The following is a 72,089-nucleotide window of genomic DNA, read 5'->3' on the forward strand; positions in this document are numbered from 1 at the left end:
ACTTTTAAACATAAAAATGAATGCCATTTCGTATCAGTAAGCTTGATTGTTTTATGGGAGTTGCATGAAAGTAATTCCAACTGGTTTTTATATTTATTTTATCGGGAACCATATTTATGCAAACCACTTAAAACAATCAAAACGAGAAAAATGATTGTCAGCGCGCATTTGGTATTCTTCTTGAACTGGCTGAATAGATCAAGTCTTTAATGTACTCGGTATAATGCATTATCCATTATAGTCTTCCGAGACCGTTTCAGTTATTGTCCCCATAGGCCAAAACACCACCACCCCCATCTCACCACTACAATGTATGTATGCATAGGGTTTTAAGTCGTACTTAACAATTTTTCAGTCTTGTGACGACGAGGAATTAGTAGGTGTATGTACATAAACGGTGTCTTCCATGCAGCCAAAGTGCCACGTGCCGCAATTGAAGTATCACCACTATACTCTGTACGTGGGGAAGTTCGCCATCCAGTAGCTCGACAAGGGTCGATGGTTTACGAGGGGCACATTTGTTCTCCCCCCACCAACGTAACACTGGCCACAATCAACTGTACAAGAGAAAATTTTTTCAGTGAATATAATCTGCGTGGACACAATTTCGATATATATACATTCGTGACAACGAAAGCTCTCTTGTGTGATCTTACATGAAGTTCACTGAACACCGCTGGAATGCCGTCTACAAATGACGTACATGTATATAGGACTCTCTTACAAGTGGTTAAATTTGTCAATAACTCGCCAAAAGTCGTTGGTTTACTCAAGGCACATCGATTTGATAAATAAGCAGGGCTCCCATCATGCATGTACATGGACATGAAAATATCTTGAGTACATGCATATGATGTACGGCGTTATGTAAAAATATAACTTTATACAAGATGAAATTATACATATATAAAAAAGATGCAATCCACATGTACATGGTCACAGCTCTACAGATTGCTGAAAGTAACTTCCCTTCCGTCATCTGATATATATAATTAGCCTGTCTTTTCACACTGTTGTATTAACGCTTACGCGAATGCTTACAGGTGATAAAGATGGTTTAGCTTGGTTGATAAGATAGCTTATCAGTTCATGTGATCACTAAAGGTGAACGTATGTATAAGCATGTGCATATATGTCTAGATAATACATGAACAAATCGTCAGCTGTTCACAAAAAGGCTTATATTTAACACTTGTTTTTGGTCAAATTGTCACGAAATCTGTGCATAGATCATACAGCATAATATCCCGCCCGCTAACTCGATCGAACCGTTCGAAAGCAGAACTGCCCATATAGGGTTTATTTGATGAATATGTATTCGGCTGACGTATAGTATAAATAGGTCAGAGATAAAATGTAATGTAAATAGTCTACATTTTGTTCTGCTGTAGTTTCTTTTTCATGACTTTGAGTAATTACAACATTACCAGAAATTACTTTATGTCGGTTATAAAATATTATCATTTTTTGATGTAGGCTACAGGTTCTATATTAAGACAGCATTTCTTTATAGTGCACTACCTCTATAAAGAGGGATAATTTACATGTGTCAAATAAGAAATTAGAGAGGAAAAACATACAAAGGTGATTGATATTTCCAGTATGACTAGCAGAAAAAACAGCCAATTAACCGTTCATGAATCATGATATACCAACTCCAGTACAGGCCTATTCATTTAAGTCAGAATAATTTAAAAGGCTGCCAGAATAGAACTCCCATGGAGAATTATTGACGAGAATCCAGATGTCTGAGACGTACAGGTTTTTAAACCTATAACAATATATATAGGGGAAAAAATAACAAAACGTCATATTCCTGGAAAATAACATGAATTGTACATTCCTCTCACCAGGGGATCTTTCTCTATTTCTTCAAATATATAAATATACATGAACAGAGCCTATAGTAAGGCGGAACCATATGTAATTAGTGTTCACTGGAATAATCTATGACCAATACAGATAATGGCAATTATTTGTATTAGTAATTAGATCTTAGTAACCATCGACAACCCCCTTCTCACTAATATGGGCAACATCTTACATATAATACTGCATCTAGGCCTAACTACCGTTTATAAAATTGATCGTTTATCCACCAAAACAAGATTTATTTATTTCTTTGATATGTGTTTTACACTGTATGCAAGGATATTTCCCTCTTAGGCCTGCGACCTCGTCTAGCATTATAGTGGGAGGAAACCTGGCAGAACCCCCCGGGAAACCCACGACCATCCGCAGGTTGTTAGAAGACCTCCCCACGTACAGTAAACAAGAACTTAACCTAACTACATGTATGTACTGCGGAAGGAAATAGTTTTGTAATTCTTATAATTTTAAGAATTTTAAGTCCGGACGGTTCTCTTTAAGAGATCGGAGGAGAAAATAACTTTCACCGGCATGATTGTGATTCTGACTCTACAGGTTAGACTCCAGGGGCCAATTTCATAAAGCTGCGTACGCAAAATTTACACCGTAAATTTTCCGTACGGTAGTTTTATTCCGTAGGCCTATATGTACGCAGCTTTATGAAATTGGCCCCTGGGCCCCAAACCGTGCTGCTTATATGCCTGACTATTTACTGAACATTCACTTATGAATGGCTACGACCTTCGGAAAGATTTTGTTTACGTTCTACCACAACAAATAACCTAAACGTAACTAAATCTAAAGACACACATGTAGATCAGAAATACATTTAGAGGACCTCGGGTTCACTTATTTTTCTTCTTTCATTCAAACATACAGATGTAGGCCTATACTTTAACCCGCAAAAGACTGGCCATGTAGGGACCATGTATGTCACTGCGTTTTACTGCTAGAGGCAACTTTAAGTATATTATAATTAGCTTTACTATAAGAACCGTTGATCAACACATGTGAATCGATCAAATGTGATGTTTATGGTTGGTTTGTCCGCAACGTAACTTAGTAACATCTAAGTACAGTGGTGAGCTCTCCTATGTTTGAAGGTGCGTAAGGTCAGTTGAGGGAATGATGGCGGAGTGAGTACACATGTTTGTTTGTTTGTCCTGTGATTAACAACCAATTTTGATTAACTCTTGCGTCGTTGTTCAAGTCATTGCGCCATAGAAATAGCGACAGAATTTGCATTGTTATACTTCACGGATGATTAATATTGGAATATTTCAACCGTAACAAATCGTACAAACGTAAACTATCTTTGTTTAACGCGGGAGGCGTTGTAGAGTTTTTCATTTGACTTGTACTTTGTAGAAAAGTGAATAATTTTTGGTGAAATGTTTACTCAAATACTGTATTTATTGGTGCCCAGCTGAGTAATGTGTATTACAGCCAGCGTTACAGACGACCCCGTTGACTGCTGATTTCAAGGAATAAAAAGTTGAAAGTTCACAGTTCAGTCACGTCATTGTCTGTACGGCACAGTCACATTGGCCCGTTGCCTGTACCGTTGTAAATTCAACGTTGAGGTCTATTTTCAACAATTACTTTCTTGACATTGCTGATCTTTACCTGCCTTAACAATTAAACCTTAAATGTGAAAAGGCTACATCGAAAATGCATTTATTGCAGTTTACAAGAAAGGCGCATTAAGGACTCACAGATGAGGGCGAAAATCAATCAAAGACTTGTGGAAACAGGGGAGAGAGAAAGGTAGCCAGCAAATCATGTTATGATTTGATCATGTGATGCACACTATAGATGCCAGATATGTATGTTTAGGCTTTTGAATGAACTCTAGCATCCTCCAACTGAAAGGTGCCAGTTGTTTCTGCATAAATTAACTGAGAGGAAGTGGTCTTACTGAAAATGTTTGAAATTGATCAAATGATTGTCACTCACATACGGCAAATTAATTCGCATCTGTTCAGTAAAATATTCAGAGGTGGAGTATGGCATAGAACATTAATGAAATAAATACATGTATAAAAATAATACAGAATACATTTAGCTAACCCCGTCACTTCTTTCATAACTTACTTACCACACCTAGACTTTGCTTCAGGAGCACATTAGACCTGTGAGTGTGATAGTGTGCCTCAAATTCGAAGTCTTGATTATGTTCTGATTCTGGTTATAATTTTGGTGTTAAGCACATGGTTTGAATCTTTTTTTTTTATCAGACTGAAGGAGTTGCTGCGAACCCGTTTGGTTGAGTGTGGCTGGAGAGATCAACTGAAATCCATTTGTAAAGGTACATGTACTTTCTTCATATAGTTCACAGGTTTGACAACACCAGTTGTATGATACTGTACATTTGCAAATTTGTGGCAATTTTTTTTTTTTTTTTCATTTGTGTTGCTTTAAACTTATGCAGAAGGCTCAGATGGGTTTCTAGACGTTCAGTATTCAGCCAACATGACACGACCATTGTTGGTGTTAGGAGTTCAACAACAAATTTCTTGAACATTTTGCATTTATTACTGTCTATTCTTGAATTGAAAAAGTTGGAGCTCTTTTCAAAAAATTTACCATAGTATAAGTTTAGTATTTTTCAAGGGACACATTTTACTTGATTCTGACTGATTCATCCACTGTACAATCCCACCTAAGACTTTCTTTCTGAAAATTATTTTATTATTAGAAAAACTTTTAAGTTCGCATCAAAAACATCGTTTTAAGGCCTGAGTATGGTTCTAAAAGTTCATATTTATATGCAAAACTTAAGGCAGTATACAGTATGTACTGTAAAGCCAAAGATCTTTGGAATCCTAACTTTAACTGTTAAATTCTGAAAAAAACAACACCTGTGACTACATGTATAGATAAGGTGCACAACAAACTCTGGGTACCTGGCACATTAGATCAGAGTCAGTGGGTAGTGTCTATGAAGGGCACATGTTGTGAATAGCACCAGTCTCCAGACATGCCAGAGTGTGCTGAATGTAATACGTGTATTATTTTTATAAGGGTGAAATGTCAGGATTTCCTCCTCTGATAAAAGTGATATTTCACTTGGTTAGATATCACTTTTGTTAGTACATTTTGATATTGAACACCCAGAAGCCATGACCTCAAACGAGAACCATTTATATGGGATGATGTTTCATCAACTTTATCATTCGCCTTCTTTACAGTTTTCTGTTTTAAAAAGGTTCACTTCATTGTACTTTCATTTTTATTTGCAGATGTTGTCAAACAGAAAGGACTGGAACATATTACAGTGGATGACTTAGTGGCTGAAATTACCCCCAAGGGCAGAGGTAATCCTGTTTAATATGTCATACTGGTTTGTTATTGTGTTGTTAAGGACAAATTCAGTATGTTATATAGTTTATGCAAGGAACAGCTTTTGTATTGTCCATGTTTGCAACAGCTCTTTCTGAACTGAATACATCTGCAGTTTTGGAAGTTAAATACTTACATCCATTGAGTTTTTTTTTAGTTGTATTGGATTGTTTATGCTGATTATGATAACTTTAATCATTTTTTATTCATAAACCTGTTCGATACCGTAACGTACTGCCATCATGCTCTGGTTCCTGACAATGTGAAGAAACTACTACTCCAGAGAGTAAGAACCTTCTAGGCCCCAGGTGTCCAACCTGTGACCTCTTTACTGAATACAAACATTCGTGTGGTATCCATTCTAATTTCCATCTGCCTTCTTCACAGAATAAGGAACCTTCTTGGCCCAAGGGTCTAACTTCTAACTAACTAAGCTGTTTTCTGCCTTCCAGCTCTTGTTCCTGACAATGTGAAGAAAGAACTCCTGCAGAGAATAAGAACCTTCTTAGCACAACAGTCAAACATATAGCAAGGCAGCCGATTGGATAAGAATTTCTTTCATCATAAACACACCTTACAATGAAGTCTGATCAAGTCCTGTGATAAGACATTGTTGCATGATATTTTGCATGAAATCCACATTTGGCTTACAGAGATTAAAACTTGCTGTCAGAGTTTGAATACTGCCTATCAGTAAACCGTCAAGTACAATGTAGCATCTGTTAGACTGTAGAAAATACTGTGTGTACTCAACAGTTGGCATTTTATATGATAAACTCACAGCATCAGCAACAAATTCTGGTGTCATCAATCACATGCAGGTACATGTTACAGCATGGAAGTAAGAAAGAAGGAATTTTGTGATTTCAAGAGAAATGTAATACATCTAATTATTTGTCAGTAAAACATTTTAAACAGATTAACCGTTGAGTCTGGTAAAGCTTCCAGTAGTGTTGTGGAAAATGGTATGGCAGGGCACGGGTGATCGGTCTGAAATAATAATGTACTTACATACAGCTTGGAAGGTAATGTATGACATCATTAAAAAAGGTTTGTTTGAGCAAAATCTGGCTAGTTACATGTTCCTGGAGGGCAGTTCTGGTCATTTTCCTAGTAGGGAAATACTTTATGAATCCACTTGGATTTTTTCGAAATGCATTTATTGTCCGGGGAGTGGGAAAGAGGGGTACAATTTTATCCTGATGTGCTCACAATTTTTTTGTTTGGTTGTGAACACCCAAGATGTAGTCTGTAGGTTAATTGGTTTTGGAAAGTTAGTCACTGGGATAATGAATCCATACCATTTTCAGTATTTTTTGTGTATTTTTATGCAAACTGTATTTGTCAGCAACTTAATACTCATGAGAATAGAATTTGTGCCTTGTCATCGAATCCAAGTTTGGGATGTCGCTCAATGAGAAAGAGACAGAATGCCTAAAAATGAGGTACACAAGCTGAGGGTTCAATTCCAGCCTTAAACAAGCAGTTTGTTGATTCACGTTCTCATTGTGGGACAGCAAGCAGTGGGTGGCATTCCTGGCTGTTAACAACACTCAAAATAAATTAGTCATGGTGCTTTATGGCCTGTAGACTATGTTTTTCCCATGCCAGCAACCAGTAGATGGTCATGGGTTTCCCCTCGGGTTATGCCCAGTTTCCAGTCATCATAATGCTATAATGGTCCTATAAGTGAAATAAATATACTTGAGTATGGCGTAAAACACCAATCAAATAAATAAATATTTTTCCCGCTATTCTTGCGCACAGTGTGGGCTATACTGTAATACAGTGTGCAAAAGGGTACAGGAAATGTGTTAATGTCATATATTCTAATTAACACGCAGTAGATGAAGACTTGGTATATTATTAGTGAACACATTGTGCATGCTCTGACATGTTTGAGGGCTTATGATTACACTAGGGTGTTTATATGACAAATGACACTCCAACCCATTTCGGCATTTGTCAAGCCACTGATGTCTTGTCTTAATTTTGTGTGGTAGCACTGAGGGGAAATTACATGTAGGTTTAGATACATTCCCGTTCTCTTTAAGTTGAGAAGAATTTGTCAGTAGGTTTAAGAATATCATTTGTTATTTTTTAGGCATGTTGAAGATCACATAGTTGTCCAGAAGTTATGAATATGTCTGTCATTCTGCCATGTATCCTGTAGACATGTTTACAGAAAATGTTATTCTTCATCCCTTAACCCCTTGTACATGTAAAAAAATGAATTACTGTTTACACATGTATATGTCCAATGTCAACAAATGAAAAATGAATTGTAGGTCTTATTGCAACTATGAATATGAATAAATTTAATGTTAGCTGTTGAAAATGAACTAAATCTTGAGGTTTAATGACATTACTGATGGCTAATGCCTGTTTACAGTGTGTGCACACTTTCACTGTTTAGATTTGAATATTGAGGCAGCTTTCAGGCGTTAAAGTTCTTTGGTGTGTTCATTGTTCTGAGTTTTATCTTTGAGGTAGTTTTCCTAGTTGTGAAACCGCAAATTGAGAAAAAGAAACTCCCTGTACTGACAAAAAACAAAGATTAAAAGGATTAAACAAGAAGTTCTAGTCAGAAATATGGTGTTAGCTAGTAATTGGTTTTACATGTAGTAATATAGGTAACCTATAGATATATGTATGGAATACAGATCATGAGACCACTGTAGTGACTCTTTGTGTTTAAACATGTTGATAGCAGATCTGTAATGTGATGCATGTGTAAACCAAGCCTGTACTATGATTATAATCTCCATGCCAACATGATTTTTTAAGTTTTGGTGATTAAAAGCATGTGTACTTTAATTCCTCAACCTATTCGCATATAAGAGAGCAACTTTTAGTGCAATTTATACACATTTCTAATTTGTGTTTGGGGACAAAGCTACATTGGTGGGATGGGCAAATTTCAGGGCTACATAAAAAGTAAAATTTTATCAGTCTACACAGAATAATGCCTTCAGAATATGCCGGAACCAACACCTTACCAACATGCGAAAGGTTGAAGAATTACAGTAAATGTTGATACGTTTGGTGAATGGAGTAGACTTGGAGTACCATTACACATCAGGTGAATTTCGTTGAGAAGTAAATGTACCGTATAACACAGCCGTAGTCCTAACACTATTGCTATTATAACGCTATTCATGATACTAATAATGCATGAAAGGATAAAGAGTAAATCATTTTTATGCAAAGAATGTGTATGAGTCTACTATGCTGTTGAGATTGTCACCGTGGCAACTTACTATACAATATAAAATGTAGGGCATAAGCAAGCATCTACAAGTGCTTTATATATTTCATGGAAACATTAAGCCCAGCCAGTCTCCTGAAATAAGTTTTCATTCTTCCTTCTCCATTGGTGCTCTGACATCAGTCTTCCAAGCACTGGGGTGGGGGCTGTTATTATCACATCTGTGTTATAGAGACGTTTTCATTTTGACATTTTTTGTTGACTGCAATCTGTTTGCAGCTCCTGTTGTGCATTGGGGCAACCCGTTAATGTAACTGTGTATATGTACTTGTATGTTATCAGGACGGCTATATATCAAATGTCGGTATACATGTACCATGTGTCTAGATCCATTTAAATAGTTTGCTAGGTATGTAAAAAGAATTACAATCTTTTTTTTGTTTTGCAGTATTATTAGTAATTTGTATCACTGTGAACAGTACATCCATGTGAAGCAAACACAGCTGTAGGCCTGCGGTATAGGTCTCTCTGTGTAAATGTAGTATGATCAGCTCGATTTGGACACCCCAGCATTTTTGCTACCGTGAAGTACTTTAAAATTTAAAGTTAAATTATGTAAACTAATTTTCATTATAAGAAGGAGCAGCCTGTTGATTGTTTTTCCACTGTATAGTGTCACATCAGTTTAGTTAAATATATGAATCTTGATGATTTGATTTTGATCATAAAGTCTCTCTGGTTGTACTGTTATAAAGTGGAAAATTCTGAAAATACTTGTGAATGCTGATGGTATGATAGCATGTTATATGTACATCTGTGTACTGCTGATAGGTTACTGAGAACAGGTAAATACTGCACTTGCTGTACGTCTAATGCAATGGAATAACTTCCATTCCTGAAATTTAGCTTTCAGTGCTGTATTAAGGTAATGGTATTCTTGTGCAGCTCAGGTGGTCACTATCCGAGCAGATTTAAAATTTGAAAGACTGAAATTTTCTAACATCGTACAAGTTTCACTTTTTTTTTAGAAAAATGATACGTTATTAGGGTTGTTGCCTGAATGATATTCACAGCATTTCACCTTATACTGAACCATTGCAGTATTTTGCCCCCAAAAAATGAACTCCAGATATTTAAGTAGTAAGTAGAATGATTAAACTTAGTAATAATGTCCACTTTGCCACTGTGCAGTTTTTATATGCTGAATATGTTGTTTGCTTTATTTTATACGACAACGGTTGTCAAGCTGATTTCCTGTCGTGTGTGCACAAAACGTATCAGTAAGTGAATGATTAACACCTCTTGGTAACTGTTTCACCAATTGGTCACCTAGAATCCAACACCTCTAACTGAAAGTTCAAATCATATGCTTTCTTCACTTCAAGCTCACTTCGCACTATTATAGAAATGTGCTTATCATACGTGTTACAAGTCACTTGGTTGTGCCTATGTTTTCAGTTCATTCCTATAAATGTTTAGATAAATGTTGAATAATGTCATATTAGAGATGTATTAAAATGAATGTATACTGTAGTACTAGAATACTACTTTGTTTTGTTTCTATCACTAAAAAAGTATTGTTAACCAAGAACGCAAAAAGAGGGCCATCTGAAACAACCAGCTGCATGGCATGCTTGTGTGGATCAGACTTTGGCACTGACAAGCTGCTGCTATGGTTAGGAGATGGAGTATTTGAAATCGTCTAAAAGACAAGACAACCCGAGACTAACTGTCTATATGCGTCGATAATCAATGGCTGTTCAGGTCAGTTTCAAGCCCTCTTCCGGTATATAAACTCAGGTTGTATGATTTCTTGTCTTACCTTTTGAGGGCCAGTCACCCCTACATTTAATGACAAATTATCTGTCACTGAAAAATGGTGAGAGGGGGCTCCGTGGCCAAGGTTGTTAGCATGCCAGCGCGGTGCAATGACGCATGAGCCTCTCACCAATGTGGTCCCTGTGAGTTCAAGTCCAGCTCATGCTGGCTTCCTCTCTGTTTGTATGCGGGAAAATCTGCTAGCAACCTGCCTGGCTTCTGCGACCATAGTGCTGATCGTTGCCTTATAAATGAAATATTTTTGAGCATGGCATAAAACACCAAGCAAATAAATAAATTACAATATGGTGGGTGATTATCGGATGAAAAATCATTGGATCTTGGTTTGCACAGTCTACGCTATTATTGATGGAAATGAGATTTTATAACAACAGATGAATCGAAATTTTACATGATAAGTATTCAGGAAGTCCACATGCCTTCAACCAAAAGTGGGAAATTTGTCAGTGTTAAAGGAGAAGAAAATTTAAATATCAAACAAATACCATTGAAAAGAGTATGCATTTCCTCACACGTGCATGCCATAGAAAAAATTCTAATATGTACCTCAAGTTGATAAACTATAAATAAAGTTGGCGCCAAAAGTTGGTCGAGAGGCATCACACCCCCAGCATAAATTACAGGGTGTTAAACATGGAGGACACGATGAACTCAGCGATTTATGCCAGCTTTGCCGTATTCAGGCTTTACGTGTATGTTGAGGAAAAATCGCAAAATCATGCAGCAGGCACCACCAGATAGAAAAAAAGGTGCCTATAGCCTATTCAGCCTACAGTATCATTGTTTTAAGTTTTCTTCTCCTTTAATAACCCTGGGCACTCCAGATTCCTCCTTCCAATAAACTTGTTATGCACATTTTGTATTCATTAAGCACCTTTTTATTCATATTGTACATGTACATACACTTCTCATACACGCATGCCTGTACACTATAACATGACCCCATGCGTTTGTATTGTAATACGGCAGCTTTGGAAACTGTATTCAGTTTACATGTACTGTAATTCGTCAACGTTTTCACATGTTTGCAAGAGTAAACTGATAAAATTATTCTTTTTGTGGAGCTCTGAAAGAGGCCAATCGAACTAAATTAGTTTGGTCTCCAAAATCAACTTACAAATACGCATAAATTGCACTGAAAGTTTCTCTTTCATATACGAAAAAGTTTGGGGAATTAGGGTAGCAATTACCACTGGATGGCATGCAAAGGACACTGAATACATGTGTGTGATATTATAATACTCAGTGTACATTTCCATGCATATGTGTTATTTTATCTATAAGGGACCCCGAGTATTGAAATGGTAGAGGTGATACATTCATACAAACTACCAGTTCATGTAATAACAGGATTTTTGTTAATTAGCAACCTGTAAATAATATTCATCCCTTGTCTTCAGGCCCTAATCTCGCACTAGTTGAGAACTGATAACAACAACAGACTGATCATAGTTAGAGTATTCAGCTACATGTATATATATCGGGTGGGCATAAAAAAATGGGCTGCATTGCTCCAATATGCTTTGTTCAAACCCTTTCAAACTTTAGACATTCAAATGGCATGATTTTGTTAATATTCTGACCAATTTTCAAGGTCATAGCTTGAGTAGTGTGTACACAGGGTTAAAATGAAAAACGCACGTTCCGGTGACCCACATTGCATCACCTGTCAGGTGTCATGAGTAGAGCACACGTTGCACCTGTGTGACACGCGTCCATCAAATGTTGTCTGGAAAAATTGCCTGGCTCTAGTGTCAGAGAAACCCATCTCCCAGATTGGCACAAGTTTTGCTGAATCAAGGTGGTTCTCTCTGCAGCAGGCAATGGATTGATCACCTTTTCAAGTAAAACAAGGTAGAACATCATTTTGAAAAGTCCGGAACATGCATTTTTGTCTCTATTTTGATTTTAGTACCATGAACAGAAATCTTAAAGGATGAAACTGAAATTTGGTCTGTATAATTAGGACATAATGGCGTTTGAGTGTGTAAATTTTTAGAATCTGACGTAAGAGAGTTTCGGGTGTCATACTTGGGTGTCAAAGTAAGGCCCATTATTTTATGCCCACCCGACATGCACATGCACGCTGAAACAGTAATGGTCCAGTATTTAAAATTGCTGGTATGTTTTTTTCAACAAATAGACAACATATGATCTGATCACATGATAAATATTAACGCTCTAAAATGTGGAAAAATCAACTTGAGTAACTGTAAAATGACTATATCAGACAGTGCCTTACACGTTTAAAACAACAGGTGGGATCTACTCTATCCCATCAGTGCCAAATAAAGTATCTTACAAGCTGAGAATTGCACTGCACTCCTTGCAAAAAGAAAAACATAAAAAGGTCTTAGCTAACAAGGTGGCTTTGCAATGCTCAGTATATGGTGTAGTATTTCACTTGTACTAGTAGTGTATGTGGAAGCTTCAGACAACAAGGCCTCCATGATTAAATGTACTACATGGCAAGGAGGCTATATATAATCACCCTTGAATGCTACACAGATATGTAATATGTTCATTGTGAACACAGCAGCTACATGTACATGTAGGGCTTCTAGCTGCTATCTCAGATGTTACTGTTTAGGTCTACCAATATATGTATTACTTTTGGTGGCTATATAGGGCTGGCATTATATGTCAAAAGATATTCTCACCAGAATATGCATCCACAGACATTTCACAACAGCATATCCTACATATCCCAAAGAAAAGAAAAAGTGTCATATATACATTATATATACACAAATATTCAACAGAAATGAAATTTTTCAATACACAGACAAAAAGTTCAATTTGGACCCAAATTATACAGCATGAAGTACCATTTACATGTATGTAAACACTTAAAGTTTCTAACAATTATGTTTCATAAACAGAGTATTTCTCTTGTTTTATTTAACAGTTACATGTAGTCTAGAAACCTTCAAGTAGGTAAATGAAATTTCCAGATCTTGAGTAATATTGATTGGCCTCTGATATACATGTAATAGATACTGGCTTTACAAAAAGGCCCTCACTGTCTGTACAGTATACTCTTACCTGTATGATGTACATGTTCAGGTGTGCATTAATTCAGCACATATTACAAACACAATCTCACTAAACAAGCCAGGTATAACTGAGTGATTGATTGGTGTTTTACGTCGTACTCAAGAATATTTCACTTATACCACGACATGGTGGGAGGAAACCAGGCAGAGCCCGGGGCAAACCCATGACCATCCGCAGGTTGCTGACAGACCTTCCCATGTACGGCCGGAGAGGAAAGCAGCATAAACTGGCCTTGAACTCACAGCAACCGCATTGGTGAGAGATTCCTGGGCCATCACGCTGCACTAGCACACTAACCATGGAGGCCCTCTCAGGTATATCTGTAATTTTGTGAAATCTATCACCTACTAATAACTCTGATGAACAGATAACATATGAAAGGGGGATAACTCATGCATGTAATGTTACTACATGTGATTTACTGTAAATCGAACAGAATTTCATGTGATGTTTTTTCTGTCCTATTACGGCAGATGGGCAAAAAATTCACAGAAATTAAATGGGATTTACCACTGAGATTTGTTATACTGACTCAAAAACAGACAAGATTATTAAATGCACTGTTTCAAACTGAGTGGCCTTTAGTCACTGTTACAAAAAAAAAAAAGCAAGAATAATTATTGTAGATATACCTAAATTCAGATTTGGCTTATTACCATGTTACACGGATTTCATGTAAGGATGAATGTAAGTCTGAGTCAAACATTCACCATGAAAACATGTTATAAATAAAACTGGCAGAAAATATTTAATTCCATCTTTGGCATCAAGTGCATGTAAATACATCCCAAATGTTTTGAAATGAAAATTCTCAAAAATCAAACCTAAAATGCAGACTCATACATGTAATTACAGCATACAATAATTAGTGGGCCTTACATATATTACAGCATACAATCATCAGTGGGCCTTACATGTACATGTATCACAGTATACAATCATCAGTGGGCCTTACATGTACATGTATCACAGTATACAATCATCAGTGGGCCTTACATGTACATGTATTACAGCGTACAATAATCAGTGGGCCTTTCATGTAAAACAGCATACAATCATCAGAGGGCCTTACATGTAACACAGCATACAATCATCAGTGGGCCTTAAATGTACATGTATCACAGTATACAATCATCAGTGGGCCTTACATGTACATGTAACACAGCATACAATCATCAGTGGGGCCTTAAATGTACATGTATTACAGCATACAATCATCAGTGGGCCTTTCATGTAAAACAGCATACAATCATCAGAGGGCCTTACATGTAACACAGCATACAATCATCAGTGGGCCTTACATGTACATGTATTACAGCATACAATCATCAGTGGGCCTTACATGTACATGTATTTATATTCGTTATTTATTTTATTGGTGTTTTACACTGTTCTCAACAATATTTCAATTATTCCACAACAGACAAGATTATGGTGGGAATATTTATACCAATCTATACGTATGTCCATGTATAAAAAGTGAAATAAAAAAAAAATCAGTGATAACAGTATCAAAAATATTGTTCGGTAATAACCTGCATTATGCAAGCATATTTGATTATGGCAGACTTTCCTCTGGACTAGAAATTTTTTAACTTCAAATCAATAGTGGGATTTAAAAGTCTGATAATTGCAGATTATTTACTGAATCCTTTCACACAAATACAATTCTGTATAAACAAATCATGAGTATTAATGAGTATTTAACGCAGTTTCTGTCAAATATCACATCGACATTAAGGAAGTCTACATGTAACTTACACAATCATCAGATTGATGCTGGATCCTGTAGCTTCTACTTCTACACAGCCATGTAACTATTATAACTACGGTCACTATAGATACTATAATCTTCAAGACACAGAAGACTTCCAGAGAACCACTTCCTTGTCCTCTCCTCCAGTAACTAGGCATCCACTCTCAGACAGATACAGACATGTTATCGCACCTGTGTAGATGAAACATTGGAATGTTAGTGAAAATAATGGTTATAGTCCAGTTGCACTTCAAGTTTTGACTGCAGGATTTCAGTTCCACCATTTGTACAGTCACAAGTAAAAATCAGCACCAATAATTTCTTTGTATATTATTAACAGGTATGTATCAAATCTGCTGAATGTACAATAATCCTCTCTTGGGATGTTGTGTGTTTTGTAAAAACAGACAGGGCAAATAAAGTAACTTTCCACCAACAACAGGATAATAAATTTAACATAAATTTGATGTCTTGAGTCTTCATTTATTTATTCAGTTCATTGGTATTTTATACCAATCTCAAGAATATTTCACTTATACAACATCAGCCAACATTATGGTGGGAGGAAACTGGGCAGAGTCTAGGGAAACCCACGACCAACTGCACTTTGCTGGCAGACATTCCCCACATATGGCACAAGGTGGACTTGAACTCACGGCGATAATATTGGTGAGAGGCTCCTGGGTCAATGCGCCATGCTCTTGAGTCTTCATGTTACACAACTACCCACTCACCAGTGTGTCCCTTCACCCTGTCGATCAAAGCCACCTTAAACATGTCCCATACAATCACCTCTCCCTCATTACTGCTCCCAATCAGCTTGTCCCCTGTCAACTACTCACTCACCAGTGTGTCCCTTCACCCTGTCGATCACAGCCACCTTAAACATGTCCCACACCATCACCTCTCCCTCATTACTGCTCCCAATCAGCTTGTCCCCTGTCAACTACCCACTCACCAGTGTGTCCCTTCACCCTGTCGATCAGAGCCACCTTAAACATGTCCAACACAATAACCTCTCCCTCATGACTTCCCCCGATCAGCATGTCCCGTCAACTACCCACTCACCAGTGTGCCCCTTCACCCTGTCGATCACAGCCACCTTAAACATGTCCCACACAATCACCTCTCCCTCATTACTGCCCCCAATCAGCTTGTCCCCTGTCAACTACTCACTCACCAGTGTGTCCCTTCACCCTGTCGATCACAGCCACCTTAAACATGTCCAACACAATCACCTATCCCTCATTACTGCCCCCAATCAGCTTGTCCCCTGTCAACTACTCACTCACCAGTGTGTCCCTTCACCCTGTCGATCACAGCCACCTTAAACATGTCCCACACAATCACCTCTCCCTCATTACTCCCCACAATCAGCTTGTCCCCTGTCAACTACTCACTCACCAGTGTGTCCCTTCACCCTGTGGATCAGAGCCACCTTAAACATGTCCCACACAATCACCTCTCCCTCATTACTCCCCCCAATCAGCTTGTCCCCTGTCAAGCACATACATCTGAAATGTGACACAAAAAAAAATAAATAAATAAAACATCAGGGGAAGTATTCAAATGTACATTAATGACAGATCCTAGCCAGGTTGTTTATTGGCACATTTTACTGCATGAATCACTCTGTTGAGATATTACATCATAGATTGTAGTTAGGGATCTACCAGTAAAGAATCATGAATTTAAAAAAAAAAGTGATGAATGGAATAAAATTAACCTAAATGCGAGACAAAAACATTAATCAGGAATCAAATACCTTAATTCTTGTTCCACATCCTTGGCAAAAATCTCTGAGCTTGTCTCCATATCATAGACCTTTAGGAAACTATCTCTGCCACAGGAAAACACCCGCCTGCCGTCTGATAGAGACAATGAGAAAAAAACAGTTTACAGTCACTGTTCACAAGAGCTTGCAAGCCAAAAATGGAAAGTTCATCTGACACATATAGGTAAATTTAAAAACAATTAATTTATTATTCACCATAAATCTAGAAATAATTACATGTGCAAAAAAAACATCAGAAATGACAATAGCATGAAGCTCACAAGAGCTCGCTCCATCACATGGAAAGTTATAACATTTGACAGAATGGGGCATATTTGCCAGAGATATTGTTACAGTGTCCTTTAACACACATGTTTACAACAAAACTAACCAAAATATACAGCTTAACTCTGGGTTTGGGAAGGCATCCATCAAGTGACCCTAAGCTGGGATGTGTATGTATGTATGCTTAGGGTTTTACATCGTACTTAACAATTTTTCAGTTGTATGATGACGAGGAGTCATTAGGTGTATGTACATGTCTTCTTGTGGCAGGGTGAGTTCATGCCGCCAAAGTGCCGCCGCCAGTGAAATATTATAATATAACGACACCAGACAAGACACCCTAGGCAGACACATTATACTGACACCAGGCCAACCAGTCCTGTTTCCTCGCTCTAACCTCTGAGTGCTGAGCGCCAAGGCAACAACAAGTACCATGTTTAAAAATTCAACCCACCCAGGTTTGACGCAAGGTTTCCTGACTTCGAGGTGAACTCTAACCATTAAGCCAGCAAAGAAGCCTCAGAACTGTGAAATGTTTATCTGCAGAACGTCCATGCAGATACCCTGCACTTATCTTCTATACACTACTCACCATACTGCAAAACACTACACATGAAAGTTACACTGGATGCAAAGAGGATTTGAACAGCTTACCTATGCTAAAGAGAACGGCATTCACCGCACCATCGTGGGCTGAAAAATAAAAACAGAATTTACATATTTCAGTCATCACTGAAACGCATGACATGTATTCATTATCTATCAAATTACTTATTTGGAGTTTTTACAACTTACTCAACATATTTTATATACAGTACATGTAATAAGAAAATAACTTGTTTACTCATTGGCACAGATTGTTGTATAACTTCCAGTGCTACAAAACCTTCCTATGATGATAGAGATGAGGTGGTATTTTCTGACCTCACCATGGTCTTGTCATTCTTCAACTCACTATATAACTGAGACAATCGAACAATCCAGGACCATGTGGCTTGCAGTCACCAAGTCCGTGACGTGTTTAAAGGACACGTGGAATTTAAAACAGTTACATCATAGATAAACTGTGGTGTTGAACTGACCAGTGATAAATATGGTGTTAACACAGATGTATTAAAATATTTGACAATCACCAGCACTATGTTCGCTTTATAAAACACTTTGTGAAATTTTAACCTCACAATAACTATGTTGAATTCTTTAGACTAACCATGATATTGCTCCCTTAGGGAGCCCGTGGCCATCTCCCAGACATGGATCATCCCTCCATCTGTTCCCGTGACAACCAGATCGTCTGTGGATCTCACATCCACACACATCACACAACTCTCATGATCCAGTACCATCTGGTAAAGAACATGACAAAGCTCTGTATCTGGATCCACAAGCAGTTCAAGAGATGACTGACATTTGAATATCATGTATTTATTTATCTGATTGGTGTTTTACGCCGTAATCAAGAATATACGATGCAGGCCAGCATTATGGTGGGAGGAAACCAAACAGAGCCCTGGGAAAACCCATGACCATACGCAGGTTGCTGGAAGACCTTCCCGCGTACGGCCAGAGAGGAAGCCAGCATGTGCTGGACTTGAATTCACATTGGTGAGAGGCTCCTGGGTCATTATGCTGCGCTAGCGCACTAATCAACTGAACCCCCTCCCCATTTGAATATCACAATTCTACATTTAATTAATTGATTAATATGTAATGTTAACATTTATCAATAGAATGAGCTCACTACTTTCTATAAACAGACAGTGAAGCTTTCTTGTGTTCCACAGCACCCTAAAACTAGGTTTTGGTTAATCTGTGAAAAAGGTTTCAATAGAAATTTACTTTAATAGCAGGTCTAAGGGTTTCAAAGTTTCTTCCAGGTGTGAAAATCTTATTAAGATAGTCATTAAATAGTAAAAGCCTAGCACTTCTTGGATCTGGAACCACACATTCACATAATAGTGAGACACAACACCTACATGATCATGATCCCCTGGGCTCTGCCCCCGTTTCCTCCCTCCATAATGGTGGCCCCCTTCGCATAAGTAAAATATTTTTGAGTATGGCGTAAAACATCAATCAAATAAATAATAAATACATGATCATGATGATACTGGAGAGGTAATCATGAAGGGAGGTAAGTTTGTCTAGTTTTAACTCACCAGGTATTCTGCAGATTTTGACCTTGATCCCTCAGGAGTGCAGTACTGCCAGATCTAGTTAGAAGAGACAGAAATGATATTTATTTCATGAGCTTTTGATAACTTCTGAACCCAAGAAGCACATGCACATCTTCAGATGGTCACCATAAGGATTGTAGGATAGGATGTGTTAGCTGACTGATGAACAGACAGCAGCAGAAAGCTGGTCACTATATACACACCTTTATTTATGCCCAGGATCTAAACCAGTCTTACCAGTCAGTTCACAAGTTAAAGAAAAAAAGAAAAAAATTACCAACAAACCTTACGTCAACATATTCCAGCACACACATCAACATTCTTTACATATATGTATATATCCAATGTAAAAAAAATAAAATCATATCTGGACAACAACACTGTCACCACTACATTCTAGTTATCATTACAATATATAGCCCTACTTAATGGCAAGACACAAATGTTCACAACATTTGCCTATGTGCCATACCACAGCCCAAAATACCTTAACAGTGGAGTCCCACGAAGCAGTGATTAACATGTCATTCTCCCATCTCAAACTTGACACTGTGGAAATAAGACAACAGAACTAAAATTAGTCATGAACGAGTGTAAAACAGTCATAAATGAAACACTTGTGATTTCATCAAGTTTAGTGAATTCAACAATTCTAAAGTATATGGTATTACAATTTAGAAACTAAGTTTCAAAAGATGACCCATCATAAAACATGAAAATATTTATAGCGCATATCTGTCTCAATGATGATTTATGGTCAGCTATATTTAGATGTGTCATAGTATTAAACGTTTTACTGAGCGACACTGGCTCAAATAAACATTAAAAAGTAACCCAGAAATAAAACAAAATTTAGTAATAGGGAAACAAAAATGTAGCCATTTTGTATGAATAAATAACTCAGTCTTGAACCAGTAACCTAAACTTAGTTGACTGTGGCTACTGGTAATTTAAGATATGGTTAGAGAATATTTTAGTTTAACTAAATGGTGATGTACACTGTACTCAGGAGTATAAGGTGATCAGGTTTGTTGGCAGAGGGAAACTGTGCTTGAAAAACACCACATCTCCCCAAAATAAGCACAACTGTACTAGCAGGAGCTGGATTTGAACTCACAACCTTGGTGGACTCGTGAACTTCCAGCAGAAGCCTTATTTTGCTTGAAAAATGAGTGCCTAGAAACAATACTATACAGACAAATACTTTGACATTACCAGCATCATCATGTGCAATAACAGAATCCAACACACGGCCATATTCCACACTGTAAAAATAGCTGAAAATAAAACATAAAATAACATGGAACTCAGTCCTCTGACATCAATATTAATTTCAAATCATTTCATGTACTAAAGTTTAAATTCAGATCAACATCCAGTCCCTCAGGATTCATACCAAGGCATGTTGTATTTGATCCAAACAACAGTAACAACAAAATTTTAATACATTATCTGAAAATGTATCCTCATTATTCTTATTTTGGCTAAGGCTTATACACATTGCTCTCTTTGTCCAATTTTACAGCCAAATCTATAAGAAAACAGGGTTCTGCATATGCCTTTATTGATTCTAATACATGTATAGCTGCATTTGTCTGTCTGTTTGATTGTCTGTCTGATTATGTGAAGGTGAAACTTCACTAGTGTAGAATTGCTTACACCTGATTGTCCCAGGATCCTACAATGATGGTCCTATTGTCTGGCATAACTGTACAACACGACAGAGCCTGCAGTAGAAGGAGCATAAACATAGACAAATTCATGTAATACACTACCCAATCACATAATTTGTATTTGTTATCTAGAACATTCCAGATTTGCATGTTTGTGTTAGATTTACATGTAAGTGAGGTTTACACCGTTTGTTGGGTTTGCCCAAGCCGTGCCCACTTTTGCCTTCCCACAAACCTGACTGCCATCATACAAATGAAATAAATGAATCTCAAAAGGTGCATTTAAATAATATGCTGCACCACAAAAATGCGAATTCTGATGCTTTCATGTAAATCCAGAGGAAAGTTTCTTTTTGGTAACCTAGGTAATGAACATGGTTTTTGTTTTCCTACAAACTTATATATAATTTTATAAAATATAGACTTATGACATCTACTGAAACTGTCCCCTATTCCATAAAGAAAAAGAAAAACAAATCTATTTTTGTGAATGTACACATGCATCTAAAAATATGTCATCACACGGAAGTCATTCAGATAATCTTGAATTTGAATTACCCAGGTGATAAAGTAGATGCATTACCATGTTGGAGAGGTTGATACTCCTCAGTTGTCTTTGATCCTCCAGTGAGTACATCTTTAACAAGGAGTCTGGCCAACACACAGAGTGGTCAAATGTTATATGTCAATTTTATCACGGTAAAGTAGTAATTAAATGAATCTCAATCCCAACAGAATTAACCATTATTTTGCCAAAAACAATATAATAAGGAACTGTACAGCAGCTGGCAGGGGCCTCTGTGGCTCAGTCGGTTAACGTGCTAGCATAGCGTAATGACCCAGGAGCCTCTCACCAATGCGGTCGCTGTGAGTTCAAGTCCACCTCATGCTGGCTTCCTCTCTGGCCATAAGTGGGAAGGTCTGGCAGCAACCTGCGGATGGTTGTGGGTTTCCCCCGGGCTCTGCCCGGTTTCCACCCACCATAATGCTGGCCGCTGTTGTATAAGTGAAATATTCTTGAGTATGGCGTAAAACACCAATCAAATAAATAAATGTACAGCTGCTGGAAGATTCTAATATTCTGTTAATATTTAGGGGCTTGATTTGAGATCATTATTCATGTATAAAATACACTCATAATGCCCTCTGAATGAATCAGTAAATCATGAATCAAGATAACATGAATGACTGTAATATCTGTGATGTCACTGCTTTTAACAGCATAAAATGAACAAGGGGAAAGATTCTCACATACTGTAACTTTTCAGCCTTTTCAACCTCTAAAGCACTTTCATCTGTGAGTTTGTCCATACAATTATTACGAAAATACTGCTAATAATCATTTGCTTGTGACACTAAAGATGCAAGCTTTATAAAACTGTAAATAAATTATTTCTCTACATATTATAGTTCTCTCAGAATGTTTCAAAATATAAGACAAATTCACCTGAAATGCACTGCACCGCCTGAAAACCTACATGTAAATGGTAAATGTAATGGGGTCATATGAAGTACACTAACCTTGAGATACAGAGTAAATATTTTTTCCATCTGGAGAGATTTTTACATCTGTCACTGCTCTGAAACACACAATTTATACAAAAAAATATTTATTTATGTATTTGATGTTTATGGTGTGATAAAGAATGTTTCACTTATATGATGGTGGCCCTTTATTATGGTGGGAGGAATGAGGGCAGAACAAAAGGGTGCCCCATGACCATCCGCAGGTTGCTGACAGACCATGCCATGTACAACCAAAGAGGAGGCCAGCAGGGGGCTCGAACTGAACTCACGGTAGTGGAAGTGATGAGAGGCTCCCGAGTCATTGTGTAGCACTTGCATGCTCACCACTAAATTTTAAAAATAATATTATACATCAGCTGAGCCTATGATTTTACACTGTTACAGAAAAACAGAGCAATTATCAAACTTGATGTGAAAAAAAAATTATGATAAGCTTCTGAAAATAACCTGACATGGAGACAGAAGACTGGAGAAAGCTGACTGATGACTGGACTTACTCTTTGTGGAGGGAATGTCTCAGGTACGGCTCCAATGACTGGAGCATTTTGACGTTGACACCACTGGGGGAGGGGCTGGGTGCTTGGTCTCTTGAAATGGTAACTTCTGAAGATGAACAATCAGAAACATAGAATATATGAACTCATCACAGAGTAAAGTAATTCCTTAATTAACTTAATTAATTATGTACTAAGACAATTCACAAGCACACAGAACACTCAATTTTAACTGTATGAACCTGCATATGTAAGCCTACCACATCTTTCAATACACGGCACATGTTAGGCATGACAGTATTCCAGATTCTGTGTTTGAACAAGATATTGTTTGGTTCAGTTCCTGCTTGGGACTTACATTCCTCTCTTCTCACTACACTCTGACAGTTTATGAGGTCTTGGTGACAATAAGTATGTATGTATGTTTTGTGTTTTTACGTCGTACTTGACAGTTTTTAAGTCATATGATGACGAGAAGCCATTAGGTGTGTGTACATATACTGTGCCTTCTTATGGAAGGGCGTGTGCATGCCACCAAAGTGCTGCCGTCACTGAACTATCATTCCAATGACACCAGACATGACACCCAGTCAGTCACATTAGTCATGTTTCCTTGCTCTAACCTCTCAGTGCTGAACACCAAGCGAGGCAGCAATAAGTACGACTGTATGACCAGGCCCAAAGTTTAACCCAGGTCTACCAACTTTGCCACAGACAATCTAACCACTTACTAGTATGAAGTAGTGTGAAGAGGTCATAACACTAAGTAGTCAACAGTACGCATGTTCTCATGTAGTACTAACCACCAATTTCTTCGGCAAACACCGCTGTCTCATGACCTCTGCTGGCATCAGGAAAACTGGGGCCTTGTGGAATTGGCATGGTGGAGAATCTCTGTGGGTGTGGCGTTGTGAAGAGCTGTTTGGGAGTCTGACCAAACTCCATGATCTGAATCTCAAGACTGGCACGCTCATTCAGGTCAATTATACTGAAATAACAAGAAAAAAAAAAAACAAGCAATAATGAAAGTGTTTAGAAAAAATAAAATTACTGTAAAATGGTAATAAGAAACATGTTGATTTAAATATCAAAAAAGTCTCAACTGGTAAAATTACACATCTGTGACTAAATCTAGTCACCTGTAGTTTGTTTGAGTGTTTGGGGCTTAAGTTCATCAGACCTTAATCATCACTTCCCTCAGGGCATGATATCACACATCCATCAATACATCCAGTCCTAAGGGGAAGGCATGGGAAAGGACCACATCAATCTCAATTTTCTGATGACGGTGTAACCAGCTCTTAGCTCAGTGACAAGAGAGCGAGTATCAAACGTGACAGCCCACCCGACCACAATAATTGACACTGGGTCAAACAGCACCTGGCCAACCTTCTCATGCTCAGTGACTAGGGAGGGTGTATCAGGCATGGACAGCCCACCAGACCACATTAAAAGTGACCAGGTCAACCAGCAATTGGCCAACCCCTCACACGCTCAGTGACTAGGGAGACCTCAGATTAGATGTCTAACTAAGTGCTATTAAAGCACTAGGACAAATCTTACTCTGGCTAAAACCTAGGTCTGATACAAAACCAATGTTTCCAGTGATTAGGGACATCTGTGTATTATCCACAGCCTAATACAAACCCATTCACAAGCAAATCATTCATTCCAAACTCCTGTAAGCAATATCAGGAATGTATTAGTGGCTTTCGGAGCCATCAGAAGCATGATAGGTTGTATAACTAATGACAGTTACTTACCTGTCCATATCCACAGCGCCTTCATATGTCAGGTAATAAAACACTGAAATCAACAATACAACTCTGTCAATCCTGCTATCATTCATATATGTGATAAAACAAAGCAATATACATGCGCACATATGTAAATGTATCAAACGTGGAAAAGTTCGAAAAAAAAATATTCATAATTACAAACAGACTGGTCACTGTGTTGAAACAAGTAGATGATTATTAAACAATACAAATGTACTGGTTTGTTGAAGGGACATGGGAACTCACAGTTATCAGCTTTCTCGGCCTCTTCTCCACGCTGTTTGTAACCAAACACCAGGTCAATCCACTGGTGGATATGATTGGACACATAACTAGGACTCCAGGGCATCTTGAAGTTTTGTGACAAACTCTTCAGGATCTGCAGGTCAAAAAAAAAAGCCCAACAAAATAATTCAAATGGTGAACTCAAATGTAGTTTCGCTGTAGGAAACATTAAATAATGGAATCATAAATAGAATAATATTAACTTGATACTGTAACATCTGCCTGTTTTAATGCATTGTTTTCCTTGCAGATCATCAAGTTTTCTCATTACAATAAGTAACACCGGACTATCATTATGTTTAGTCTTATGTATAAGTTTGAAAACACCTAGTACACCATTACATGCATACATGTAGTTCTCAACATGATTCTATAGATGGCTCAGAGCACACTATTCATTGTCAGTGAAATTCCAACCCTTAAACTTACCTTTTGCCCAGGCAGGCAAAGTGACATCCCCTACTGGTTTGCCATCTTGTCTATAACCAAAGTTAATGTTCTGAAATAGAGCAGAAAATAATCATTTATGTATGTTTGTATGCTTAGGGTTTTACATGGTACCTAACAATTTTTTCAGTCCTATGATGACAAGGAGTCATTAGCTTTGTGTACATACACTGTTTGTTCTTGAGGCAGTTTGAGTGCATGTCGCCAAAGTGCCGCCATCACTGAAGTACCATCCAGAAGACACCAGAGATGTCACCCCACCCAGTCACACTATACTGACATTGGACCAACCAGTCCTTGCTCTAACCTCTAAGTGCAGAATGCCAAGCAAGACAGCAAGAAATACCATATTTCAAGTCCCTGGTAAGATATGGCCGGGGTTCGATAACAGATCTCCCTATTTTGAGGCAGACATTTTGCCATTAAATGTCCAACAAGGATTTAATCCTTCCCATAAAACTAATAGTTAGTTAATGGTGGCAATAATATGGTCACTGCAATATCCTGGTAGGACAGGAGTAGAATATAGAATCAGGAAGAGTTAATATCACACAAACATGCTCAGTAATGAATACTTAGCTACTTTAATACCTAAATGTGTTATCCTCAGTGCGATCTCCATATTGCTACATACATTTATTACTGGTCCTTTAAAACAGCAGACACGAAACTCACCCGTTTATTTGTGAGAAACTCCCCCTTTCCAGTGTAAAATTCTGGAATGAGCTCTTTGAAGTCAGCCTGTCCCTTTAAGCAGTTCATCCAAGTCTCTGAAATACTGGAATGAAAATTCAAACACAAATATACTATTTGTGTTTTTTCCCAGATTGACATGATTGAAGACAGTAGAGAGAGAGTCTGCTTTTATCTTTGTGTTATTGATTAATAAGTGCTTTACATTCAAATTGTATTTAACTCAGATGACATCAGTCACTTTTTTACTGGTTTCTTTATTTATTTTATTTGTGTTTTCTCAAGAATATTTCCCTTATACAACGACGGCCGCCAGCATTATGGTGGGAGGAAACTGGCAGAGCCCGGTGGATACCCACAATGCAGGTGGCTGGCAGACTTTCCCCACGTACACCGACCGCATTGGTGAGAGGCTCCTGGGTCATTGCGCTGTGCTGGCAGCCTCCGGTCACCTTGAATCATGGCACACTAAAGTTAACAAGGCTTCGAGTTTGATTTGGTCTGATAGGTGTTTTCCACTGCACTCAAGAATTTTTCAATTAATCGATGGCAGCCAGCATTATGCTGCGAGGAAACTGGGCAGAGCTCAGGGGAAATCAATGACCATCTGAAGGTTGCTGGCACACTTTCCCATGTATGACCAGAAGAAGGTAGCATGAGCTGGACTTGAACTCACCATGACCGCATTCGTGATAATGTATGTGAAAATTGCAAGAAATGAGATGACTGTTCAACAAGGTCACGTCTCCTAAAAAAAGCACATGTAGTCTGACAACTGGGAAGCTGATTTCTGATTTCTGCCCCTTTCCTCAGAATATCACTCACTCATTGAACATCCGGTCTGCCTGGTCAAACTTGCCATTCTGCAAACACAGCATGTACTCTGGAGCTAGTAAGGAAAAACAACACAACAATTAAATAACTACTTACATGAATCATAAACATCTTTGTATAAAGTGTTTTGACTTTGATCTGCTGTAAGTGATGACACGCGAAAATTGTGACAGTGAAGTTATCTTTTTTTTTACACCATTCTTTTAGCTATATCATAGGACTGTAACTGTCCTTTTTATTTTATATTGATGACAAGCGATACCTGTGACAGTGAAGTTATCTTTCTTTTCACCCCAATCTTTTAGTTATATCATAAGACTGTAACTGTCCTTTTTATTTTATACTGATGACACGCGAAACCTGTGACAGTGAAGTTATCTTTCTTTTCACACCAATCTTTTAGTTATATCATAGGACTGTAACAGTCCTTTTTATTTTATATTGATGACACGCGAAACCTGTGACAGTGAAGTTATCTTTCTTTTCACACCAATCTTTTAGTTATATCATAGGACTGTAACTGTCCTTTTTATTTTATACACGACCGTATCATGTATTCACAGACTACACTGTGTATCACTGATATCAGAGATAAAAGTACATCCATCAACCCTGTACTTACCAAATCTGGCTAAGAACATCCGTCAACCCTGTACTTACCAAATCTGGCTAAGATTTACATGTACTAACTCATCACGGCCTGAAGCACAGCTCTGGGTAAAATGTACTTACATGAACCAGCCTTGGCTAAAATGCACTTGACAACAGTGGCTAGAGTATACGTACCAGTCCTCCTGAAGAACTACGCGTAATGAAATCAGCATAGCACATAATTCCATACACAGCCGTTATTTGGTTAAGGCAAACTTACCAACCCTGGCCAAATAAAACAGGACATATCCAGGAGTGGAGTAGTGGGATCCGTACAGAAACTTGGGCTCTGGCATTTCAGCAAACCTGGCCTGAGAAGATACAGGGCATGCAGTGTGAGAAGGGATTTTGTCAAGATACACATCTATTACATGATATTAAAGTATTCAATCTCTATATGCAGTTGTAGAAGTATATCGTATGAGTTAGAGGCTAAAGAACCAGTAAAACAATACAAGTAACAAAATATTGTCAGTGTTATTGATCATTATCAGGAGCTTTCAACAGTTCAAATTTTTATTACTGATTATGTTTACTTCACAGTTTTGATAAATTACAAAAAATTCACAGAGGTCAATCTTGAACCACCATAATCATGAAATGGTTCAGACATGTCAGATGACTCCCATTTCCCAGCGTACAATCTGTGGACATACGATGTTTGACCTACCTTCAGTCCCTCTAGTCGGGCTGGATTCAGAGCTCCCATTGGTTTGCTGAGATCTCGGAATGTGGAGTCACTTAGTAAATCTGCGAGATCAAGAATGTGACATGAGACATTCTGGTGTACAACCAAAACATACACTGTCATATTTTGTACTTCTATTTGAATCAACATTTCTAAATTCATGATTGGGAGGGGTAAGAGCCACAATGTTTATTAGTATGGGATATTACTTAATGGAAGCCAACATTAGACTTAGTTCATTTAGTTATTTGTCTCACAGGTCTAGCATACTCAAGAATAGCAAATATTTTATAGTCACTTTAAATGGTTGCTTAAGATAGAAGACTGATAACAGGTAATCTTTGCTACACCATTTTGGATCACACTTTAATAAAAAAAAAAGCTCAAGTAATGGATTATCGATAACATTCTTTCTGATGAATAAAAAACATATACATGTGCTGGGCATTTTCCCTATATTTTATCTTAGGCTCTGGGGCAACAGCAGTTTTGATTCAAGACAAAATTTGAAATATGATTATAGAGCTTACTTTTGAGGCATGTAAATTAAAATTTGACCACCTCATTGATGTTATCTTTAATAACACAACTGTGTCAAAACATCAACTTCCATAACCAAAAAGCAAGCATTGTGAAAATGTTCTAATTTTTGACTTAAGTCAGAAATGTCTGCCCCGGATCATCTTGATACAGTGGAATATGCTGCCGTTGTAATACAGATTAATACCAGATTTGACATTTCACCATGAATGTGTTTTGTATTTATAAACTCACCAAGATCAGGACTAGTGTAGTCTGCCACTACCCATGGCATGACAGGGTACTGAGTGAGGTCATTGAAGCTTCTGTCTGCCAAGCTGCCACAAAATAAACACAGACAACATCATTCAGGGGAAAGATAACACAAGAAATTTACTGCACTTCAGTTTAGCATTTTGCAAGCGACACATTTTGCTTGATTCTGATTGATTCATCCACCAATTGGTGACACCATTTTGCCATGTTATAGCTATCCAGAGTGACGTCACAAAACCTAGAAGCTCTTCAGTACCATCGGTACTAAATAATGTGACAACGACAAAATACAAACAAAAACGCCTGATATCCAACCAAAGAGTATCAGCTCTGTTCTGTGTTCAAAGGGCCGATGTTCGTGGACACAAGCGTCATTTTTTAGTGATTCTGTTCGTCCTCATCCTGCATGGGTGTACACATTTGGCCTAGCTGGTTGTACCGACTTCAGGGAATCATGGAGGTACAATCTATTCTACCTCCATGAGGGAATTTACCAAAAATAACGAGACATTCTCATTGATAACAGGCCCCTTCATTCAGATTTTGGGATGATATTTTAGTAATAAATCTGACTTTACTAAGGAAAAGTAATGCAAATTCACAATATTTTCTTCAAGTAATGACTCTCCCGGGGAGGTTTTCTTGCCAGCTCACCCTTACAAGTTACTGCAGTATCCTGCCCAACATGTATGCATTGTGACACGGGCAGCCATTCTCAGTTCCCTGTTCATAAATGTGTGGTTCAAAATGAATCAGTTTAACACTTAAACTAACCACAAAATCCAATTTACTGCATGAATATCTGTCTATCCACTATAAGAAACCACACTGACAATTGAGAGCTAACAGCTTTTTTGGCGCGACAGCCAATTATCACACAACGGTTTCAACGCTAGTGAATGGCAAAGTTCATAAGGGCTTCTGCAACACGACTATTCAGAGTGAACTGTCCATCAGTGCCATATCCTTATGCTGAACTTCATCTTCTCGGTTTTCAACTTATAGAATTTTTTACATATTTTTCTGTGACAACTGTGTCCTATATCATTTTTTCTATGTATATATAGTGGCAGATTTTGCATTCATATTAAGTGAAATACATTATTAACAATATCAACAGAATGTGGGTGTTTGTAACAAATTGAGAGGTCTGGAGATGGTAGATTAGGGCAGCCCAGTTAATGCATAATTACATGTATGCCTGTCTCTCATGGAAACACCATCTACATATCTAATAGCATGAAAATAAGTGTTAACAGTTAAGAGCTCAAAATATGTGCAACCAGAATAACCACTGTAACCAGATGTAGCCAGTTTTGCGAATTTTCCCCATATAGATAAAGCTGGCTATTGTCACCAGCGATTTATGTGAAATATTCTTGGGTACCACATAAAACACCAACTTAATAAACTATATTAACTGGGTAAATGTAACACGTGAAACCGCCCTTAGTTATTGTTTTGAAACAAAAATCTTTACACTCAAAGACGAAATTGGAGAAAATGGCCGTGAACATTTATGCACCACCCACCTGTTTAGGTAAAGGAGATAGTCAAGGTTAGAAATGGTGCCATTCTGCCACCTGAAAGTCATGTTGTCTTGTCCTGTCTCGTCCAGTTTGACTAAGGGCTGGGCCAGGAGGCGGGTGTAGAGAGCGTCGCGTACATCAGGGGTCTTGAGGGAGAGGTATAGGTGAGAACATGGGGCACCTGTCCTGCAGTACACCTCCATGCCCTAACAGAATAAATCATGTCCAAGACATCACAGCGAACACTGAATGTCACAATGAAACTGTGAGTGTTTTACAAAATAAACAAAAATATATTTCAGTATTTACTGATATTTGATAGGTGTTTCACACAGCTGCATCTTATTTAAGATTATTTCATTTTTACATGTTTTGAGTTGAGCTTCAAATTAACTGTACAAGTTTATATGGTGGGTCTGGATTCAAAAGTTTCAAAAACTGCATTATGGCAGCTACCATGAAAATACACAACAAACTGTCAAACCCTGTAAAACCAAAGAGATGTGGAAAAAGATGTAAAATCAAACAAACAAATCTATATGTACATGAGTCATGCTGTGCAAACCCGCACCCCCCCCCCTCCCCGCAAAAAAGACCAAAAAAATGATGCCTAATTTATTGCAACTCACAACTTGACGAAGTAGAAACCTCCTCTTAACAACACGACAAACGTCAGACAACTTGATCTTTATCACTGGAATCTGAAACACACATATAATCAACATGTTTCATTTCAAGTCTGAGTTCAAGTCCAGCTCATGCAGACTTCCTCTTCTGTCATACATGAACGTATAAAGATCTGCCTGCCAGTAGCCCAGCAACATGCGGATGGTTTGAGTTTCACCCCAGCTTTGTCCTATTTCCTCTCACCATAATTCTGGCATCATATAAGTGACATATACTTGAGTATGGCGTAAAGCACCAAACAAATCCTGCTGCTAGAGATTCAAAATGGACAAGACTACCAATGTCATTCGTACATACACCTTAAGTTAGGTTTAGGAATGGACACTAGACACCCCCACCAGGACCCCTGAGCACTGCCAAGTTTCCTGAAGTACATTTCTTAAAGTTGCAGTAAAAACATAACTTAAACACCATTACATCTAATATGCATACATGTACATGTCTTCTTGTAGCAGGGCGAGTCCATGCCACTAAAGTCTTTGGTATGACCTGACCCAGTTTTGATAATGGAACTCCCGACCTCAAGGTGGACACTCTAAACATTACGCCACCGAAGCAATCCAAACTAATATGTAATATTTCTACTATGATCATCTACACTAATATAGAAAGTTTCCTGTTAAGCCCACCAGTGTTTTGAATGTTGTAGTGGTCAACTGGAATTTTCAGAGTAAACTATAAAATTCCTCAAGTTACAGACAGTGAGAGTTCTATAGAATACCAGGATAAACCTTCAAAAAACCCCAACTGTTTGATTTATGACGTTATTTCCTCAGCTATCATGATATTGAAAACCAGCCCACTGGACAAATGATCCTAAAAACTGTGTTTACTTAATGGTGTTTAGACAGACTTACAGGGTTGACATTATTGAAAGCTTGGAAGTAAAGGCGAGATGAAGTGAGCATGACACGGCCAGGGTTGGTAACCAGGGGAGTGATGCGGTCAGCCTGACATTCCAGCACTGTCTTCTCATACAGATCCTCCAGCCTGCACAACACCAATCAAAACATAATCACAGCATCATTTGTGATAGCACCACCCAATGGGAGATGAGGTGGGGTGAGACTTGGGTACAACATGGCCTTGACCACCAAGTCATCCGTATATACATCTTCAGCTGAGGTTATGACTGGATACTAGGCAAACCCAGATATGTTTGCGTGAATCAAAAAACATTTTCTGCATGGGAATGAAATGAGAAACCTGTCCTGTATGAAGTTATTCAGATCAAAGTTGTGCAATCCATTTGCAATTTTGTGGTCAAACTCATGCATGACAAGCAAACTCACATTGACAAGCAAACTCATGTTTGACCAGTTGGTTAGAACTCATGTTTGACCAGTTTGTTAGTACTCATGTTTGACCAGTTGGTTAGACTCATGTTTGACCAGTTGGTTAGTACTCATGTTTGACCAGATGGTTAGTACTCATGTTTGACCAGAAACAGCAGCAGATTTACTTTATATTTAATATACTGTTATATAAAATATTTTTGGGTTAAATACAACTTTGAAGGCTTGACTTTAAAGTTAAGTCAGGTATTAAGTCTTATAACAGTTTTGAACACACCAGTCCTGAGGCATCATTACACCTGGAAAAAAGTACCGCATTCCTGGATGAACCAACTGAGTGTATGCCCAACATGGGTCAGGAGATAACAACACAACATATAATATTTATTCATTTAATTATTTGATTGGTTTTTGTTTTACTCCGTACTCAAGAATATTTCACTGATACGACGGCGGCCAGCATTATGGTGGAAGGAGACCGGCAGAGCCCGAAGAAACACATGACCATCTGTAGGTTGCTGGCTAACATATAATATACATAATACACGTGAAATAAAGAAAAATTGGTATTTTAAGCCCACATCTATCAGATCTCATTGTTTAGCATAGCCCCATGCAATACGCGAGAAAAAAATGAAAGTATACTAACCAGCTTGTGTTGAACTTCACCCTGGATTGCCGAGATAGAACAATAGCATTTATCTGAGAAAACATGAAAGAGAAAATGACAGACGATGTACATATATTTGCTGGTTTGAAAGCTTGGCCATATTGCCTTGTAAACTTCACTTGATGTCAAAAGAAAAGAATTCTATTTTATTACACTGAAAGAAAATCAAGTGTTAAATTTATTACGTGTAATATTCTTTTGCATGCAATATACAACATCTAAAAAATTATTACATATCATACATCTACATATGCTTGATAAATTAACAAAATACTGCAAAGGGCATACATATGTGTATGCCATAACATTTACTCATATTTTCTCAGGAGTGCTCCAAGTGTTAAACTAATCTTAAAAAATAGTCAGGTCAAAAGCTTCACTAGTCTGTGTTGTAACTGTTGTAACATATTATCGGTCACCTGAGCCCATATATGTTTACAATCTCAAAAGATAAACATATTAAGTAAATGGTAGTAAAAAAACTAGACATCTGCCATTTATGTGCTAGTGGTGAGTTAGTGGTGTTCTCGTGGTGAGCTAGTGGTGTGCCAGTAGTGAGCTAGTGGTGCGCCAGTGGCGAGGTAGAGGTGTGCTAGTTGTGAAGTAGTGAGCTAGTGGTGTGCTAGTTGTGAGGCAATGGCCTAGTGGTGAGCTAGTTGTGTGCTAGCTGTGAAGTAGTGGTTTAATGGCGAGTAAGTGGTGTACTAGTGATGAACTACATGTGTGCTAGTTGTGAACTAATAGTCGTGCTCTTGCTTTGCAAATGAACTAGTGGTGTGCCACTGAGAATCTTGAGCCAACTTCGAATTGCACTCGGTGAGTGGTGTGCTAGTGAAGAGCTGCTGGTGAGGTGTGCCAGTGGTGAGATAGTGGTGTGCCAGTGGCGAGGTAGAGGTGTGCTAGTTGTGTAGTGTGCTAGTTGTGAGGCAGTGGTCTAGTGGTGAATTAGTAGTGTGCTGGTGGTGAACTAGAGGTGTGTTAGTTGTGAGCTAGTAGTTGTGCTAGTGAACTAGTGGTGTTCCAATGAGAATCTTTAGACAACTTCGAACTGTGCTTAATTACCATAGCAACATGTCAGGCTTGCGATAAAAAAAGAAAAAAAAAAAAAAAGGAAATAATGTATCTGGTTTGTCGCCACTAATAAGTTCACTAACCTTTAACTCACAGGTTTCAAGGTTCAATTACATATTTTGCTGATTTGAAAGCAGTTTTAAGATGAGATGTTTGATAGGTGTCTGGTATCCCCACCCAGAAACATAGTCACCATCTTACAGACCAATATTCTTGAGCAAAGCATAAAAACACTAACAATGAGAAACACCAGAATTACCATAGCAGTCTGGTCTGCCAGGGGTAAGGTAGAGGCACGGTGTAACTGACACATCTGAGGTAGGCAGTCGTCAATCGTTACATAATTCAGATGGAACAGATGCTGAGCCAACTCCTGGAGAAACAAAACTGCCATAAATATATAATTACAATTGCTTACACGTAGGAATACATGACCCTGCATCAAGGAGGCAATTGTGTCAAAGTCATAATAACTTGTCTGTTATAACAAGGCACGATGGGTAAATGGTAACAAATCTCCTCGCTGTTTTTTTTTTTTTCACTAAATGTAGCATACATGTGTTGTATCTTAAATCCTACCATATCTTCATACCTGAGAACTGTGATCTGTCTCAGTCCCAACATCGCAGCAATGCTTCAAGAATTCAACATAAATATGAACAGTTTTTATTAGGTTTTAACTGGGACTTGGTAAATACTAAAAATTTTATTGGACGTTCAATTTCAATCAATTAAGGTTGCCTTTTTCTTTTTGGTTTTTTCATTTTTTAGATATCAAGTGAATATAAAATTATCTTACTTTTCTAAAGACATATGGCGCTACAATGTTTTTTTCACACATCTCGATGACAAGACGGGATTCTAGTTTCAAAACTCGCTGACTGGCATCTAATCTACAAAATACAGAAAGAGCATACATGTATATACTACAAACCGCAATAACATAATCTGAATGATAACTGCTGAGCTCTCAACTCTACGCATTTGCTCTAACTGTAAGTTATCTCTCCTGAGACATCCTTGACGGATGAAACCCTGGTTACACACTGGGATTTATTTATTTTATTTCACTGGTGTTTTACGTCATGCTAAAGACTATTTCACTGATGCAATGCCGGCAAAGTGGCAGGAAACCCTAGCAAAGCCCAAGGGAAACAACCATCCACTGGTTTTCTGCTGTAAATAATTGACCTCGAAATCCGTGAAAATTAGTTCCACGTGAAAATTAGTTCCACGTGAAAATTAAGTACTTCATAGTCTCAAGAGAGAAGATTTTAAAGAACATGAACACATTTCCAATACATGTTATTATCCAGTCGATGCTTCATGTCACAGATCACTCATTTCATCAAGGACTTGATGTACAACTGTTTCTAAAAGCGTACAGGTACCGACCTGACGCTGAGCAGAACGGATCTGCTGACTCAGTACTAACAGCCAATGCTATAGTGAATCACCATCATTATAGCCTTCCAAACTTACTTTGAGAACAAACTGCCAGCCCATTCTTCCATACATTCTATCTCTTTAAACGGGAACTGAAAAAAAAAGTTGACTGATACATATTGTCGTGAAAATGGTTTTTTGTCAAGTTCATGTAATACAGAGTGTCATTTAATACACATGTGCACAAAACTAGATTTATAACAAATTAAAATACAGCTGCACCACCAGAAAAAATATGCCCTTAAACAAATCTAGGTGACAATAAGGAATCAACACACACTAGTATTTCATGGTTAAAATCTTAATAATTTAAATTATTATGAACAGGATTCTGAGGTCAGGTAATAAAATGAAAAATTTTCAAAATTCAACACCTTTAGCAATGGATACTGAGAATCCTTTGGGTCAACCAGAATTGACTTGGAGCATATCTTCAATCTTCCTTTTTGTCTCCTGAAACAAAGATTTAAATATAAATATATTTAATCCTGCTTTATTAAGTGTTAATTTTAAATTATATGTTTAAACACCAAAAAAGCCAATGATGAAAACTTTTGGATCAACATATATTTAGCCCATAACCCATCTCATCTTCAGGGTGTTCAAAAAGGGCAAGTAACAGGCTGGAGACAGCTGTTTACTGACGTCCCCGTAGCAGGCTGGAGACAGCTGTCTACTGAAGTTCCCGTAGCAGGCTGCAGACAGCTGTCTACTGACGTCCTCGTAGCAGGCTGCAGACAGCTGTCTACTGTCATCCCCTTAGCCGTCTACTTTGAGTACTATTTAAATCAACAGTAATTATGACATAATTAATATAAAATATTAAGTAAAAATAATACTCTGGTAAAATATTACTCTGGTGTCAAAACATCTGCGTCTTCAAAGCAATGTGAATTGGTAAAGACTGGGATAGTCTGAATTGCTTTCCTAAATTGTGAAAATACTGCATGAATTAAAACCAACACTGTACGTTTCCTCAGAGTATACAGAAACAAAATATTTCTGTCCCCTTCACTTTGCCTAGTGTGACGTCACCCATGAACAATGCGTTATCAATCACTGACGTATATCCACAAATGACGCTGCCCTTTCAAACGCTGTTGATGTCATCCCAGCATAAATGCCTTACTCAACCTCACATCTGCCTGATTCTACGTCATACAGGGAATATTATCCACCACATCAAGAAAAATTTTGTCTTTCAAGGAATCTTTAGTTATATGGGTTAAATCAAAATCCTAGTGAAACTTAGTGTTAGACTTACTCCATCGGATTTCTTTCATATCATTGTAATATTTCTACGCAATTAGTTTTCTGACCAGAGTGGCACTTTAAGTAAAGAGATTTCATCGTGAGTTTACCACAATGATCAGTGCTTGACTGAACAAACACCATTATACTGTTTGGACTTCAAACTCAAGAAAACGATTTTATCACATAATCAATATCAACAGCAATACATTTCATTAAACTTTATTCATTATTTATACTGATAATTTTTATAGTATTTAAATCACATTTCATGATACCAAGCCAGATATTAATGATATTGAACTACTAGCAACATAATTAGCTACTTGTATACAGATCGACAGAGTCAACTAAATTTGTATAATCACTTTTTAATAGCCTCTTCTTCTGACAAGCCTGGAGGGTAATAATACACACTGTAATCCTCAAAGTAAATTTCACCTGGCTCTAGCAACAATAAAGAGAACCTGCAAAGTAAAATAATGAAATAAAATATATACTTTAGCAGAATGAATTATTCGGGTTTGATGCCATATAATTATAAGCAATATAGTTTATAGGAAATATGAAAAGAAACTCTAAAACAAAGGTTATGTTTCTGTGCCAAATGAAGAAAATTATGCCCAAAAATGTTTGTTTGAAGTTTTCATTTTTGCAGGTATTTCTATACCCCTCTATATTATGCATATTTTCTGCCAATGGGGTTGAAGTTTTTTAGATGTTAGGTCAGCTCGGAACTCAGTGACCCACCCCCACCCCCACCCCCCGCCGCAGGGCCTTGAGCCCAGTAAACCGTGACAAGCCCAACCTCATTTAACTGATCAGTCGGCATCATTTTGTTTTTCGCCGAGACATTCTCAAGCAAACTATCATTCATAATCATTTCCTGCGTCCAGAGATGTTTTATTCCATTTTCAGTTGTTCCAAAAAGAGTGGGATTGTTTGGGGCTTCTTCCGATTTCCAAGTGATGTGACATTTCGACAAGAATGGACAAGAAAAATGAAGTGATCCATGTTTGCCCAAATGACTGGATCAGAATGCTCTGAACAGTCACTGTCAAACTCCTCTATTAACAGATTGTAGAATTTGTGTTCAAACCGACACCATTGTTTGTTGAATGACATGTCTTCCATGTTTACGTTGGTCTCTGTTCGCTGGCTGTCTGCTGGCTGCTATAGCCCTGTATACATGTACATGTTTATAATACGATGTGGGCAAGCTGATGTACTGAGACACTCCATGGCTTCTCCAGTCCAGCTTAGTGCCCCCCTCCCCCAACACTCCATGCCCCTACCCCCACTCCCATTCAGTCTATTCCCCATTCTGCCTGTCCACCCACAGAGTTCTTTTAAAACAGGGGTCATCACTGATGTCACCGCTGCAAGCTGCAAGCTGACCGCTTGGGTCTTCATTTATAATGGATGATACATGAAGACTATGTACATAAGAATGAATCAATATATACATCTAATACAATACATGAAGGGTTAAAATAATCCGTGTGTGCTGCTAGTACTATAGTAGCTGCTGAGTTCCCTTGTAAACTGTGCGTACCTGCATTTACCTTTCAAAGTGAATAGAGTTGTTTTGGAATAAGGTTATAATAAGGTATGGACGCTTTCAGAAACTTTTTTTTCCTTGGATACCGTCGCACTCTAACTTACGCACTTAAGCAGTTACATAATTTACAACTACAACATGCCAGTTGGATTGAACTTATACAATGGGGAAAAATTTCTTTGTCAGTTGACAGTTGAAGAGCATGAAACAGCCTTCACTTTTTTGTCGCCACAGCCATTCATAGCACAGACAAGATCATGTAACACAGCTCGTTTTTACCTTTCTTGCATAGAAGTGTCATTCTCCACAAATGCCATGTTCATAAACCCTGAAACAAGCACGTCCCACTTCCGGTTTCAGTTTTGTATGGGAGAAGTCATTGTACATTTAGGAAAGATTTATCTTTTTTACTTTTGTCTTTTCACAATTAACCAGTCGGTAATTATAAGCTTATCAGTGATAAGCTTAAATCAGATTTATGATATTGAACGAAAATGGGATGATTTATTTGTTAAAGTTTTATTATGAAACATTCACACATCACAAATGCCCCTACAACCGGAAGTGTTGTGTCCAACATGGCACCTAAAAATATGTATTCGATTTTGCTGCCGACTTACAACGAAAAAGAAAACCTTCCAATCATCATCTGGTTGATTATTAAGTATTTGACAGAAAGGTGAGTGTACCGTTTGAGTGAGACACAAAGTAAAATTGCATTTGTGGTTAATGTTGAATTTATATCTTCAACACATGCCTGCCATGCTGGCAGCAGGGTGATGAAATCAGTATTTATATGGATGTTTTTTTTTCATCTTCTTGCCACTGACGAGAATATAAAAAAAAGGAAAAATCCAACTGTGGGTGAGCAAAGAAGATACATTGTATATGAGAGATTTTTATGTCTATCTACTGAACCAGTCAGTAATATAATAGCCGGATAGGACTGAAATGAAGGCTTTCCGGTAAAACAAACAAAGTTACCTCCCTTTGGATGGGTTTTGTAGTACTTTATTTCTGCATTTATATTATTATCGTATGATTACAGAAGATTAGATCTGCCTGCTAAGAGCTACCTGTATTATGGGGGGTTAGCAGAGATATAATATTTTATAATCTAAGCCAAGCATGCAGTCGAAGTTAGCGCACATCTACAATTTGAAACACGATCTATGTGCCATGCACAGCTACAGCTCTCCTTCCTTATATACTGAGAGACAGACAGCAAGCCTCATTGAGAAAGCTGCAGACAATGAGCGGCTGTAGCCTAGTCTGAAACAAGGCCATGTACCAGTATGCTGGGTTTGAGTTGGAGAGACGGCACCTTACGTGGAGCAGAAATGTTAGGTGTACGTAGAAGCTGTGGTGAGTAAACCTTAACATATGCAGACATCACTTTAAGAGGAGCAGGCATTTTTATTGAACGGTTGGCTCTTGGTTCCTTTTTGTAATGCTTAGCCAAGGATACTTGCCCAAACAGCTTGCCCGTGTTCAATGGACTGAAATGAGATGGACCGGGAGATGCTGATGGAGATATTGAGAGGTATTCGAAATGCATTGTCAACCACAAGCACAGAATTTGAGTTATCTTTTTGACAAGAACCCAAGAACCACACGAGACTTTTGATAAATATTTGACTGAACTAACAAATGTGGCCAAAGATTGTAATTTTGGTGACTTGAAAGACACGCTGATAAGCAGGAGAATTGTCAGTGGCATCCGAGATGATAAACTTCGACTTCGACTGTTGAGAACGTCAGATTTGAATTTGTCTACAACGATAAACATTTGTCAAGCATACGAGACAACAGCCAGACATATGCAAGTGATAAACATTGCAGAACTAGGTCAGCCGGAGCTGCCAGTGCACGTGGTAGCCACGGGAACCAACCAGGGCAAGTGTAACTGCTGTGGGCGTGTACATGTAAACAAATGTTGTCCAGCGCAAGGAAAACGGTGTAATTCGGTGTAAATAGCAATGGTGAGACCAGTACTGGTAAATGGACTGTGGAAATGTTGTGCAATAACAAGCCTAAAGAAAAACTAGTTTCTTACTCAGGACATTTCATAAAGACTGTAGGTAAAGCTACAGCAGTGTGTGAACAAAAACAAGAGCTACACCAGATAACTTTTCACCTTGTGGAAGGTAATTCTCCAACAGTTTTGAGTGCAAACAGTTGTGAAAAAGAGTTGAAGATAATCAAAAAGGTAAACACGGTAATCACAGAGAAAAATCAGCATGAAAGGGTATCGGTAGAAAAGAAAGGTGCACAAAAAGCAAAACAAGTGAAAAAAGAGAAAGTGAAAATGAAAGACAAAGTAGAGCAACATGAGAAATCAGGGCCAGGTGAAATGACTAAAGAAGAGCTGTTAGAGCAATATGATGATGTGTTTAATGGTCATGGTTGTTTACAGGGTGAAATCAAAATTCAGTTGAAAGAAAATGTTACTCCAGTAATACACCCACCTAGGTCTGTACCACCAGCTCTGAAAGACAAAGTAAAAGCTGAACTAGACAGAATGGAAAGCTTGAATGCGAGCACAAAACAAAGTGAACCAACAGAATTGGTTAATAGTTAAGTAACTGTAGTCAAACCCAATGGAGACCTCAGAGTATGCTTAGACCCCAGAGATTTTTATGAAGAAATCTCATTACCCCATGAATACCATAGAGAAGGTAGCAACAAAACTGACAGGAGTAGATATTTTTCTAAATTTTGACGCCAAAAGTTGCTACTGGCAAATAAAATTAGATGAGAAAAGTTGATGCTAGAAATAGCGAGAAAAGAAAACCTGAAACTGATTGAAGACAAGGTAGACTTCAAAAAATCAGAGATAGCTTATCTAGGACACAGAGTAACAGACAGCGGCCTAAAAATAGATCCGAAAAAAGTCAAGGCATTGTTAGAAATGCTAAGGCCGACTGATAAACAAAGCTTACAGAGATTTCTAGGCTATGTGTTCAAAAATTCATACCTGATCTAGCTCAGCAAAACACTCCATTGAGAGAACTGTTAGTGAAAGGAGTAGAATGGGAATGGACAGATAGACATGAGAAATGTTAAACGAAGTTATGTGTGCTACTCATGACAGCTCCAGTGTTAGCATTTACGATGCAGACAAACCCCTCACATTGTCAGTGGACGCGAGGTCAAAACGATTGTATACGCGTCACGAGCGTTAACACAAACTCAACAAAATTAGCATCTCATGATGACATTTGGTTTTCAACGATTCAACGACTACGTAGGTCCAAGGAGTAGTCCAAGTAGAGACTGATCACAAACCATTAGAGGTTATTTTCAAAAACCTCTTCACCAAACACCACTTAGACTCCAAAAAATGCTCCTAGCATTATAACCTAACCAGTTGGAGGGAAAGTACAAAAAGGGGAAATAACTCTGGTTATCAGATGCATTGAGTAGAGCTTACTTACCGGAAGCAGATAGCCAATTAGAAGTACCCCTTGAAGTATTTTTGGTCAGGGAACAAACCTCATTTTCCCCAGAAAAGTTTTGAAAAGTGAAAACAGCAAACGCAGCAAGCCAAAACGTTGTCAAAAGTAGTTTCACTTACTCTAGAGGGACGGCCAAACGAGATAAAAGATTGTCCACATGAGTGTAGACAATACTGGAACATTAGAGATGAAATAGGAGTAGTAGACGGAGTACTTTTCAGATGTGAGCTAGTTGTTATTCCGACAAAAATGAGAAAAGTTGATGAAATTGATGAATCACACTTGGGGGCGGTAAAATGTAACAAGAGAGCAAGAGAAGTGATATATTGGCCAGGGATGAACAGAAGAATTGGGGAAGTAGTTCAAAAGTGTAGAACGTGCAACGAAAACCGTAAAGAGCAAAATGGGGAGCGGATGATAAGTCATGATGTTCCAGACGCTCCATGGGTAAAAGTGGCGACAAATCTTGTCGAATATCAAGGTCAGCATCACCTGATAGTAGTAGATTACTATTCAAAATTTCCAGAGGTACATGGTTTGAGAAAAGACACACAAGCGCAAGCAGTTATTAATGCGCATAAATCGATCTTTTCACGACACAGGATACCTAGAGAAGTTGCTTCGGACAGTGGTCCACAATACGCAAGCACAGAGTTTAGAAAGTTTTCCATGACTAGGGAATTTACGCACACAACAAGCAACCCCAGATATCCTCGCTCAAACGGTCAAGCTGAATGCATGGTTCAGACAGTAAAAAACTTGATCAAAAAGTCAGACGATCCTTGTTACGCTTTGTTAGTGTACAGAACAATGCCACTAGAAGGGATAGGTTATTCGTCTTCGCAGTTGTCAATGGGCCGCAGGTTAAACACAAAGTTACCAATGAAATCCTCAGTGTTAAAGCCAGAAACACCAGATAGTGGACAGGTGAAAATGTCTTTAAATCAGAACCAACAATCTCAGAAAAGGTACTTTGATAAAGGTACAAGGCAAATGACTAATTTAGCAAAAGGAGATAGTGTTAGAGTCAGATGTGAAAAAACAAGAAAATGACAGCCTGTTATCGTTTAATCAAAATCTGAAAAGCCAAGGTCTTATGTTGTGAAAGTAGAATCAGGTTCTGAGCTAAGGCGAAACTGCCAGGTGATCAGAGAATCACCCAAAAGTGACATCTGAGTATTTGACAAATGCATTACAGAGATACATGAGCTGATGTTATTGATGTGTTGATAAATACTGATGTATTGTAATTTGATAAATGTTGATGTTTTGACAGATTGAGATTGATTATAACTGTGTACATGTATATGTGCTTTATTATGTTTTAGTTTACATATTGAATTGATAATACAATTGTATGGGAGAACACAGAATTGTGATTGATCATGTACTGTATTGACTGAAATGTTTAATTTTATTTTATTGTCTTGAAGGTAATTAAATTCTAAGTTTTAAGTTGGATGTTTGGGATGTATATAGAAACATTGAAAGTTCTTATTAAGTGAACATCATGATCAAGATTTCTTATACAATAAGTATTGTGATGCTTTTAAAACAATAACCCTTTAAATGCAATTGGATTGACAGCTTTAAAAAGTTGAATTAAAGTTGATTCTTATTTCTGATGTTTTTATAAAAAGGGGGATGTGATGTACGTCATAGATTGTCGTCATAGCTAGTCACGTGATACACTACGCATGCTGTATGTAATAAATGCTGAGCGCGGTATGCACTCCAGCTATGCCTACCTCGTGGTTAGGTGTCAGTACATGACGCTTGTGTGATACATACACGTCTCTAACATAAGGTACTTTTTACACCATAGGACGTCTGTAGTATTTATAGGCCATTGGGGCTTTTTGATTGGCTAAAAATCTGTAGAGGCTAGTTGAGCTGTGAATGCATTAAAAGAGTCAAACTCTTTGTTATTCTGTACTGTAGATAGCAATCACATACATGTATGCTCTTATGCATATTCCTGCTTTTATATTTCAGTGGTTATGAGTTTGAAGTGATAGTTATTGATGATGCCAGCCCAGATGGTACCTTGGATGTTGCCAAGCAACTACAAAAGATTTATGGCAGTGATAAAATTGTAAGACATCAAGATTTTTTTTGTTTGCATAGTATATATATATCTATAAAATTTGATGTTTAAATCATAAAATGAAAGGGAGGTAAGGGACTTCAGTTGAAGGTGTATGGATGTTTTATTAATCCCATGTACAAATTTAGTTGTGAGCATTGCCCATTACTCAAGTAATTAGTTTACAAGAAATAATATGGTCTTATTAAACAGTACCAGAAACTAAGTCTTCCTATATCACATGGTGTGTTACATGTTCATGATATGCAAAATCTATGCTGGCTTCCTCTCCGGTCATACATGGGCAGGTCCACCAAGAACCGGTGAAAGGTCAGTTTCATCCCACGATAATGCTGGCCTCCGTCGAATAAGTATAATATTCTTGAGTACAACATAAAACACCAGTCAGATAGATAAATAATAGAAACTGTTAGATTTGATACTACCTTGCATCGTACTCTATGTAAGAGGAGTAGACCAGGTATTGTTCAGGCCAATGCCAGCATGTTAGTGGGTGTGACATCGTGTCTGATGTCTTTCAGTGGAGTGGCACAATGAATTTGTCAACATTTGGTTCAGCCTATTGGGAGTAGACACCATTGTCATGTGCTTGGAATGATGTTGAGATGTGATGATGTTGCGACATTAAACCCCAATAACATGGAACAAAAAAACAAATGTATGCATCATTATTTTCATTCATAGGTTTTAAGACCAAGATCTGGAAAGCTAGGCCTAGGTAAGTAGAATCCATGTTAGTGACTAGTCTATGCATGTGTGTTATGTACCAGTCACACTAGGAAAGGTGTCTGCTGTTCAGAGTAACACCATTTACCACGTTAATACTCACTTCAGTGCGTCCTATTCCATATTTTTGTAATACATAGGTTACTTCCCTTTTCAAGGATTTACCTCTCCTGACGGTAGGTATCTATCCTTTATTTCAGTATTGAAGCATATGAGACTAGGGAAAATATGGTTGTTTACTTTTTCATTTTGCTTTCAGAAGCAAATTGCAATGATTCAAAAGTATTTACCTCACAAGAAGTTTTTCAATCTTATTAGTTTCATTTCATCACTTTGGTCGTTTAAATTCCATCACAGCAGTACTTCCAAATGCTAACAGCATTCTATTGTTGAACTGATAATTACTGCCAAGGGGGGATAATGCATGAAAAGGGAAGTAAGCTATATATTACGAAAACACGAAATAAAACCTGCTGAAATAAGCATGTTATTCTTGGTGCGATGAATATTTATTGTTGGTGCATTTTATACGTAAGACAAGGAAAGATATATTCGTAAGGAACTGTGATAAAATTTTCTTGGGCTGATAGGCTTGCTCTGAATTGGTTTTTGAGGTACGAAACTACGAGAAGTGGAACTTGCAGAATGTACATGTAGGTAATTTCACAACAGTGGAAAATATTTCCTTTCCAACAGAATATGAAAAACATGATATCACTGATCAGCCCTTGAAAGTCACAGAAATGTCCAGAGATCTTAAATGAAGTCAGTGTTTTTCAACTTGTGTAAAATATGTATATATCTGACTAATAGAGTTTGCTGAAACTGTCTGTTGAATTTAATTAGGGCCAAGATTTTAAAACTGCATGTGCATGAATGGATTAAAAAAATTCATAACATTGAACTTGGGCTTTCCAAATAAATTTACAAGAAATAAAATCTGTATTAAAGCTATGTCTTTATTAAACTAGCTTATGCTGTTTTCACTCTGCAACTTCCCATTTGCCATTTTCTTAGGTCCCACCTAACCACAGCATACTAACCACAAGGGAGGTAATTCAGTGCGACTCTATTCACATTGGTAAAGTTATACTTGGCAACAGATTTGTGAAGGGGTGGTTGATGTGCTATTTAATGCTATGTTTTGTTTGTAGGCACAGCTTATATTCATGGCATTCAACATGCAAAAGGAAATTTTGTCATCATAATGGATGCCGATCTTTCACATCATGTAAGTTCAAGTTTCAGTTACACATTCCAAAATCTTTTTACCGGCCCGGATAGCACTGTTGGTAGAGCGTCTGTTTCAGGAGCAGTAGATCCAGGATCAATCCTGAGTCTAGTCACACCTAAGACCTTAAAAGAGGAAGTTGTAACTTCCTTGCTTGGCATTCAGCATGAAGGGGATAGTGCAACAACTGGTTGACCAGTATCAGTATAATGGCTCAGGCTTATTTGCCTTCGGTAAGTCATCTCAGTGAAGCAGCACTAGATAAAAGAGCGGTGAAAATCCATCCTGCAACAAGGATGTACATTACATACACCCTAAGGATTCCTTCGTTGTGATATGACTGAAAAATTGTTGAGGACGACGTTAAACCCCAAGCACTCACTCACTCCAAAATCTTTTTTTATTTACCCATTGTATTGACATACTCTTTGAATCATAAATGTGTCACTGAGAAATCATTAACAAGAGAGTACATTTAGGTAAGTTATAGTGCCCACCTGGAGATACTAGGTCTTTGTTGTTGTTTTGTTTGCATTTAAAGGCTATGATATGTGTTTGTGAAGAGCAAGACATAAGCTTTATGACCAAAACTTCTGTACATTATCTTTTTAGTGCAGCCTTCATTGGAAAGGCAAATAAAATTGTTTGTATTAAACACTGTATTCTTTAAGTATATATGATGTTGTTATTTTCTTCTTCTCAGTATTTAGTAACCTTTCCGGTGTTCTTTTACTTTCCAGCCAAAATTTATTCCTGAATTTATAAGGTAAGGTATCATCATAAAAAAATGTAGTTTTGTTAGGTGTTTAAATCTAAATGTCTCCCCAAAAAGTGCATTTGCAGAGGGAAATAAAAGTCATAAAATATTACTTTTGGTTCTGAATCTGAAATTTTTGCAGTGGAATATCATCCCACCTGCCAAACAAAGTTCAAAATACCATTCACAGATTAGTAGAACACTCATAATTTTGCTCAGTGTGTAATGTAGTCATGGGCTAAATTTACCTTATATTATATGTGGTTCATGGAATCTTGAAAGGTAATTCTTATTCAGTGATGGATATTGTGTGGCCTGCAAATCGAGTTATATGGGAATTAAAGCCTTTCATGTTGATTTTAAAACTTGATTTCATGGACACTTTTGGAAATTTATAGAATATGAGAGCCTGATTGGCTGAGTGATCAAGATAGTTGGCATGTATTTATATTAAAAGTGCTGATGTTTTTTGCATTTGAATCTTAATACTTTACTTTCTAAATTTAATGTTTAGGCATATTCTGTACAAGCATGTTAACTGATGTAACATTTGTTATTCTGTCTGTGAAAATAAGCACTAAAAGAGTTAGTTAACTGCATAGTACAGGAATTTATAAGCCACTAATATTGTAGCTAGTGTGTGTTCATATTGTCAGTAGGACTTGAGTCACCAGGAAAAGAATCATTGTATCATATGATTTTCACTATTATACCTTTTTAATCGTATGTGAATCAGAAAGCAGAAGGAGAATGACTTAGATGTGGTGTCAGGGACACGTTACACGGGATCAGGAGGGGTGTATGGCTGGGACGTCAAGCGCAAGCTCATCAGGTATGCTTATATGACACACTTCTTCACAGCATCAGAAAACGAGGAGCAAAAAATGCCAGTGGGCTGTAACCAAGAACTTTAGTGGAGTGCAGCTTTTATTTATTTATTTATTTATTTATTTATTTATTTATTTATTGAATTGGTGTTTTACGCCATACTCAAGATTATTTCACTTTAATACAATGTCGGTCAGCTTTATGGTGGGAAGGAACTGAGCAGAGCCCAGGGAAAACTCACGACGATCTGCAGGTTGCTAGAAGTGCAGTTTTAATATAATGAGAGTGAGTTTAGCTGTGGTGGGATAGATGGATGGTAGTGGGCAGAGCTCAGTGAGGACCATTGTCCTTCACCAGGCACCTAAGAAATTTCCTGACACCGGAGCTAAAAGACTAAGAAGCTGGATTTGAACATGCAACCCCATTCATTAAAGAATTGTCATTTGGAGCGAGAGGGAAGCTTCAACATGTAGTGTATAGTGTATATTCTAACTCATGCTTTTGTAAATGGCTTCCCATAGCCCAGTCCCATTTTGTGCTGTGATGTCATTGTTAAAATGTCAATAGCATGTTTAAATTGAAACAGCAATTACTGGCTGTGCCCAGTTTACGTCACCCATTAACTTACATGTAAGTCAAATGTGCTGCATAAAACCCTAATTAAGTAAACAGTCAAGTATTGTGAATGTTATTGTTTTCAGTCGAGGAGCAAACTACTTGGCTCAGATTTTGTTACGTCCTGGGGCCTCGGATCTTACAGGAAGCTTCAGGTAAGTGGGCAGTTCAGCCAGAAAACAACCCAAACTACAGTAACTTGTCTTGCCTGATGTCTTTACACTGATTGTTAAATCCGAAAAGTCTGGGCAGACGGCATGTGTCAACTGGCCGGCGATGGTCGCAGCCAGAATCTCTTCTTGGAGTCCCTAAGTGTCAAAAATATAGAAGACATGCTTTGCACATCATTAAAACAGTTAGCCAACCAGGTAGCTAACCAGTTACTTATCAGTTACACATCGTACACTCCAATCAACCAATCAATCAACCAGCCACATTTAGTAAAGCCAGTTATCCAGTATTTAAGCCAGTATTTATCATTTTCACCATACTAAAGCCAACAGATCAGCCAGCCATTCTGTCAGCCATCCAAGCATTTCCCATTTTCACCACATTATTAAAGTTAGCCAGTCAATCGTCCAGTCACTTCTTCTTTTGCACAACCAATCAATTAACGAGCTTAACCTTTTCACATTACAGCCAGCAAACTAAGCACTGCCTATCCATTTCACCACATTATAACCAGTCCTGGATGTAGGTTTCCCCAGGGTTCTGCCAGGTTTCCTCCAACCATAATGCTTGAGTACGGGGTAAAACACTATTCAAATAAATATAACCGGTCCATATGTCAGCCAACCAATCCCTTATCCTTTGTTTCCTCAGGTTATACAAGAAGGATGTTCTGGAGAGGTTAATTAAGAGTTGTGTGTCCAAAGGTTACGTGTTCCAGATGGAGATGATTGTAAGGACCAGGCAGTTTGGCTACTCTCTGGGAGAGGTCAGTGATAGCATTGGATATTATAGCGTTTTATAAGGTTTTGCTCCATAGGCCAATTTAATTTGTCATCTTCATCATCAAGAATATTATGTATCTGCTGTCGAGTCAATTTGAGCTTTTCTACTTCTGGAAGCATTTCAAAGCCTTCCAAAACCTACCTGGCAGACACAGAACAGCTTGCAGAAGACTTCCTTTCTATTTTAGAAGGTGCAAATGGAATATATGTGAAGAGGCCTTAAAGAATCTTATGTAGCAGTTATCTCGCAGTTCCTGGTTTGCTCATCATTACTGATTGGCTTTCAGGCCCTGGTTTACTCAGTGGTATGGGTTTGTCACCGGTCCTGGTTTGCTCACTAGTCCTGGTTTGCTCGCCATTGCTCGCAGGCCTCTGGTTGGCCCACAGGCCCCTGGTTGGCTCACTGGTCCTAGTTCACTGGCGGGCCCAGGTTGGTTCACCAGTCATAGTTTGTTTACTGGCCCTAGTTGGCCGAGTAAGAATATTTTGTTTATTCTTATGTTCTTGTTACAGGTTCCAATAACATTTGTTGACCGAGTGTATGGGGAATCCAAGCTGGGAGGCACTGAAGTGATTTCTTATGCAATGGGATTATTGTATCTATTTGCAACAACATGATAACATTGTATAGCCTATATTTGATGAATATATGATATATGAATATGTGTCAACATTCAGTGAACTCTCTGAGTTTAGTCTACAAGGAACTTAATCTACATTGTCAAAAGTCATTTTACAATACATGTACATCATTTACAGAAATCATCTAATTGAGTATGGTTGTTTATTTCTTTATTTTGTTGTTGTTTAAAGCTATGTTGAAGAATTTTTCTTCATCACGATTGCTGTCAGTGCCTGTGGTAAACCACCAACCTTAAGTTGGCAAGTTAGTGATGAACTTTGCCACATGTGAGCTGCACATATGCACACCATATTGCTGCATGACAAGTGGCCTTCAATGAACACTAGATCAGTCAGTGACAATGGGGAATGTCACAAGTTCCCTTTCCAAGGCTTGATTTGAAACCAAACCTTTTGTGTCCTAAAGAATGGAAGACAAGCGTCTTAACGATTTACTGTAATTCTTCAACCATTTCGCATGTTTGTAAGATGTTTATTCAAGCATATTCTGAAGGCCAACCAGTGTAGTTTCATCTCCAGAATCAAATTAAGAATGTGCGTAAATAGCACAAAGTTGCTCTTTCATATGTGAAAAGGTTGAGGAATTAGGGTAGCAGTGCCCATTTTGTGCTGTAATTTGTCTGTTTTTAGCTCACCTGTACATATAGTCCATGGGCCAGACATGATATTGGTACCACCTAAAGTGGCCAAACCTAATTGGTACTAACATGTATAAAGGTTCAGTGGAAGTAAATTAAGACATGATAGCCTTTCTGCAATGGTAGCATTATCATACATTTTGATGAAATGAAAAGTCACCTTACATGGCATTGCCCAGATTACAAAAACGTAAGAGAAACGTCAGCATGTTGAGGACTTTCAGTTTATAATACAGTAAGACCAATTGAAACCAATTTTACATGTAATATTTGTAAGGTTTTCACCTGGGTTGATAACAGTTTATAGGCCCAGCAGTGTACTTGTTTTATTTACGCCCATTATTACTGTGGGTGAAGATAGGTTAGCTCAGCTACATAAACATTCGTGTCATATCCTTACCTGTGATCTACATGTCTGAAAACTAGAATGTCGGAGCAAACCTTCGTTCAGATGTTTTGACTTCCCATCAAGAATACTGGTAATTGAAAGTTTTGCCAAACACTAAGATTAAGGAGTAAATTATTCCATAATACTCTTTGTAGGGTGTAAATGTCTACTTTGAAGTTAGACACAAAAAGGAAGAAGAAAAACAAACAAACACTATTATGAAGTGTTTGTCAGACAATATACTTGTTTTTTCAAATTTTTACAACGTAGCAAATTGACTTAAAAAAACTGAACGCTTGAGTGGCCTTTTCTGACTGTATTGTGAACAGTGACGTCACATAATGTTTTTGCCACTTGCTAAATGCAGACTGGTAAACTACTACATTAAAATGTACAAACATACTTGTATAGAGCCATAAATGCAGTAACTGAAGCAAATTATTTCATGATGAATATATCATTCGTTGATGAAGGTACAACTGTGGAAATGGAGCAGTCAGGCATCATTCATTGCTCTGATGATTACTGTGAATCTTTGATATCGCGAGAAGATTGGGTTCGTGGAACATTCCATGACGAGCGGTAGACATCAGGCAACAGGAGTTGAACATGAACAAATTTGAAAAATATAACATGACTGTTAGTTCAGTAGCATTTTCACCATGACAAAGACCATCTAACGGCGATTGTGATTAACCTGTAACTATCACTTGTAGAAGATTTTCTAGGGATACCCCAACTACTTCCGAAGAGTTCCACCCAAAACGTTTTTTGATAGATCTCAAAATATTTGCTCTTGATGAAATTGTGCGCGCACATCATCCCAGCAGTAAAGCAGACAAAGATGACTTGGGGATTATCATGCAAATGCAGTTTGCAGAGAACAAACGAGCTTCCTATCCAGTTTGCTCAGCTTGGTACAGATGGCAGTATACTTAGAACAGCAATCCCAAAACTTGACCAAAGAATCTTTGCCCAACACAAGACGGACCTAGATGCTGCAATCGTGCATTGGAAGCTTCTAGATTTTACACAAAGAGGAGTCTTCTAGAAATAGTGCGGTTAAGCCATAACCATTCATTCATTCCTTCCTCCAGAAGTAGTGCAGTGGAGGAACAGAAACAGACTGTAAAAGAGTTAATGAAAACATTCAATGAAAAGCCCACCTTAGAAGGAATGTTCGCTTTCTAAATCAAAAAGTGCTGCGCTTGACAGATGTAACATCCAAGGTCAAAACGTCCACAAACAATCATGTTTCAGAGTGAGTTGGATGAATCACTTTACTTTGTTTTGCGGATGAGAAGAAAAATCTTCTCTCTGTCCAGACAGCTTGTGCCATGGATGTTAGTTAAATATCCATGGCACCCGGTGACAGAATCAAAAGTCTTAATGTTTCCTTTAGTGTATGGGGTCATCGAAAGACCCCTACTTTGTGCCATTTGGAATTTACGATTTGGATATTTAGAAGTCAAAACAACCACTGTAGAATGCCCAAAAATGTTACAAAACACAAACTTTATGTCTTCTGGCTGCAAAGAAAATAGCTGAGACAGTCCTCGCCCCTGACGCTTTCCCTCTTCCTAACCCAGAGGGGCTAAAATGTCATTTTCATCAACAAATCTTCCTTTATGTTTGAAAGGAATAGCTTGAATTAGTGAAGGAAATATTCCTAAAGATAAAAACTCTGTTCATGAGTTGATTGGGCGCTCAAATTGTGCTGTTATTGTAAGGCTGGTGAATTAGCACATTGATCAATAAGTGCGTTGATTAAAGGGAGCATAAGCCATACAAAGGTACTCATCTACCAGGGCTTCCCCCGGGCTCTGCCCGGTTTCCTCCCACCGCAATGCTGCCCGCCGTCATATAAGTGAAATATTCTTGAGTACGGCGCAAAACACCAATAATAATAAAAAAGAAATCTACCAGGATTATAATATCAAAACATGAAGAAATGACCAACTCAAAAATAGCAAGGAGATTTGCCCACCCTGGCTGGCACCAATATCTAAATTTTTTGGTCTTGGCCCAAGGACTAATAGTTCGGCATATAATAACAGTGAAGGCAATGTTAAACAAAATGTTAAGGGTGATATCTTAAACTGTATTGGATCTGTTTAGCTCAGGTTTTTCACACATGTAGAGCATAGCATATTGATTATCGTAAATTACAAAATTCAGGACTCAGTTTATTAGAATCAATCTTAGGGGTGGTATCTCAAAAGGTACTGCATGTATTAAGCTGAAGTTTTTACATACAGGTACATACAAAATACATAGACACAAGGAGGATGTTCCAATATTGATGCTATGTGTGCATTTTAATTACCATAAATTATTAAATTCATGGCTTCAGCACGTAAATTAATGTATTGATGTGAAGTTTTGCATTCAAATGTCTCCTACAGGTGAGCTCTTTCCTTGTTACGAACTCTAAGGTGACATACACTATACATGTGTTAGGAGCCTTAGAAAGAAACACAGAAAATATCGTACAAAATGTTCAGCTTATTCACATAGATTTAATTTCATATCTTGCTTGCATTTAAACATCAGCTGAACTTGTTTGCTTTTGAGTACTAAGTTTCTGTGAACAAGGACAGACAACTGTGTACACCAAAATCCCCAGGGTAAGTGCGTATAATCTGTACACTGGGCAAAGGAAGGGTGCAGCTCCTAATCCTACAGCTAGTCCCAGGGCACGGAAACTTGTGTACCTCGTCCCAATATGGCTCTTTATTGAATACTTCTGGCAAACACCTGCAAAGTAAGAAATACTGTACGTCTGAGTAAGAGTACTTGGTGTAAATGTTAAACCTTTACGACCTTTAAAGCCATTTTTCAGTGAAATTTATGGACATAATTATTATGAAAATGATTCTAAATGAATGAAACAAGCTTCAGAAAACTGTGGGAATTATTTCGCAACACCACATTCTTCTCTCAGTATGTTTCAAAATATTGTTTGGTGAGGCGGGTGAAAAAGTTGATGAATTAGGGTAGTAGGCCTATGCATTAAGCACAGGATTGGCAGATTCAGTCCCTGCTGAATCGGTTGTTCTTTGATGTCATGAGGTTTGTCAGGTAACTAGAGAGGTACATATACAGTATGACATATCCGTCAAATAAGCAAATGGGACTGTGTTATGCTTGTAACCGTCAACCATACCTGTTATAATGGGTCTAATTTTATACCTGTATCAGCTGTGTTTACCCTAATTCCTCAAACTTTTCGCATATGAAAGAGCAACTTTCTGTGCAATTTAGGCACATTTTAAATTCCATTTTGTGGTCGTGGGTTTTCGCCGGGCTCTGCCCGATTTGTGAAATATTCTTGAGTACGGGGTAAAACACCAATCAAATAAATAAATAAATACATGTAATTCCATTCAGGACAATTTCAGGGCTTTACAAAAAGTATAATATTATCAATCTTCACAGAATAATGCCTTCAAAATATGCCTGAATAAAATAAATCCAGCTATATACAACTGATGTCGGCACTGAATTTCAAGCTTTTAGCATGTTTGCAATATATATAATTGAAGACGTACAACACAGAGGGTAAAACTAGAGCAGCGACGACAGTGTGATAGCTGGCAAATGGTCACACGTAACCGGTGAAATACGGCCTATCGTCAGTTTATCCCAGTTAGGGTTTTGTTCTAACTGTTCATGCAAGTGCTTACAAAGTAGCAAATTACATGCCCTCTAGCACCATGGCTTAAGTAGAATTAGGTAAAAAAAAATATGCAATGCTGTTAATTAATATATATTGTACGTCAATGATTTAGAATTACATGTAGTCAAAATGCTTTGTTGTCATCACATTTAATGTACATCACCTTTGCAAGTCCCGTGTGCAAACATGCGAAAAGGTTGAAGAATTACAGTACCGAGATCAACTGCCTTAACTAAAATCAGCTGTATTACCTGCGATGAGTTGCTGGCTCAAGCCGTCGGTAAACCCCCAGAACAGCACCGTGTAGGCAATGATGGGAGTGGATGGCTGTTTTAAAGCTGTGCTGAAGGTGAAAACGTAACACGCCAACAGGAGCGTACAACCTGCAGTAAATAAGTAGACGTATAACTATATTTTTTTTTTCTTCATTGCCGTACTCAAATATATTTCATTTATACGACGGCGGCCAGGATTGTGGTGGGAGGAAACCCATGACCATTAATATGGTTGCTGCCAGACCTCCCCGTAGACTATGATATCGTATTTTGCTAGATTCAGGTTCATGGCCGGATGCTTTTGCAGCCCCGTTTTAAGCGGTACAACAACAACACAGATCAACATAAGAACAATAGGTGGGTTACCCACCAAAAAAGTGTGTTTACATTCAATGTGATATTTTTTAGGGTTGTAAATCAGTTCGCCACAGAACTGCATTGAGCTAGTTCCATGTTACTTCCGAGTTGGACCATTTAATTGTTAAGGGATACATTCAAAAGACTGGAAACGGATACATTCAAAAGACTCTCCTATATGTGAAATCTCTTATTTTCGACGTGGAGCCAAGCCAAAAAAGAAAACAATGAAAGGAAAAAAAAAACATTAAATAAGCCCTAAATGATGTACGTACTATATACTCTCGAAAATTAACCACTGCGATTGCTCATGATCAATAAGTCCTAGCCGTGGGAAGACTTTATCACGCTCAGTTAATGTCTGACCAACCGTTGTGTGTCATGTCTGGCCAAATGATTATATATCAATTAACGTCAAAAATTATGCACTTGCACCACGAAAAACCGTCTGAATGGCACCAAAATCTGTCCAGGCAGATTCGCCCAGTATCGATAGAGAACACTGGTCGACAAGCTGGTACTGTACAATTTAGTGCTCCAAAATATATTTATTGACCAAGCTAATGTGAATGGTTGGCCCCCTCTTTGCATACTGATGGAAATGTCTTAAAGGCAGGCAATTCAAGTTTGGGGTCCGTAAATGCATTCCGTGATGCAGATTCTAACGACTTATGGAGTCTCATAAAATCTAGTTTTATTGCTTATATATATATATATATAATATATATATATATATATATATATATGATGTATATGTGTTGCCCTTGGCGATCAGTTGAATAGAACAATAGTATCTTGCTTTGGCATATTTCCAGAAAGATTATACTCATTAAGTCTGCTACATGTATATAGATGTCGTTCGGCTTGTCAGAATTGGCCGTCTTCCAAGTTTTTAACTGTTTTCGAACACTCTGAAAATAACGAAGCCCCCTTCCAACCATAGCTCTGCTTCTACGTCATTAACAGTCAAAACCGTTTTGTTAATACTGATTTTATACCTATGTACATACCTAAAACACAAAATTGCTGGGATTCTGTTATCTTGCGCCATCTTGAACAGCTTAAAAATGACCAGGGTAGTCGAGCGACACCGTAGCAACTCATTGCCAGTCCGACCATGTGGATTCCATACGTACTGGAAACAAGCTGGAAAATGAAATGTAAAGATGATCAATAAATGGGCCAAACTGAATTGGTTTCATGGATGCTTTACAAGTGCTCGTATATTAATACACATATCGTACTATACTAAGCCGCAAGCAGGATACTGACACAGACCCAAGTGTCCTCAAAAACAATTCTGGTACAGTTTGGTCCGTTTGCAGTTTAATGCTTGGCCCTGTCTACTCTGGCTGCGTCTTTCACGCTTAAATTTGTACAAGTCGTTCAAGTAAATCAAATCAAACATTAAATGGTAACAACATAAAATTTAAGCTTTCTTTTACTAAGAGAACGTGCGCATTATTTGCTTTGTTGTTACTGCCGTTGTCTCCGTATTTAGGCCCTCAACATTTAAAACATTAGCTACAGCTCCGGTACATTAAAACATTGTTGTTTTTTTTATTTTTATTTTTTTTTTTTTGGTTGTTTGCTGTTCATCTGCGCCTTTATTAAAATGAGTTCTGTCATCTGCCCGGTTTCCACGGGCTCTACCCTTTCTATTTTGAAGATTAAATAGCTGGTAAAACTCAATAAGATTTAACTATACCGTTTTCAAAATACCTCCTTCGCCAGAACATAGCGTTACCTTGTCGTGACGATTATTAAATGTGGATCTGATTCCATTGCATATGCTGGCCGTTTTCAGGTCTTCATGTGTTCAGGTGCTCTGTCTAAGTGGGCCCAAGGGAAGAGGCTGCAAGCCAAGTGAAATGAGTGTCGCACGTTGACAGGTGTCTGAAGTGCTTGCTGAAGGAATATACCAGCTTTGCACTGTCTATCGAAGAGGTAGATACTCCCTTAATATGGCAGGGTTAAAACCTGTATCCTGAGGTCTGTTTCCCTCGGGCGTCTTTGTCAATTGCTAATCGGTTTATCGTACTGTCAGATGGTAGACTGAAGTCCCGCAAACGACCCTCTTTGTAATAAGGTAACGTACTCGATAGAGTTTTACAGTTGATCGATCGTCTGTGTGACCCACGGGGCTTTGGGAATCCAACGAGTTCAAGATGTCTGCATGACTGGGAAGATGCCATAAAATAGGCAAAAGCCACCTTCGAACTGCTTTAAAAGCATTTGCTAATTCATCTTTTCAACTTTACCACACGAAATTTCACAGACTATCTTAAATGTTACAACCAATCGTTTTATCAATAGTTGATTTATTGGATTCCTCCTTCTCGTGGTATTTGTGAATATTTGGGTTACGACCGTCTATGGCATGCTAGGAGAATCACACATGAGGCCAATCGAAGCACTTGTGCTGATATCCCAGCAATGTTTATGTATAATCGCCGTCAAAACCATTATATTCCTTATAGCTTCAAAAATAAAGCTTTGTGAAGGAAATATTCAGGGACAGCAATGACCATAATGGTGGCCTTTAATTCTAATGTGAATGTAGGACCACAGATCACAAAAATTTGTGGATCTATGCGTGGAAACAGACATTCGCTTACACAAACTACCAAAGAAGAAAATATAAGAAAATAAAACGGAAAGAGAAGCAGTTAACAGTTTTCAGTGATATTAGAAAGACGTAAATGTTCTCGGCGGCTGAGTGAAATCGGTATTCAAATCGTGTACTACGCTAGAATATAAGTTGTCGATAACAAAATATGTATCTCGGTTGCGCTTTGATTGCAGCTGTTCATATATCCAACGTGGCGGTCTAATTCAACACGATGAATAGATAGCCCCTGGTCACGGTTAAGCGGAATAACCCTTGAAAGCTTCGTTTTAAATATGTGGAAGATAAGGCTTTTGAATGTGCCATGCGCTGGGAGAGGTCTTTTGTCATCTAGCGCTCGTCTTCACACGAAGTGGTTTGTTGTATTGACTCCTCCAGTTCGATAAGTGGAATGAAAATAGGGCCAGTCAGTTTCATCAGCCGGGTTCATATGTTGCGATTTGACGACTGCTTCTGTCGCATGACATAGTCATTTCCCTTCGATTACTCTAATTCGACGGGTCGACAATTGCACCACGTAAACGCGACCAGGCTAAAGGTTACCCATCGTGTCAACTTGAGGGATTTGTAGGATTCTTTATGTACCTGGCAGAATGCAGTGATTTTCCACAGGCTCTGTCAAGTATTTTCCATTTATAAATCTGATCGCCGTTGTCTTAGTGAAGTATTCTTCAGTACTACACAAAACACCAATCAAATAAATAGTGAAATAAATTTATTATTATTTTGGGGGGCAAACTGTACTATTGTAGAAGCACTACATTACTTTGTACGATCAATACCTTTGTATATACCAACAATACCAACAACAGCACATTTGTACAAACAATGCATTTGCATATACGAACAGTACATTTGTGTAAACAATACCTTTGTAATGTCGCCGAGAACAAAAGCTTGGTGTAGTCCATAGTAAGCGGAAAGAAACGCGGGAGACATTCTTCTTATCACCCGGGACGTCTGTGGGGACAGTGTGACGGACGGCCCTCTAATTTGGCGGAAAATGACGTCCGGGGAGAGAACCCCAAGGAAGACGAGCATGAATCCAGCAGCTATGCAAGCAGTGTACGAGTAAAACAAGGTGTCCATGGATTCCAGCCAATCTATATCCACTGCACAGTGATAAAACGTTGAGTGCCAAGTAGCACAAGTCCTGTTGTGCCATTCAGTAGCAAGCGATGCTGAGGGCAGAGGAAGAATATTCATGTGGTTGGGCTTGTTTGTTTTAGATATATGCAATATGGATGAGGTGAGTATATTTCCTGTCAGAAACGCGGCTTCATGAACTACAGCAAAAACAGTACGGAAATTTAGTGTTGGAGGATGAAGATCCTTGTTTTCCACGAAAGAATACCTCAGTGCGAGACTGGACACCAAATTCGACTGCGCGTGCCATAGGACACCGTTACCGACACCAGAGATCACAGAGGCGGGAATCAGAGTTTCGTAAGAAGGGTAGACATTGGCTAAATTAAATACAAGATGGCTTGCTATTCCACAAAGTAGACTGACTTTTGGACTGAGGTAACGAAGGGTGATGTGGGACAACTGAGAGGATATCGCAAGGGATGCGTACAAAATGGTCAGGCTGGCGTGTCCAAGCGTTGCCGGACATTGCGTACTGGTAAGAATCACCTGAATGGGAAAGTGACCGACTGCACTGAAGAAGGATGCCGCACATAGTATCACCATTGTCTTAATAATCATCTTCCGTTTGGGCCATGAAAGATCCTGAGAAAAGTTTTCCAGCTGTTTTTTCATGTCTGGCCGTTGGAGAAATCGGTACCGCCTCAACTCCTCGCTAATACCTAACGAGCGATGGGTATCAGACTGATCTCCATACGGCCTCGGACCTGGCTGTAAATCCATATCAGAATATATCCGTCTTGTACAGCTTACCTATACACAAAAAATGATTGAATGAGTACAATAGTTTTACTCACACTTTTTTTTTGGATTTCTTTTTTCAAGAGAAAAGGGTATTTGAAAATATTTTTGTATGGTGGGTATTTGGTACAAACTTTTGGTCTTTATCGTTGTTACATAATAATGTTCTAAATAAGGATGTGATGCTTGTCTAATAAATTTATTTGAATATAAATTTGTTGTTAATATCGAAACATATGCAATTAAACTAAATTATGATAATATTTATGAACATATTAGAAACATAAATATGATGTAAATTGAGGTTTAATACATTTGTTAGCTAAAAAGAACACATTCTAGTGCAAAAATATTTTTAAACCTGCGTTAAATCCTCATTTATGAAATTATCAAACAAAGACTATAAATACCAAAAGTGGTCCCAAATACCCACCATACAAAAATTATTTTCAGGTGTCTTTTTCTCCTTAAGGAAAACTCGGAAAAAGTATTGAAGACCACATTTAGGAATAACTTTTCGCACTCTTTCACCTAAACTGTACGACATGTCATGTTTCTCCATTTTTAAGCAACAGCACGGAAAAAACAACTTTGGACATACCTTGAACTTCAGAATGGCTATAAATGACACGTGCAGGCGTAATCGTGACTAAGACACATTATTATGAGTTGTGTACCAGTACTGCGAGAAATTAACCATCCGCCCTTAGAAATTGCTGAATTTTTTGTCTTTAAATTTCAACTTAACTCTCCTCGTTAGACACTGTATATATATATATATATATATATATTATTGCATATAAAGCCATACCTCTTGTACCGACTTGCCGATTAAAATAGAAAAAAAATTACTCCATGCCATTTATAGAATTAGCACCGATAAAACATAGCTTAACATAAGTTTCCATTTTTATACATTACAAATAACAAACCCATTGAGTGTGTATTGATTTACCTGTTCTTGCCTGGTATTCCCGTCATATTTTTGTAATGAATGGATAACTGAGTTTGCTGGCAATGACCTTCATCCTTGAAGTATATCGAGGAGGAGTGGAGTTATACACCACTAAAGAAGAATTCTCCGCTGTTTGGGATAGCAGATCCGTTGTCTTCTGTTGAACTGTACACATAAACTTACTCTTGTCACCAATGCGTTGAGTTCTGTCGTATCTAGTCATAGCATTTGTTATATGTCCAAAGCTAGGTTGCCGACGTCCTTCTGGTATCATAGATATACACACAGCAAAATCACACTGCAATCGTCCCACTTATACAGCGAATATATGGACATGCATACAGGTGTGATTCTGACCATTCCTCGACAGTTCCCTTCATTCACGCTATACATCGAATCTTGCAGCGTCACGGTGATTGCAAATCGCCTGCGAAAGATCCATACAGCTGTTGTAGTTCCGGTGACGCCAGAGACGATGTTACCGATTGGATGCTGGCTCATTTGTGGAGAGTAGAAGAACGCATAGCCCCGACACTAACCTCGCTCTATGGCCACCACAAACTAAGTACACTGTGACCATATATGTTTGTATAGTCCTATAACGTGGCTTTGACTTCATTGGCGTAACTGAACGCATCGATCAACATCTCTTGTACTGGCTATATCTATTTGACATGATTCAGCCAGAGTCGTTTCCAAGCAACATGTTGGACTGTCTGCAGTCGATGATGGCGGCTAGCAGAGGCTATTGCGATCGAATCAATACACGATCTCTGAGCAGCGAGACACCTGAAGGCTTTATATGCGATGACCTGCGCATTTCGTGGAAATGTGTTCACCTTAACTGCTTCAGCGAAAACAAAATGTTCACATGGTATAGGGCCTACATCTTATTCGTTCATCTCTTAATTTGTAGAAAAAAGACAACGGGTAGGCTATGTCTCGGTGGCATATGAAGACAATAGAGATCATTTCCATTCTAAAATGATATATTTTCAGTCTTAGATAGTAGTGTATATATTCGTATATTAAGTATCCTATATATAACTGTATCTTTACTGGACACTTTACTGATCACAAATCTGCGTGTAATTCAAGAACCAGTTTGTCGACGATATTCCATCTGGTGTTTTAAATTTCTTCGATCTAATAAGCATTACTGCACCCCTATTGTTGGCGACCCGGTCTACGCTAAAAGAAAACTCTTCCGTTAAGTCCATTCCGTGAGGATTGAGTTTTCGTCCGTTCCTACAAAACCAATTAATCCGTAATCGGAACAGATTAATCTGTTATATCGACAGAAATGCATCCCGTGATCCCTCGCAAAAATGATGTAAAGTACCTGACCGTTGGTTTCGCCATGCACTCCGGTTTCCTCCACCCATAAAACTGTTTGTCAAGGCATAAGGTAAAAGTTATTTTGTACTGTTAATGTCATTAAGCAACAATCTAATGTTATAATAAATGCCTGGCGAAGCAGTAAATAAATATGTCATGTTATGTACTTAGATTTATTTTTTTCCCATTTCGACGTATGTGTAGAGTAGTGTAAACGAGTTCATCACATAGTAAGCCTGGTTCAACCAGTTTTCTGGACGTCACCAGAAAGGATTGGCGATGGGAGATGGGAAGCGCGTCAGTAACAGTTAGGAGATGAAGTTTCCACACCAATGTCAATTTCTGGAACATTCCGCTGGCTTCGGTATTTAAAGAGACAGAGTGACAGCCAGACAGTCCAGAGCAGTTAATGGAAGTTCAAGTGCAGTTAACTGTCAGGCTTGTGGTATAGGCCTGCTTGTATACACATGGTTACGATATACCCAGGACAAGGTATTTTGAGGACTGGCGAGAACCAGTGTAGGCCTACATGTACCTAAAGAGTTTGAAATTTTTTTTACACTGAATTAAATGAGATTCGGTCTATGTACCCCACCGTTGGATACCAGCAGAAGACATTCGAGAGGACACGGACACCTATATGGACCTCTCCTACCGCCCAACGACATACACACACACGAACGGCTCGAACCATCCCACTTTTATGTGCGACATAAAACCATTCATTCATTCATTAATTTATTCGAGCATACCATTTCGTTCGGTCTCTACAAACCGCCCCCAGATCCATAAGATCCATTAACAACTTATTTAACACCAAACCCCAAAGCGATATGTAAGAAAATAATATTTAAATGGTAAATGAAGCTGCCAAGTAACATGTAAGAAATAATCTTAATTGGTAGTCATCTGTTTTCAGTGATGCAGGGAAGATTGTTGACATTCTAATCATGGCGTACACATCAAACTGGTTTGATTTCCTGGTGGAAAGCAAACATGTAGGCCTATGTCAATCGAGCTTTGATTACAACTCATAAAAACACAAGTTTTATGTTGAAAGCGACCTTACCCATCCAAGGAAGTAAACTTTTAACACAGAATGGGCCCGTGACTTGGTGTAGGCTACATATAGTATATGAACTTTGGTCAAATTGTTGAAATCGAAGTGTTAAATTTGCAGAGATCCAAAAATAAAAACCGAAGGTATCTATGGGCTCATATGCAACAGTACACAGCAGCAGCTAATTACACGTGCATGCTATCGTAGTCTATCTCACATGAATTTGCACATTTTTCTCAGGTATATATATATATATATATATATATATATATATATATATATATATATATATATATATATATATATATATATATATATATAACCAACAATAATGTTTTCAGTTAAATGAAGAACAAACAGCCGCAGTGGCAATCAAATCCACAATATTTATAATAAGCCTACTCGAACAGGATGAAACTTGATTATCTCCCTTCCCGAGTGCTGTGCTCGCCACAACAAAACGGCGGATCAACGTTTGGCCGCCATACTTGCTTGGTTCAGGCGGTAGATCTTCTTGTTATAATCGGCCCCCATCTGAGCTGCAATCATGGTAAGTAAGAATATCCTTAATTTGTACTGTAACTATACACCTATGGAACTTCAGAAATATTGTTTATTTTGAGAAGTTCCTTTGGAATTATGAGGTAAAACATTACAGATTCCATGCCGTTCTCCCGGCAAAAATGGAGTTTGTGTCCTTTTGTTTTCGTACCACCATTGAAGATGGGTTTTCACAGATAACGGTTTTAACGTTTTGTCTTTGATTGTTGGGTTGGGTAGCCCGGGTAAGGTTAGCATAATCAGAGCTATTTTCTTGTCTTAGTCATCTGTTCCTTTGATACATGCCTTATATGTCGCTGGGCAACAACATACATAATATTACAGAATATCACAAAACGTAGGACAATGCATTTAACATATGCACTAATGCTCTGCACAACTGAAATCTTATCACTGTCCATCTGGGAAAGTGCTACATATCTGTCGCCTGCCGCCCACACTGGTGTTGATAGTTTGCTATTTTCAAATCTGCGCTCTCAGAGTAGCCTCTGTATCATCAATATTGCACAGGTTTCAAACTTATTTTGCACCAATCTCACCGTCTAAGGTCAGTCTGTGAGTCTCAGTTCTAGGACACCAATGCTGTCGCTGTGAGTTGCAAGTCCCACTCATACTGACTCCCTCTCTGGCAATATGTGTGAACGTCTTGACAGCAACCTGCGGATGGTCATGGGTTTCCTAAGGGCTTTTCCTGATTTCTTGCCAAAATAATGCTGGCCGCCACAGAGAAATATTCTTCAGTACAGCGTATAGCAGAAATCAAATAAATAAACAGCTCTAGGAAAAGTCTTTACCAAAACAAAGATCTGTCTGGGGATATTTCACTATTTTAGACTTGGACCTTTCTGGTTCAATTGAATTAGACATTGCAGTCTATTTTTCAAGAATTTCTGATGTTTAACTGCCTCAGCATTGAATCATTGAGCTGAAAAATCTAATCCGTCCATTCAGCTTTTCATTCACCACACACAATTTTGTAATCGTAACCTGATAAAGTATCATTTATAAGGATAAAGCATTCACGCCATGACATGTTATTATCATGTTTTCAAGATGGCCACCATGTATTTAATTGGGTGAATACAACTAGAACTTGCCCATAAGTGAGAATCTTAGCCTCTTGCATTATTTTTGCATCCCATTTTGTAATAATTTAGAATTAGGTTCTTTATAGTACCAAGTATAATAATTTTGCACAATCTTGCATAGTCAACTATGAATTATAGCGTTCAGGAGTGTTCAGTAGATCCTGTCAAACATTGAGCCTAATGGCTTTTGTGTTGAAAATCACTGTCATTTTTCGCTTGAAAAGATCCTTTATTGGAGTACCATTAGAAAATTGTGTGTGGCGATTGGCCAGGGAGATGTTACAATGTGTGATTCCTCATTTCCTTTTACGCTTTCACTTTGAACTGTGTACTTGTCAGTGTGTGCATATTTACTTCTCAGAGTACATGCATCATACACATGGAAACTGATTCTGAATTAAGTGACTTCTGACTAGATCTGCAGCATGCTTTTAGGATTACCACACTGTCTGCCAAAAGCTTTACAAGTAGTCTGTCTACCGGCCCCAATGGCACATTTGGTAGAGCGTCCACTTTGGTAGGCAGTAGATCCAGGGTCAATCCTAGGTCAAGTCACACCTAATGTCTTAAGAGAGGAAGTCGTAACTTCCTCGCTTGGCGTTCAGCATGAAGGGGATAGTGCAATGACTGATTGACCCATATCAGTATAATGGCTCAGGTGGGGCGGATTACCTGCCTTCTGTAAGGTGTCTCAGTGAAGCAGCAGTAATTAAAGGACCGGTGGAAATCAGTCCTGCAACAAAGGAGGCACATTATATGCACTCTAAGGATTCCTTCGTCATCAAATGACTGAAAAGTTGTTGAGGACGACGTTAAACCCCAAGCACTCACTCACTACAAGTAGTGTGAATAATGGGATTAGTGGAAGATTCAAGCTTTTCAAAAAAAACAAAAAAAAAAAATTCAATTATGAGCTTTTCAGTCTACCAAGCTGTCTTCATTCCTGTCTACCAAACCCCTTTAATAACAGAGATTATTAGGCACTTAGCCAACCAAAGGACTAAGGTCAGAAGGAAAATTTGAATTTATTATTGTCTTGACAGAAATAATGTGTGCTGTAAGTTCACATGTTCCAATGGAACATTGATGTATTGTCATGCTTCTGCACGTTTTTGTTCTTTTTAGACGGTGGGAAAGAGTTCCAAGATGCTGCAGCATATAAACTACAGGATGCGCTGTACCCTGCAGGATGGGCGCACATTCATTGGGACTTTTAAGGCATTTGACAAACATATGAACCTTATCTTGGGAGATTGTGATGAATTCCGAAAAATCAAACCAAAGCACACAAAATCTGCAGAGCGAGAAGAAAAGCGTGTTTTAGGACTGGTACTGTTAAGGGGAGAGCACCTGGTATCAATGACAGTTGAGGGACCCCCACCTACTGAGGTAAATTTTTTTTTGCACAAATGTAATCCTTTCTAGAAATGGTCTAGCTGTCTATTTTTGATTTACGTTCACTAATATTTAATGTGAAGATTTCTTGAGGTGTAATGTAACAGCAAGAAAGCTTGTACTATGAGTAAATTTGGATTTCCTGCTCTCTAATTTTCATAGATTATGTTACGAATGAGGAATGCACTGATAAAATACCAATAGAATGGAAACATTTACTTCCATTCAGGTTCACTTTATTTATGCTGCATGCAAATATTGAGTTGGCCACGATTATTTCAATTGTTCAACCAGTATGAGTTTTGTAACTAAAGCAAATAAATAAATAAGTATGTCTTTGCTGCTATTACCACCTTTTTTCTGTTTTCAGGAGAGTATGGCACGAGTGCCTCTGGCAGGTGCTGCCCCAGGGCACGGCATGGGCAGAGCTGCAGGGCGAGGAATGCCCTCAGGACCCTCCGGTGTAGCCCCAGGTCTGCAGGGACCTGTCAGAGGGGTGGGAGGACCCTCACAGCAAATGATGGCTCCCCAGATGGGCAGAGGTAGCACCCTGACGGGACAACCTCAGATGAGAGACGCAAGGGGTAATCTCATGGTTTATCTGTATTAATGATGTATTTTGAGGAATCTGCAGTGTGATTAAAAATAAAAAGGTTTGCTTTTTGAAGACACCTGTGAATAGGTAAATAAGGTTTTCACTGTAACTAGGCATTGTTATTTGTTCAGAAGTAGTAAGCAGACAAAAAGTAGATTCTTTGGAGACATTCACAGAATTTAATATATTTGAATGAGTACCGGAAGAGGAAATTAATTTCAGGTGTAAAATATTTTTGCCCTTTGCCCTTGAGGGTTTTGCCCTTTTAATTGTTGGGAAGGTTTTTTTTTCTTCATTCAAGGAGACCAGTTAATCCGTATTAAGAACACTGTGCAGTGATGCCTAAAGCTTAAACAGTTATGTCTGGTATTTACTTTCACATGTGTATGTACACATTCATTACAGGTATGATGAGAGGAGGTATGATGGGCCCACCCCCAGGCATGCGTGGTCCTCACCCTGGCATGAGAGGCCCCCCACCCATGGGCAGAGGCTTTCCTCAAGGCATGATGCGAGGTATGGTTATATATTCTAAAATACCACAATATTATGAAAAGCTACTTGTGCAGGTTCGAAAAAGGCAGGAAAAATCGTGGAAGAAGTAACACACTTTGGATAATATTCATTACCTCCCTTTATACTGATAACACATCCGTTTTCAATTAATAATATTGAAAGTCGACCAGTATAATAAACCTGTATCAACCTGAGTCTCCCTAAGTGCTGTTATGGAATAGTATTGATTGATGAGCTACATTTTCATCCGTATTGCAATTTTTGATTCTGATTGTTTGTTGCAGGTCCACCCCCTGGTATGAGAGGTATGCCCCCACGCTAGTGAGCTGAAAGGAAGGGGTTGGGGATATGAAAGCCGGATGATTACTATCGTGGGCTTACAAATATCATGATGGTGTTGTGAGGAGATGAGCCTGTCTCTAGCACAGAGCCCCATCTTATGTGCAGGATTGTGGAGTGTTTTGTTAAGACTTTACTGTTATACTGATGTGAACAGAATACGCAACCCAGTATATTTATTACAAAACACTTCCAGATATGTTCACAGATGATGGCGATTCATGTATGGGAATGTCATCAAGAAGCGATGATTCCAAGATGGATTACTCCTTCCTCCTGAGTGAATTGACAGGAGTATTAACAGATACTATACTACCATCCATTTCATTGTCATTTTTTTTTTGTTTTAAAGCTCCATTGTTTTGTTTTTAACTCACTTTACTTTTTTTTTTGAATTTGTCACGAAACTTCACATCATGCGACCGTTCTACTGTAAAATGTACCCTGATTTGTCTTGATGTTTGCCATTGGCTTTGTTGGGAGTTTTGCTCTTCAAACAGTCTGTCAGAAGTAAAATGTAATATTTTTATGAAATCTATATGGCTGTTTTGTTCCCATGCTGTAACAGGTGTTGACAGAACTGGACTTGACATATCTGGATTGATGTTAATATATCATTTATGTACGTGTATGTCATTGATTACATGTAGGTAACATACCCAATCCAGTGCTCTTTAAACGTGTTCGGCCAGGTTAGCCTATTTAATGAATAACGTATTCTTATTTTTACTTTTCTTCTGGGACTAAATTTTTTGGCTTTCCGCACTACTAATATTAAATGTTCGGCCAGGTTTCCTCCTGCCATCATGATGACTGCTGTGGCATGAGTGAAATACTCTTTGAGTACGTGGTATGACTCAAATAAAATATACAAATGTGGACTAAGGCAGTTTAATCCGTATGACACACGACAAGGTTTAGGTTCAATGCCGGCCTTTTCACGGTGAATTTTTCGATTCCCTCGCTGTTTGTGGGTGCGTGGTGACACCAAACTCGTTTTGGGGGCACTCGTGGGTCGTCGCAGTATTGTAACGTTTGCCGATTACTGCCTTTCTTCCACCAGCCTCATACAAAGGCCTAGCTGATTATCTGAACGTCACGCAGAACTTGTTGAAGGTTGGTTCGTCTCCTCCCCAGCACTTCAGTGACCTCCCTCCATAAAACTGACCGCCATCGGGTAAGTGCAAATTTCTTGAGTGTGGCGATAAGCGTTAGCCCAATATATAAATTAAAGTGAATAAATACCAGATATGACGTCAGTGAGTGCAGATTCCTCCTCTCACTCCGCATGCGATCTTGGTGGTGATGATCCTCATAAGGCCCACGTGTATTCCAGCATGGCGACGCCGTGTCGCATTGATGACAAGAGGACAGCTCTAGATGTGTTCGATGGCTTTGATCATGCATGGGCTACGGAACCTTTGGGCAGAGGCCACTAAACTTGACAGCCAGCAATGTAGACGTGGACGCTCTCTCTGAACTTGAGTATTATAAGACCAGGTATTCTTACTTCGTGGTTCTTACTTTATATACTTAGTTCTCAAGTGCTTTGACCGGCCCAGATGGCTCAGTTGTTAAAGCGTCCGCTTTGGGAGCGGTAGATACAGGGTCAATCATGGTTCGGGCCACACCTAAAACCTTCAAGCGAGGAAGTTATAGCTTGGCGAAGGGGATAGTGCAACGGCTTGTTGATCCGTATCCGTATAATGGCTCGACTGGGGTGGCTCAATTGCCTTCGGTAAGTCTAAGATAAAAGAGCGGTGAAAATCCGCCTTGCATCAAGGAGGCACGTTACATGCTCTCTTGGTGTTGCCATTATTGACCCGAGCGACGATTTTGATTGGCAGCTGGTATTCGAATGTCTGACGCCTAGATTACCCTAACTCTTCTAATTTTTGGGACACCTGTTCTGCTCTTTTTAGCCAATATAGATGTAATTGTAGAAGGAATATTTTCTTTCTTTTATTGACATGGTTAGCCTATTTAATGAATAACGTATTCTTATTTTTACTTTTCTTCTGGGACTAAATTTTTTTGCTTTCCGCACTACTAATATTTGTCACAAAATGAGAAGAATTAGGGTAGGCTCCTTTCAGTAAAGAACATAGCGAGCGGAAGCAATGAATGAATGAATGTTCATGGCTTAACGCCACATTGGCAATATTTCAGCCATATCGTGGCGGCGGCGGAAAGTAATGATTAGTGAGTCTATATATAATACATGGAATGAAATGCATCCAGTGGAGAATGCAGATGTAACGGAGACAAGAAAGAAACATACTGGTAATATCGTAGCCCGAAAATCTTGGCTAAGGATGGCTTATATTTACCAATACACGGAGACGCTGCCATCTTTAGACGGGACGATTATTATCATCCTGGTGTAATTCGCCCACTGACCATTCGAACACTTCGCGGATGTAAATTAACCATCCTATCTACATTGACATTTAATATACATAACAGCATCTGTATAAACATACCTTATTTCTTATAATTTTTGGGACACCTGGTCCGCTCATTTAAGCCAATATATATGTAATTGTAGCAGGAATATTGGGTTTCTTATTTCTCGCATGGTTAAACCATCTAATGAATAACATACTCATATCTTACTTTTCCAAAAATGCTGGTAAAGAAATGTAATCTACTTTCAACACTACTAATATATGTCCCAAATTTTAGAAGAAATAGGGTACATTTCGCACCATAGTGCTGGGCGCCGGGGTATATAGGTGAAAGTATTCTAGGTGACATACGTACAAATAAATACAACAATACCTGCGCTACTAACCCAGCCAAGCGGCAGGCACCAAACAAATCAAATAAATGGTCGACCTGTATGCTAAGCATAGGCTTTAGTACCTAAATTCACAAAGCTCACAAAACTCAACCAACAACTGACTGGACTTCAAAGCCACACACCCAGTCATCATGCAGCGAGGAAGTCAACTAAGCTACCTTGTACTCCAGCCGGACTGGAGTACAAGTTTGCCTTGCAAGCAGATCGTGGACAGTCATGCAAATCCTGCAAACGGCGCAATAGAGGCTTAAAACCCCCTAGGGCAAACAGGTTCCAAACTCAGTGTATTTTCAGCTTTCATAACTAACCCGCCCCAGTTACCGCGACATGGCTGGAAAATGCCGAAGAATTTAATAGCATCAATCACATGTTACTGTGTAATCAGTTTCCTGAACATATGATCGACATGATAATTAGACACTTTGTAAATAAGCAGATTACTCCTTCTGACCAAAGAAAAGTATTTTGGCTCTGAAACAGATATACGCCTACATACAGCTACAATACGTCGGCCCAACTTCAAATCAATTTCGAAACGAACTGAAATCTGTCAATTAACTCATACCAGATGTAGATATAAACCTTATTCACAGAAATAGTAATATAGCGTCCTTTTTCTCGCATAAGAATAAAGAGGATGAGCCATTAAGGTACAAGTGTGCTTACAAAATAAATTGCAGAGAATGTCGTTCTAGGTATATTGGTAAGACCTACAGACATATATGTGAGAGATTAAACGAACATAATAGTCAAACCATCAATACAATTTCTCCGTTTTTGGAGACCACTGTACATGTACTGGGCATATATCTAATAAGATATCAGTAGACGTTGTGGGACAAAGTAAGACTTACTTTAAACTCAGAATCAAAGAATCTATGTATAATGAACAAACCATCTTTAAACAATAAGGTTATTATCCAGCCCAATTACCTATTTAACGTTTGAATGCTGTCAAATCCTGGCTGAGTACATTATGTCAAGTGTCTGACCGTCTGTTTATAATGTATATCGATACCTATATGTACAAACTGTGTTTTATATATACTCTCTGTAATTAATCAAGATTACATTACTGTATTGCATCAATTTTCCGCTGGACAGGCCTATGACTGGCCCTATGTTGCATACATTATCAGCAAACCTGACTGTTTTGTTCACTATTGGACATACTGTATGTGTCTTCTTCATGGATCACCCAATTTATATGCATCTCGGGTTATAAAAGTTTTTGTAAAGACGGGAAGTTCTGTTTCCTTGTTTCTAATCTATGTTCCTTCAGCTTGAGTCAATGAGTTGTACTCATCCAGTAGGTACACATATACCATGACTGTAGTCTACCCATTTGCAGTTGCCACTTTACCTGATGATGGGGAAAGTATGCTCCGAAAGTTGGTAATATAGAATAAATTCCAAAACAACCTTCTACACACACCACCAAAGAACTAACAAAAAATTTAAAGTATGAAATAGAGACGGAGTCCTCTAAAGAGAGAGTCCTCTATATATATATATATATAAATATATATATATATATATAAATATATATATATATATATATATATATATATATATATATATATATAT

General features: G+C 38.2%; 5 protein-coding genes across 5 annotated transcripts; 3 read left to right on the forward strand and 2 right to left on the reverse strand.

The window, feature by feature from the left end:
• Positions 1 to 2,997: 2,997 nt before the first annotated feature.
• On the forward strand, positions 2,998 to 9,961 carry LOC135474737 (transcription and mRNA export factor ENY2-like). The gene is made up of 5 exons (XM_064754313.1): positions 2,998 to 3,005; positions 3,556 to 3,636; positions 4,107 to 4,177; positions 5,112 to 5,186; positions 5,664 to 9,961. The coding sequence occupies exons 1-5, from the start codon at positions 2,998 to 3,000 to the stop codon at positions 5,738 to 5,740; spliced, it is 312 nt and encodes a 103-aa protein (XP_064610383.1). The 3' UTR covers positions 5,741 to 9,961.
• A 1,173-nt stretch (positions 9,962 to 11,134) lies between these two features.
• LOC135475118 (protein FAN-like) lies at positions 11,135 to 38,999 on the reverse strand. Its single transcript, XM_064754870.1, is given in 32 exon segments — positions 11,135 to 15,263; positions 16,476 to 16,585; positions 16,837 to 16,939; positions 17,785 to 17,823; positions 18,341 to 18,476; positions 19,290 to 19,343; positions 19,795 to 19,856; positions 20,523 to 20,584; positions 20,967 to 21,034; positions 21,564 to 21,631; positions 22,502 to 22,560; positions 23,005 to 23,110; positions 23,805 to 23,989; positions 24,765 to 24,807; positions 25,026 to 25,113; positions 25,115 to 25,158; positions 25,494 to 25,563; positions 26,187 to 26,289; positions 27,030 to 27,093; positions 27,910 to 28,000; positions 28,360 to 28,439; positions 29,152 to 29,234; positions 30,705 to 30,907; positions 31,331 to 31,402; positions 32,246 to 32,378; positions 33,333 to 33,385; positions 34,684 to 34,797; positions 35,224 to 35,317; positions 35,907 to 35,962; positions 36,245 to 36,323; positions 37,490 to 37,588; positions 38,962 to 38,999. Coding segments are annotated over 32 exon segments (2,754 nt in total). The 3' UTR covers positions 11,135 to 15,168.
• Positions 39,000 to 39,260: 261 nt separating this feature from the next.
• Positions 39,261 to 50,100, forward strand: LOC135475289 (dolichol-phosphate mannosyltransferase subunit 1-like). The gene is made up of 9 exons (XM_064755131.1): positions 39,261 to 39,361; positions 44,136 to 44,235; positions 44,932 to 44,965; positions 46,128 to 46,204; positions 46,945 to 46,970; positions 47,698 to 47,793; positions 48,491 to 48,559; positions 49,227 to 49,341; positions 49,871 to 50,100. The coding sequence occupies exons 1-9, from the start codon at positions 39,261 to 39,263 to the stop codon at positions 49,973 to 49,975; spliced, it is 723 nt and encodes a 240-aa protein (XP_064611201.1). The 3' UTR covers positions 49,976 to 50,100.
• Positions 50,101 to 53,567: 3,467 nt separating this feature from the next.
• LOC135475682 (uncharacterized) lies at positions 53,568 to 59,657 on the reverse strand. Its single transcript, XM_064755612.1, has 5 exons — positions 59,375 to 59,657; positions 57,084 to 57,145; positions 56,347 to 56,482; positions 54,956 to 55,087; positions 53,568 to 53,782 (listed from the first exon to the last, which is right to left on the reverse strand). The coding sequence occupies exons 1-5, from the start codon at positions 59,655 to 59,657 to the stop codon at positions 53,568 to 53,570; spliced, it is 828 nt and encodes a 275-aa protein (XP_064611682.1).
• Positions 59,658 to 63,658: 4,001 nt separating this feature from the next.
• LOC135475392 (small nuclear ribonucleoprotein-associated protein B'-like) lies at positions 63,659 to 68,237 on the forward strand. Its single transcript, XM_064755265.1, has 5 exons — positions 63,659 to 63,755; positions 65,980 to 66,243; positions 66,620 to 66,833; positions 67,250 to 67,360; positions 67,645 to 68,237. Exons 1-5 carry the CDS (start codon positions 63,753 to 63,755, stop codon positions 67,680 to 67,682), a joined length of 630 nt encoding a protein of 209 aa, XP_064611335.1. The 5' UTR covers positions 63,659 to 63,752; the 3' UTR covers positions 67,683 to 68,237.
• The last annotated feature ends 3,852 nt before the right edge of the window (positions 68,238 to 72,089 follow it).

The sequence above is a fragment of the Liolophura sinensis genome, chromosome 9, assembly GCF_032854445.1.
Source record: "Liolophura sinensis isolate JHLJ2023 chromosome 9, CUHK_Ljap_v2, whole genome shotgun sequence".
NCBI classification, from domain to species: Eukaryota; Metazoa; Mollusca; class Polyplacophora; order Chitonida; family Chitonidae; genus Liolophura; species Liolophura sinensis.

What these genes read in the sequence shown, in the direction of transcription:
- LOC135474737 (XM_064754313.1), top strand. An exon ending in GAAACAGGGGAGAGAGAAAG is followed by an intron (nt 3,637 to 4,106) that starts GTAGCCAGCAAA and finishes TTTTTTTATCAG; the next exon opens with ACTGAAGGAGTTGCTGCGAA. An exon ending in ACTGAAATCCATTTGTAAAG is followed by an intron (nt 4,178 to 5,111) that starts GTACATGTACTT and finishes TTTTATTTGCAG; the next exon opens with ATGTTGTCAAACAGAAAGGA.
- LOC135475289 (XM_064755131.1), top strand. Translation starts at nt 39,261, where the DNA reads ATGGCACCTAAAAATATGTATTCGATTTTGCTGCCGACTTACAACGAA. An exon ending in ATGCCGATCTTTCACATCAT is followed by an intron (nt 46,205 to 46,944) that starts GTAAGTTCAAGT and finishes TTTACTTTCCAG; the next exon opens with CCAAAATTTATTCCTGAATT. An exon ending in TTTATTCCTGAATTTATAAG is followed by an intron (nt 46,971 to 47,697) that starts GTAAGGTATCAT and finishes TATGTGAATCAG; the next exon opens with AAAGCAGAAGGAGAATGACT.
- LOC135475682 (XM_064755612.1), bottom strand. Translation starts at nt 59,657, where the DNA reads ATGGTGATACTATGTGCGGCATCCTTCTTCAGTGCAGTCGGTCACTTT. An exon ending in CTCTGTGATCTCTGGTGTCG is followed by an intron (nt 57,146 to 59,374) that starts GTAACGGTGTCC and finishes GAACACATGAAG; the next exon opens with ACCTGAAAACGGCCAGCATA. An exon ending in TTAATAATCGTCACGACAAG is followed by an intron (nt 56,483 to 57,083) that starts GTAACGCTATGT and finishes TTCATTTTCCAG; the next exon opens with CTTGTTTCCAGTACGTATGG.
- LOC135475392 (XM_064755265.1), top strand. An exon ending in AGGGACCCCCACCTACTGAG is followed by an intron (nt 66,244 to 66,619) that starts GTAAATTTTTTT and finishes TTCTGTTTTCAG; the next exon opens with GAGAGTATGGCACGAGTGCC. An exon ending in TCAGATGAGAGACGCAAGGG is followed by an intron (nt 66,834 to 67,249) that starts GTAATCTCATGG and finishes CATTCATTACAG; the next exon opens with GTATGATGAGAGGAGGTATG.